We start from the raw sequence: 72,089 nt of genomic DNA, 5'->3' as shown, positions 1-72,089 counted from the left end.
AATGTTGTGCGGAGATGGCACGGCAAGCGCCATCGTAACACGGCGAATCAAGTACGTCGCAGCTGCGCTTGCAATCAAGAACCAACGATTTAGGGCCTTCGCCACCTTCACATGTTCAGCGTCTTTGTCTTGGCAGTCTTCATCGGTTGTGCACGTCTGTTTTCAGCTTGGGAGGTATCGGCCATCACGATTCATTGTGATGGTGTTAAGCCTCGGCTAACGTTCGTTTCGGTGGACATCGGTAGTGTGGCACAGTCGGACCCAGAGCTTCGACTTCAAGATGGCGTGTGCCCGCGGCACACGCCATCACTCTCTGACACGCCAAATTTCTGACATGCCCTACTGCTTCCAAATCGCAGTGTACTGTTGCTCTGCTTCACTTTCGTTAGTTCGAACTTTCGTTAATTCGAACTGAAGCGGCTACCCCTTGAGGTTCGAATTAACGAGCTTTTACTGTAATTCATCATGCCAGGACTCCTCGCCATTACCTAGACTCCCTACCAGCGAACACACTACGCACGTATTTCTGCCAAACGACAACCGCACGTGGCGAGTAATTTCCAGCTTGTTTGACACCGTCTGCGAGACTTTCGATTCATCCATGGTGCCTCGCTCGGCAAAAAATCAACCTGACAATTCCTGGCATCACGAAAAAAGCTGACGTCATAGGACAGGATAAACGTCAGCGTGCCGCACCGGTTCGCAAACCGGTTCACAGTGTTGTGAACGATTGTGAATTTTTATTTATCCGAACCGGAACTGAACCGGAACGAAATCGGCACGCTTAACCGGGACAGGAACTTAGGCGGTATATTTTTTGTTCCGGTTCCACAACCTGTTTGGAATACCGCTCCACAGATCTTTTGGTATCAAGTGAAGTATACGGGAGCACAGGTGTCTTGAACTAATTTAAAGATATTCACCTGCTCGCTAATACTGCGCGCCTGCGACAGTGCAACGTACAAGGAATCGCTCTTGCTGCAGTTATCGCGCTGCTCGTGCCTCCTTCCTCGTAAGAGAATGCGAAAACGCTTAAACGCGCATCTCGGTAAATATTGTACAGCTGATCTAGAATACCGAGAACTGTATTTTTTTTTTAAATTTATGCACCATCGCAGTTACCGCAAAATTTTTAAGTTGCCTCTGAGTTTTGTTTTTGTCGCAATCACCACGTGAAATTTGCTGCACATGTAGGGCTTCGATTTAAGTCTCTCCAGACTTGAGGGGGGGGGGGGGCTTAGCAGAAAGCTCTAGCTCGGGTGCTGCTAGCTAAATAGTTGAGACAGGAGAAATCATTTTTCTCGGCAACCACGGCACCATATTTTATATTATTTAGTGTATTTAAAAGGCAAGGCTAAAAGCTGGTGACTCGTGGAAGCGAACTTTTGATGTATGCCGTGAATTTTTTACTATAAACTTTTGAAAATCGCCACATTTAGGAAATCTAGACATTCAGGATTACATCTCTGTAACTCTGCAATAAAAAATGAAATCACCATTATGTTATGTGCACCTAATAGTACATCGAAAGGGGCCAAAATTGACGCATTATAGAGGGCTCCTGAATAATCTGCCAATTTGTGAGTAAGAATTTTTTTAAATCATTGTACACATTGCAATGCATTCACATAAGCTGCACATTCATCAAGCAGAAGCAGCCGCGTTTGCGATTTCTGGTTCTTGAATTGGGCGGAAACAGCGCAATAGCACGTCAGAAATTCTGTTGTTGCTATCTCCCGTATTTTTATTTCTCGCTGTTTCCGTTCATGTGAATTCAAATATCAAATTCGCATGCTTTGGATGTTCTAACAGATGCAGTTGACAGAACCACGATATTTGTTTTCGGAGCAGAGTAATGAATTTGAAGTTCTGGCAGTTTTTGTAAAAGGTTGAAAGCTCCAAATCAAGATTTCGCTTGCTACAGTCACTATAATTCGACCTTTGTTGTCAAATGCACCAGATTTCAATAGAATCAGTCAACGGCTTATCTGAGGAAAACAGTAGTGTATTCTACATTTAAAATTTTTAACTTTTAAATAAAAAAATTAGGTGTCTCCTTTCTCTAAAGCTAAACCCTCCGAAAGAGGCAAAAGGAGCTGTTGCCAACATACCATATTACGAGAGCACCGCGACACTTTAATTGCCTGTGTGCATTCCATACAAAACATCTAATACTCTACTGATATGCAATAGGGTCATATCATGCAGATAATAACAAAGGTAAAATTCTTTCAAACTTAACACATGCAAAAAACAATTATGAGTTGAGGCATGTCTGTCGAAGAGCTGCATAGATAAAAACGAACTATGTAGCGCAAACGGTCGAATTTCAACTAATATGTTTTCCTAACATTAGGAAGCACATTCAAGACCTCATCTATGGGAGTACTTCTTTCAGGGCTTACAAAGAAAGCGTTACGGAGTGGTCGGTACATAGCAAAAAGTTGTATACGTATTGAGTGCAAGTGCCATGTAAGTGTTGGCGTCACGTGATGTTATTCAATGAGTATTTTCATAAAGTGAAACTGACACCGGTTTATGTTCACTGTGTTGTGGGGTGTCCTTGCTGCTTTCTGCCCAATGGTGCGACTGTCTGTAGAGGGATGGGTGTCGTCAGCCATTTGAACTTTTGCCCTTCTCTTAAGGTGTACTGTAAATCTGTTACACATTGAATAAATCTTCACTTAAAAACTTCGCATCGCATCTCTCTGAATGGACGGCATCGGAGCAGGGCTCAAGCTAAAACTTCATTTTCAGGCAGAGGAGTTTTCTGACGTTGCTGATGAATAATCGAACGCTATGCGATCGCTCTTAGGATGCGAAATACGCGATCACTGAAACAGAATAGTACCTCTCGACTTGGAAAAAATTACTGGCAGCTACTCCCCTGTACCCGTAACAATATGCGTCAGGTTTTCCTCTAGTAATGCAATAGCTCTTTTTTTATAAATCTGGGTGCATTATAGTTAAATAGGACACCATATGTATATTCATGACCTCTTGAGTCAACGAGACAAAGTAAATGCCCTCATCAGAAAATCATACAAAATTGCCTTGGGTCTGTCCCACTCGACGTCCACAGCGAAATTACTCAAAATGAGAGTCCACAACACGTGAGAAGAGCTCGTGGAGGCGCACAACGTCAACCAACTGGAGAGACTAAAGCTGACAAGGACGGGAAGAGCCCTGCTGCAAGATCTGGGCTACCAAGTCGAGGATGAAAGGCACCTACCTCAGCGTATCCCACACGAGATCAGAGACAAGCTACACATAAGTACCAAACATGCATCCCGAGTACGACAAGGAAAGGAGACAGGCGAGAACACAGGCGCTCAAGCGCATACTCGAACGCACCAACAGCAAAGAAGAAAACGTTAGATATACAGATGCAGCTGCGTACAGTACCAACGACCGATTCGCAATCAGCGTGGTCGACGAGAAGGGCGAACAACTTACAGCCACATCCATACGTGCCAAGGACGCGAGCACAGTGGAAGAGGTGGGCATAGCCCTGGCCATCGCAACGTGCAAGAAGGCCATGGTTACCGTGGTGACGGACTCGCAAGAAGCATGCCGAAGGTATATGAACGGAAGGATTGGAAAGCCAGCGCTTCAGGTCTTGAACACCACCAAGATAGAAGCAGCACAAATCCTCTGGACACCGGGGCACGAGTCTCTCACGGGGAACCAGGCGGCGCACGCCGCGGCTCGAGATCATGCACGCCGAGCCATCTCCGACGCGCAGAGAACGCGTACCGACGACTGTGAAGAGGATGAAGAACGCATATCCAAGAAGTACTCGGATATCTTTGCGCACTACAGGAAGCAGAGGCGTCGCTACCCGCCCGCGCATAAGACGATGAGTAGGGACCAAGCGGTAACCTGGAGAAGACTACAGGCTGGAACGTACCCACACGGAACACTGCTGCACGCCATGTACCGGGGCATCTACGGGCGAGACTGCAAGTTCTGCCCGCCGGACACGCCCAACACCTTGCGCCATATGGTGCTTGGATGAAAGAATAATCGAGAAGCACAACCATCATCATCGCCATCAGGCGATAACATGCAGAAAGAGGCGGACTCGGAAGAAGAATTGGAAGACCAGTGGGAGGCTCTGCTGGTGACGCAAGACCCTGACAGCCAGCTGCGGTTGGTGAACAGGGCTCGGGCGGCGGCAGCGAGCCATGGCTACCTGGACTGAGGAGGCCACCCACCTTTGGGCTCAAGAAGCCTGGTCTCAAAATAAAGTTTATTTCTCTCTCTCTGCGTGCAAGTAACGATATTTTTATGCCTAACAAATGTAAAATATTAGAAAAGTTCGTTTTCGTTTTCATAAGTCGTTACCATTGCTTACTCGAAATAGAAGCAGTGGTGAGACACACATCATTCAGGCGCATTTCAGACGCCGCTGACAAAAGTCTCTGCTGAAGGTGTCACTGAAGCTTGCAGGATTTTCTCCGGGTCAAAAAAGCAGGCAAAGCAATTTGAAGCGAGGTGAACGTAGAGCAGCGTATTCATACTCTAGGCATACGCCATTCATACCTTTAGAAATAATTTGTAATTGGCTACCTCCTTCTCTTTGAAAAACATAATATTTTGTCCTGTGTGTATATTTAAATACATGGTGTATGTGCAGGGTGTTACAGTGACAATGTAAAACAATGTTGAAGTGAGAAAATACGGATTAGGCATCCGCCCCAAGTGCTTGTAATGCACTTGTCCTCCTGTTGTCTGCATTTGCAGAAATAAAGCGAAAGTATGAATGAACTGCCCCGCACGTCCGCGCCAATAAAGATGCAAGAAGCTATTAGCCACATTAAAATTTTGAGTGAAAAGCCAAGTCAAAAGAAACCTCAAATGATGTGAGTGACAGAACTATGGTAATGACATTTTAGGTGTGTTATTAGGGTGGGAGGCTTTGGCATCGCCGTAGGGGGAGGGCAGGGGAAGGCTCTTCCTCCTCCAGAAAACTCCGGAGGTGGCTCATACCCGAGAGCCACCTCCATAGACGGCGCCTACGAGTCTGTGTGGTCATTTCATTCCAAGGACATGTGCACAATGTACACGCCTCGATCTGCCTTTATGAAGACCTGCTTGGTTGACGACTATTTTCGTGGCTGCAATCTGGCGAAAGGGCAGCGTCTGCTCAGCTGTGTAGCTGACGCGGGTCAGTTAATCGTATGTGGTACCAGAAAAAAATCGTCGGCACACACGATGCATGTTGGCTAGAGAAACTTTGGCAGTTTCGCACAAACTGTCTGCAACCAATTCGTGCTGTCTCTTGGTGACCACGGACTTCCAAGGACACTGTGCGGAAATAAATCTTTTCGCCTCATAGCACAAATACGACATGCGTAAACAACTTTACGAGGGCGTCCCCAACAGTATATAATAGAGTCATCAGCGTAAATTTCTGCATTTCTGCATTTCTGCATTTCTGCATTGCAAATATTTTAACAATGGTGAATACGTGGAAGTAGAAAGCATTACTAATCATTTCTGTTTCAGCAATGCCTGCGCGGCAAATACACGGGCGTGTATCTCCCAGTAACTCGATCGATCGATCGGTGCAGTGGTGATGGGGGAATCAACTCTGGTCGTGTTCAATGCATCGAGCACATATTCAATTTCTCAGCACGCTTGAACCACTGCTAGTACATGCAACCGAAGTTGTTTTGATTCTTAGGCAAGGCACCCACAAACGAAACACGAGAAAGATAGTACAAGCGCTTGTCTAACTGAAAGATTCCTTTCTTTCATGAAAAATTATTATACCCAGCAATTAAAAAATTCAAGTCGATTCCATTTAAATATAATCACACGCTCACGAGCGACCAATGAACCCTAATTATTCGTGTGCCAGTTGTTTATTTACTTTGTTCGCCGCACAGTGGTAATGCCTCTCTGTCGTCTACCTTTTCCTTACCATTTTCTTGGAAATCGATAGAATGTCATTGGTGGCATCAACCCTTTCGTGTTTACGTTGCTGTTGTGGCAGTTACCAACGCAACAAAAATTTGCAAACAGCAATTGCAAACCAGAGAACTTGCACGCGCAGCGCGAGCTTAGTACGCGCATGACCTTGAAGTGAAGCACCGGAAACGTACACCTGTGGGAGTTCAAATCATTCCGCCAGGGGAGAAACGAGCGCTCGCGTCTGGGATGAAACTTGACGTGCGTACGTCTATTGGCTGGCACATACCATCTGTCTCGTGCGGCAGGCGCGTTGCAAACGGAGCCAAGTATTCCGGCACTACCCCTCTAATCGGGAGTGGATGCGCGTCGGGTGACTCGTGGGCGCGATTCACAGCCATACATCCGCTCACGTAGCGCTTTGTTTCCATACAGACGACGGGTGCTACTCTGGCGCCATGTCGTTGCCACCGTCGCTGCAAAACCCCTTCTGCGCGTGCTTCTGCAATGCACTAAGCTTTTCTTCGCACGCTTCGGCCATACCGTCTTCCCCGCTTTCGGCTCCGCACTTTCTTCCTTCTCGAGGCATCGCCCCCCCCCGCCCCCCCCCTTGCTGCGCTAAGCCTGCGCTCTCATCATTCGCTGTGCTTGTTCGCTCGGTTACGCAGCCAGACGCCGACGTCGGAGCTCGCCGCAGGCACCGGCGCCTAAGAGCTGCGCTCTAAAACATTAAACCAAATGTTCTAAATACTTTCGCATTCCCGCACGTAACCAGTCTTAAGTTGATCTGTCGGTGTTTCCAACTGATTTTTGTAGATATTAGGTTCAATAAGTTTATCGTGCATAATACAAAAGAATAGAGTTCATCATATTTATAATGTTGGAACCACAGAACTCAAAGCGAGATGATGAAGGAGTCGCTATGATAGATAGTCTTATTTATATCCTTGTAACAATATCATATAGATGAATATACACATTAAAAAAATAATACAAGACTTTATACAATACATCACAGAAAACAAACTTTCGAGAATTTAGGAAATGTACGGGAAAGACTATTGCAACGAGCTTGGCAAATTCTGGAAGTAATATGATGAAGTGGTGCCTTTAGGAAGGGTGTTTCAAAGACTCGCTGCTGTATTTGTAAAGGAAATGCTTCCAATATTTGTGCATTTACGAGAAACCGTTAACGGAAACGGAGCATGGGCACCTATACACTTGTATTTGGAGCAAATGACTAGGGCAGGGCCTCGAGATACGACTTTGCATAACCTAAATAGTGTCTCTGGGTACCTACGTAAGTTACTTAACAGCAATTGTTATTCTTATCATTTTGCTAAAGAAAAGAGCTAAGGTGGCTATACACTTGTAGATGTAGCGTTATCCTTTTATCTAACTTGTGCTTAAAAAAAGATATGTACTGTCTAGCACTGACCGAAAGCAAAATAATATAGAGGTTACCCGCCGCTACCGACAACCACCGTCGAAACATTACCCTTTTCATTCGCGTCAGGCAGTAAAAAAATTCGCAGTTCCGCTCGAAAGGCGAAGCAATGGTTGCGATAGCAAATTAGTAGATAGCTGTGCGATGTAAGGATAGTAGTTATATCGGCAGTACAAGTTTGTAAACATTCGCTTACTAACTAAATTAACAATGATAGAATCTGTAAGCGTGACTCAACGATGACGAAGAAAAAAAATACAGATACACAGAGACAGCGCTGCCTTTGTGTATCTGCTTCTTTCTACCTCCTTGTTCAGTCGCACTTGCACATTCTATCATGGATACAAACCAACTAGCTCGCCAAAATATTGGCACTAAATTAAACAGGGCAGGTCAAACGCGCACAGGCAAAGATGGACGCATCTAGCTGGATGAGCACGGAATGTCGCTGTCAGAATTCTGGAGTGAGGAATCGTGACAGCCGCAGACAAATTGACCTTCATGCATCTCAGGCTTCACCGCGAACGGAACATCGAAAGCACATCGCTTACGAAGCTCTGGCGCTTCGTAAGCGATGTGCGATTGGCGAGTTTGCGATTAGCTTCGTAAGCGATGTGCTTACGAAAAGTGCCACCACTTTTAAGCGATATTTTCTTAGCAAATATTGACAAGCGCATTCAAGCGTCCCTTTACAGCGCAGGCGTGCAGAAAGTTTTTAGATATGGCGCCGCAGGCACCAGCGCCTAAGAGGTGCTCTCGAAAGCATTAAACCAAATGTACTAAATACTTTCGCATTCCCGCACGTAACCAGTCGTAAGTTGATCTGTTGGTGTTTCCTACTAATTTTTGTAGATATTAGGTTCAATGAGTTTAACATGCATAATAACATAGAATAGAGTGCATCATATTTATCAAGTTGGAACCCCAGAACTGAAAGCGAGGTGATGTAGGGGTCCCTATGATAGATAGTGTTATTTATATCCATGTAACAATATCATATACATGAGTGCACGCATTAAAAAATTAGGCAAGGCTTTATACAGGTGTACAGGAATGTAGAAATGTACAGGAAATACTGGTGAAACGAGCTTGAAAAATACTGGATGTAATATGAAGACGTGATGCCTTCAGGAAGGGTATTTCAAAGGCTCGTTGGTGTACTTGTAAAGGAAATGTTTCCATAATTTGTGCATTTACGTGAAACCGTTAACGTTCACACTGCTGTTTTCGCGTGCGCCTGTATTTGGAGCCAATCGCTAGGGCAGGGCCTCGACATGCCACTTTGTATAACCTAAATAGTGTCTCAAAGTACCAACGTAGGTTACTGAAGAGGAATCGTTAATTTTAGCATAATGCAAAAAAAAAAAGCTGAGGTGGCTATACGGTTGCACATGTAGCGCTAACCTTTTATCTAACTTGAGCTTGAAAAAAAACATATACCGTCTAGTACTAACAGAAAGAAAAATAAAAGTCACCAACCGCTACCGACAACCACCGTCGAAACATTACTTTTTATATTTGGGCTATGTCTTAAAGAATTCGCAGTTCCTTACGAAATGCGAAGCGATGGTTGCAATAGCAAATTAGTATATAGGTGTGCGAAGTAAGGATATTAGTTTTATTGACTGTGTAAGCTTGTAAACGTTCGCTTACTAACTAAATTAACAATAATAGAATGCGTAAGCGCGACATAACGGGGACCTAGAAAAAAACAGATACACAGAGACAGGGCTGTCTTTGTGTGTCTGCTTCTCTCTACGTCCTTGTTCATTCGCGTCTGCACATTCTATCATGCATTCAAACCAACTAGCTCGTCAAAGTGTTCCAACTAAATTAACCAGCTTAGGTCACGCACGCACATGCAAAGGTGAACACATCTAGCTCGATCAGCGCGGAAACTCGCTGGCAGAATTCTGGAGTGAGGAATCGCGACAGCGGCAGAACAATTGACCTTCATGCATCTCTCGCTTCAACGCGAACGGAACTTTGAAAGCACATCGTTTACGAAGCTATTCCCACTACGCCCACTCTGCTAACATCGCAGATCGCTTTGAAGTGAGGGCCACGCAGGCGCACAGTTTGACCACGTCGCAGATCGCTTTCAGACACACGAGAGCCGGCAACGTGTTCCTATGGCGTTCGCCAAAGGCGTCTACTACGGCGTTTGCGATTCGCGTGGAAAACGCCGTAGGAGACGCCGCGGTTGTTTCCACTCTGTGCGGAGCGGCGGGCGAGGAGGACATCGAGGCACCCTAACAGCCGCCGGAGAAGAACGCCCCTCCTCCCTCGCCTGACCCCTCTGCCTCGCGCGTGACAGGAGAGAGAACACGACCGGGCCGCGTTCCTGGCTAGCGTACGCGAGATTGAACCGCGTTCGCCAGCTGACCCTCATAAGCTTTCACTCATAAGGAACCTCACGGCGAAGCCGACGGCAGAAATGCGCCTGGAGTGTTCATATGCTTGCTATCGCAATAAAACGTCACCAAATCCCCCATGCGTTGCACGAATTTGGCTCTTGCTCTACGTATCAATGGCACTGAAATGCGACCTGCAGCGTATACCACGTTTGTTGTACGCTCCTCTCAGCTATCGGCATGTTTACTGTACAACGTGCTCTCTGTGAGCATCAAAGGAGCTTGACAAGGCATTCAACCTCGCTTTGAATGCCTAAGAGAATGAATGTTTGATGTTCAATGGCGCAAGGGCCAGGTATGGCCAAAGAGCGCCAATCTAGTGTTACTGAGTTTTTAGTGGTCTAATGGGATCTGTGAAGCTAGTGTGACGTGGCTGTAAAGGGGCCTAAAATACGTTGCTGCAAATGGCATAAAATCTACGCGTAGTAAAATTATGGCAATGATTTATGACGTGTACTATGAACACTAAAATGCATTGGGAAAAATGATGCGATATACAAAATATGCGACATGCTAAAATTGTCTAAGAGCACTACTGCCTCGCCAGAGCCCTTGAAAGACATGGCCCGAGAGGCATGTGCTACACGAAACAACTATCACAGCGCTATCCTCTGGAGAGAGGAGGCACCACGAACGTATGGGGCTAATAACATGAAACACAACATCTTTGAGGAAACCTAGGACTGCGTTGGTGTCAAAAATCGATTCTGCGCCGAGTAACGATACATGATGAAGGCGAATGTACTGTCGGTATGCTAAGGGAAAATGTTTTTTCTCTCATATTCGGCTTTCCGACACTCCACAAGGACGTGGAGGGCGGTCAGCCTCTTCCCGCATCTCGCACATGTTGGAGGCTCATTTCCAGTGAGTAAAAAATTATGGGTGTCAAATGTGTTTCCTATTCTTAGACGACAGAAGAGGACATCTGTTCGGCGTGATTTTGTTGCACAAGGCCAGAACCATAATGGCGGCTTTATTACGTGCAGCTTATTATTTCTTTCCATGTCCCACAGGCGTTGCCAGTAGTTTCACAGTTTCCTGCGCAAGAAGGGTCTGAGATCTGTGACAGGGACTGCAGTGGTAGGATTAACAGAATACGATGCAATTGATGTGGCAATGTGGTCCACCAGAACGTTACCTTCGATGCCCCTATGACCCGGCACCCAGCATATGAAATGCTGGTTACATATATACGCTTTACATAGGACGGATTATAGTTCATTGATTACTGGTTTTTTGTGCTTGTAGAACGACATCAAGATCTTCACAGTACTTAAGGAGTCCGTATGTATAACATATTTTTTAAAATTTTCTTTTCCTTATATGCTGCACAGCCGACAATAGTGCGTAGGGCTCAGCCGTAAAGATGCTTGTTTCCGGACGCAGTACATCGGATTCCGAGAAGGATGCACGGACGGCTACATAGGACACCCCCTCCCGTGACTTCGATGCGTCTGTGTAGAACTCCGTGCAGGAGTGCTTGCACTGGAGTTCCAGGAAATGCATTCCGAATTCGGTATCTGGGTCGTGCTTTGTTACTTGTAGGAAATATATATCACATTGTATCAGCTGCCACTCCCAAGGCGGTAGCAGCTTAGCTGGAGGCATTAAACGATGTTTGAGTAGTGGAGCATCCATTTCAACACTAAGCTCCCTAACACGAAGTGAAAAGGGCTGTCTTACAGAGGGACGATTATGAAATAGTGTAGCATATGTCATATCGTTGACGGTGTTAAAACACGGATGTTGAGGATTAGAGCGAACTTTCAGAAAATATGTTTGGCTGATGTTTGTTCTCTTCAGATGAAGTGACAACTCATTTGATTCTACATAAAACTTTCAATGGGACTTGTGCTGAAAGCGCCAGTGGTCAGTCGGATTCCTAGATGGTGGACCGGATCAAGCATCTTCAGCGTGCTCGGGGCGGCAGAAGATAGATTACGGCACCTCAGTCCAACCGTGATTGAATCAGGCTCTTGCAAAGATTCACTAAACATTTCCTGTTGCTACCCAATGTTGTCTGGGATAAAACTTTCAGTAAGTTCATTTATTTTAAGTATTTGACCTTGAGATACCTTATGCGTGGAATAAATGTTAGTTTAGACTCTAGTATGATGCCTAAGAACATGTGTTGTTTGTTCACAGGTATTCGCTGACCATACATTTCGATACTGGGATCTGTAATGAGCCCGTTGCTTCTTCTAAAATGCACACAAGGACTTTTGTTCGGGTTCACGTTAAATCCTTTTTCGTCTGCCCATTCGGACACGTTGTTTAAGCCCTGTTGTACTTGCCTCTCACCCACTGCAAGGTTGCAGGACTTGAAACCTATTTGTACGTCGTCGACGTAAACGGAATAAAAGGTCGCTGGCGGTAATGCAGCACGAAGGGTGTTCATTTTCACAATAAAGAGCGAGAAGTTAAGCACACCTCCTTGGGGTACACCAGTTTCTTGTATGAAATGTCCAGTCAATATATTGTCCTTTGTACAGATAGCTTTCTAATATGTTTAACATATTTCCACGGATGCCCATTCGCGATAAGTCTCGTAGGTTCCCGTATCATCACGTTGCGTCATACGCCTTTTCCATATCCAGGACTACCGATAAGAAGAACTGTTTATGTACAAATGCATCACGGATATTTCCTTTAATGTGCACCAGATGATCAATCATAGACCGCTCTTCTTTGAAGCCACATGGATAGCGATCAAGCATATTGTTAAGTTCAAGGAAACGTATGAGTCGACGATTAATCATTTTTTCAAATAATTTACGCACACAACTTGTAAGAGCTATCGGACGATAACTTGCCACCAAGGAAGGGTTTTCACCGAGCTTCAAGACGGGGAATAATAATAGCTTCCTTCGATGAGGATGGGAGGTATCCGGCAGCCCAGATAGAGTCGAATAGTGCCAGAAGTGTCATCTGTGTGTCGCTGTGTGTGTTTTTAATCATGTCATAAGTGATTATATCAGCTCCCGGTGCAGAGCTTCTACACGTGCTCAAGGCAGCTTTAAGCTTGGAAATATTAAAAGGACGTTTGTATCGTTCATCTGGACAGCATTTACAATCAAGTGTCCTAAGTTCAGCTAATTGTTTATATTTGAGGAATGGTTTTGTGTAATGTGTGGAGCTTGATACATGTTCGAAGTGTTCGCACAGAGCGTTCGCCTGGTCCTCCAAGGCAGTCTCTTGGTCGTCCACTCAGGGCGGAGGGTGGATTTGTTGCCGCATTATGTTTCTTACGCCTTTCCGTGCTTTGATGTTTTGGGTGTAGGATCTGATACCCGAGAGAAACCTCTCCCAGCTAAAGTAAAACTCTTGCTTGGGCTAGTTGGTTCATGCTTGAAGTAGGTAAAGGCAAGGCGCCCGTCTTGTCGTTTGTGTTCTTCTTCCTAAGCCCTGGTCTTCAGCGCCTTGCCTTTACCTACTTCTCCCAGCTAGCCTTCCTTCCCTGTCTCCGCGTGCGCCTTCTTTCTGATTTGGCCAGCTTAAATTCAATGATGTTTTCTGCAATCAGGGAGCGACGCAGCAAACCCCACGCTTTGTTTTGTTTCTTTCGGCCGAGTCTGCACTGTTCATTCCACCAAGGAACCCGTCTTTTACAAGAGAGTTTTGAAGGCCTCTTAACATCACTTTGCGATAATGGGAAACGCCTGAACTTCAACGCGCTGATGTCTGCGACTAATGCATATTTACTTTACGCGAGCTGTGTCATGCGCTATGGCCTATTTTGAAAATCGCATGTTCCTTTCTTCTTGCTAGTGGCGTTGGCGAGTGCTTGGTCTCCTTTTCTCTTTTTGCATGAAATGGTTCAGTATATCTTCGGTTGCTTCACCGTCGTTGTCTCTGCTTTCTAATTCATTTCAATGCTTGACGTGGTTGACAAGAATTATTTGATCCGATGCTTTCTTTTGCTTTCAAACTTAATATTGTATCAACGGACTCTTAAAGAACCGCTGCCTTGGCTATAAGACTCATGGCACTACAACGGGCGACATACTATGCCGTTTAATTCTGCATTTGGGTGGGAGGGTGACACTAGTAAAAATGGTGGTGACACTAAACAGAACATAAGACATAAAAGGAACGTGCTCTTGACTGACACGGGGGGCAAATTCTCAGCTATGGAGTCTTACCATATCTTACTCGCGTGCTCGCGTGAAAACATCGAAATGCTCTACTTGTTTGACGATGGAACATGTGAACTTCATGCTGTGCAGACAGTGGCAAGACGCATGCATAAAAACAATCAACCCGTAATTATTTGCCGGAATCATACATGTGTTATTATTCTGACGCTAATTGTGCTGGTTTGCAAGCTTTACCGTCGTCGGTTTCTCACGTCGCCACACCTGTACAAACCATCCGGAGGCGGAACGGTGCTGCCTCAACCTGCCATAAAAAAAAACTGCTTTTAAACGAAGCAAGTATGTGCATTAAGAAGGTTGGTTCTCGGGCCAACAAATGAAGAGATCAGCGGCTGGTGCGTTACAATGAGAGCGGTAAATTGACGGCTAGCTCCACTTCGTAGACAAGCTTGTTGATGCTCATCTGTGGCAAAAACTTCGCGCGGAAGGAGAAGATGTCGTTCCAGACAGCCGCGAAGTCGGACACATGTCCACTATGTTATAGTGTGATTTCCATGTCGGTCTTGTTCAGCTCCTGAACAAAAACCATTGCCGACATGCTCGAAATATATGGGCGTCTCGCACAAGGCGAAGGATGCCGTTTTTCCGTACATAATATGCGCCTAAAACACGGCCGCACAAGAAACAAGGTCGAAGACGCCGCTCAAGTTTGTTTGCGGAAGGACATGTCCTTCAGCGCACCAGTCAATTGATCGTGCGACGAATTTTTACGTCGTGGTACTAAAGGTCAGTGACGAACTTAACCTCTACGTCGTGGACTACCTCCAGGAGCCGCAAAGATCCTTTGCATCAGGTATCAGGAGGCATCAGGCATCAGGAGCCTTTGCATCAGGTACCAGCGAATGATTGACAGCCGACACAACATCCTTCGACAATGCTGCGTGGAACTCCAGCTGGGCGACCGTGTTTGGCTTGGCATAACACTACGCTGACACGGACTTAGTGTAGAGCAATTGTGGCGTTATTTCTGGCCTTTCGTACGACCCTACGACGTCTTGGCACAATGGGGAAAATACGAAGTCGTGCACGATGATGTCTACTCACTCACGGCACTGCCGCGCAATACCTAGGGTTGTCCACGTAGCGCGCCCTTTACCATTATTTGCAGGGCTTTGAAACTTAGGAACTTGGACCGTTTGCAGCATTTTGGTAATTTATTTTCATGGTTAAAGTTTTCTCGCATGTTTCTATGCTACTCTTTAGCACATTGTATTGATTTTCTGCCAGTGATATCATTTCACTGAATTATCGCAGCTACCAAGTTATTCCTCGGATTTGGTCGCAATTGTACACAAAATTTCTCGAATGTTGACGCTAATTATGCAGCAAGCCTGTCTGATAAATCCCATTCTGTACAAGACACGAAGAGTGTTCCATTATCTCGAATTCACCTCAGCATCATCGATTTCTCTAGAATGTGCAGGAACACATGTATGTATAGCGGTCAGACATGGCCCAGATGGTTCACGTTCGATGTTCGTGGACTGCTTCTGCGGCTGTCGGTATGATTTGTGTGCCCCTAAACAGAAATTCGCTGAAGAGAAGTACACAATTATTAACTTTTTCTATTGACAGCATTTAACTCTTTGGCATCACTGCAACGTAACGATGTCTACATCCAGCAGGTGTACTTATAATTGACTTTGCGCTAATTAACTCTAGGTCATTCTTCGCTGTAAGGTAAAAGCGCATACACAAAATTCTCATTTGTTCTGAAGAATGAAAGCTTCCGATAACCTGCCCTACGATGGCTTCTCAATGAATATGCGTGGACATCAAAGTCTTATACACGAGTTTTCTGGAAGCAGAAATAAAAAGCTTACGCCTGCCTTAGCGTAAACCATATACCGGGCCATGTAACGATGCTTAGAGGCACAGGTCGCACTAGAAACAAAGCCTTGACCTCCATAATGGACGATCAAACAGCCCCAACGGTGACAACCTACCTTTAACTAATCACGTGAACACTTAGGCGACAACAGCACCTTGAAGCTTCCACTCCTTTCCAGAGCATTAAGAGTCCACTCGGGTAAGACACGACCATGCAAGACTAGCAAGAAATAAAAAGTAGAGAATGCACATCCAAAGTGCGCTAGCAATCCGGAGCAGCATGCTAAGAAACAGAATTCCCAGTATTCCGATGAAGCTTAATTTAATGCATGCAACAATTAAGGCAATGCATTATTCTGATGACCGGGGTTGTTGGAGAAATATGGGAGAGGCCTTTGCCCTGCAGTGGGCGTAACCAGGCTGATTATGATGATGATGATGATTATTCTGGTGACACGGACTTTTCGACTGAAACTTCTGTGGCTGCATTCGTCCCTACCTCATTTCTGTACTTACGCATACGTAACCATGGGACATTGCTTGCCCTGTCTTATCCTCCACGCAAGGACGGAAGGCTCCTGTTTTCCTAGGCTCCACTGGGGTTGGACTATCGCTGTACAAGCGATCGAATTTCGCAGGACAAAGAACTATATACGAAGGACAAAGCGCAAAAGCACCGAAATTGAAATTTATGACGAAAATACTGGCACACCCGAAATACTGTTACCGCATCGCATTTGAGCAACCTGTGCACCAACTAGTAGTGCAAAAAGCAATAGTCCTAAGGTATTGAGTGTCAGTTAACGAAATGTTTTCCGCGGTCAAGCAAATTGGTGCAGTAATTGTACACATTGTTACGTTGCGTTGACGGTGAAGAACCAGACAGTAGCACGACTGCAAGACATGAAACGAACTCTTGATTTGCGGAACTGTTCCCACAAAAACAACACTCGACCCCCGATAGTGGCGAGTGAAGCTGTCAGTCACCGGAATTTAATCTACAGGTGAATGTCTATAAGGCAGTTTTTTACTTTTGGTTAGGAAGTCGGTATTCAAGCAGCTCATTTTAACTGACTATTGCTCACAACAATAATGACACAACTGGGTGGTTGGGCGAGAACGATCTGCCTGCACTACAAATGCGTTGGAAAACATATTTAATGTCGTAGCATGAAAATACCCGTACGAACGTGATGATCCTCCTTCCGTATTGTAAGTGCAGCCTGCCCATGCAGGCATTTATGCTTATTTGCTCTTCTACACGTGATATCTGTAGCTCCGCAAAGAGCATTCGGATACGACTGCCAGAATATGTCACAACAATGACTGGTGGATGAATTCTGACATTTAACGAATAATTCAAGGTAAATATAATTATATTTCACCATCACTGAGTACTAAAACACGAAAATATAATAGGTGCTGAGCTTTTTACCAGTGTTTATATTGAAAAGTTGAAAATACGCAATGTCGCTACAGTGTACAAATATCAGAAACTAATATTTCAAGGAAAAAAATGAGGCTGAGACATATCGAGACGAGAAGCAGTAAGAATCGCACTTGAACAGAGTGAATCTACTCGAAACGTTTACAGAGCGATTATTTTATAGTTTTGATTCATTGGGTTTCGACTCCTGCTTCTTTGTGGAAGGAGTACTAAAGAAAATTGAAGCAAAACCTAAAGAAAACCACAAAAAACCATAAATAAAGTGCTGCAAAACCATCGAGGATGCTCATCTATGTGATGCCAAGCATATCTGAAAGGTATAGAGAACGGAATTGTTTGCGCACCTTGTACCGTAGTATGTGCCATAAAGTTGTTACTTAAAAAGTTTATAAATGCACTTATTTTACTTATCAGCATAAGTATTTTTTTTATTTATCGGCAAAGCAATGGCCACCGTATCGAGTAATTTAGCACAAGGGTTAGAACTTTTCTGTTTCCCACATGCAGTTTGTAAGCTTTGGTGCAGATGAAAAAAAAAACAATTGGTATGTGATGCGAAGTTTTAATTAAGTGGTTAATTATATGGCTCGCAGTTAAAGGCGATGCGTACACTTTCGTTCACTTCCATCGTATGCGAGTAGTAGTATTGTGCATTGCTTTGCTTCTCCACCACAAGGGTCACATCTTTTTTCTCACGCCAATCTTATCTTTATCAACTTTATTGTTCACAAGCTATGCCTAAATGCAAACTTCAGTTCAGGCGCACGCAAAATGTGAAACGTATGCAGAGTGACGTCACGATGACGAAAGCGATATATGGTGCTCCTTGAGGGTGCATGCACAGAAAAGTAGGACAGATATCAAAGAACAATTCGTGAAGAATTGCTCAAGAACGAGTACATGCCCAGCGGCACATATTGAAGGGTCAAATAAAAACAAGCAAGCGAAGTCAATCAAAGACTCGGTTAAATATACCTGCCCACTGTATTACCAAATCAGCGTAGGTTAGAGATATGTGCTAGCTGACAAGGAATTTTTCAAGTATTATGTCTAGGCCTGCCTCAGAGTGCATCAACAGTGCCCACTAAAGCAATCGCTAGAGACCACCTTGTGAGAACCCACATTGAAGTTCAAGCGCATAGGACCCATATAAGTCATCATGCAAGGACTCCTCGCCACTACCTAGCCTCCCTACCAGCGAACAGACCACGCACCTATTTCAGCCGAACGACAACCGCACGTGGCGAATTCCCAGCTTGTTTCACACCGTCTGCGAGACTTTCGATTCATCCATCGTGCCTCGCTCAGCCAAAAACCAACCTGACAATACCTGGCATCACGAAAAAAGCTGACGTCGTAGGACAGGATAAACGTCAGCGTGCCGAACTGGTTCGCAAACCGGTTCACAGTGTTTTGAACAATTGTGAATTCTTGTGAACCGGAGCGAAATCAGCACGCTCAACAGGGACGGGAACTGAAATGGTATATTGGTATATTTTTTGTTCCGGTTTCACAACTTGTTTGACATACTGCTCCACAGATCTTTTGGTATCAAGTGAACTATACGGAACCGTATGTTTCTTGAACTAACTTAAAACGATTCGCCTGCTCGCTAATATTGCGCGCCTGCGACATTGAAACGTACAAGGAATCGCTCTTGCTGCAGCTATCGAGCTGCTCTTGCCTTCCTCCTAGTAAGCAAATACAAAAACGCTTGAAATTGCATCTCTGTAAATATTGTACAGGTGGTCTAGAACACCGAGAACAGTTTTTTTTTCTCCAAAATGTATGCACCACGGCAGTTACCGCAAAACTTTTAAGTTCCCTCTAAGTTTTCTTTTTGTCGCATATAAAACGTGAATTTTGCTGAACATGATTAAAGCCTCTCCAGACTTGAGGGTGGCTTAACAGAAAGCTCTAGCATGGGTGCTGCTAGCTAAATAGACGACACAGGAGAAATCATTTTTCTCGGCAAACACGGCGCCAGATTTTATATTATTTCTTGTATTTATAAGGCAAGGTTAAAATCTGGTGACTCGTGGAAGCGAATTTTTGATGTATGCCATGAATGTTTTACTAAAGATTTCTGAATATCGCTACATTTAGAAGATCAAGACAGTCGTGTTGACATCTCTGTAACTCTGCAATAAAAATGATATCACCATTCTCTAATGTGCATCTAATGGTGCATCGAAAGCGAACAAAAATGATGTATTATAGAGGGGTCCCGAAAAAACGACTAATTTGTGAGTAAAACTTTTGTTAAACAATTGTACACATTGCAACGCATTCACATAAGCTGCACATTCATCACGCAGAAGCAGGCGGGTTTGCGATATCTGATTCTTGAACTGGATTTTCTAACAGTTGCACTGGACAGAACCACGATATTTGTTTTCAGAGCAGGGTCATCCATTTGTGAAATTAGGGCCTCTATATTTTGCAAACTTACAAACTTCTGCCAGTTTTCATAAAAAGTTGAAAGCCCAAAATCTAGACTTTGCTTGCCACATGAAAAAAACAATTATGAGTTGAGGCATGTCTGTCGAAGAGCTCCACAGATAAAAACGAACTATGTAGCGCAAACGTCCGAACTTCAACTAATATGTTTTCTTAACACTAGGAAACACATTCAACACCTCATCTATGAGAGTACTTCTTTTAGGACTTACAAAGAAAGCATTACGGAGTGGTCGCTACATAGCAAACAGTAGTATATGTATTGAGTGCAAATGCCATGTAAGTGTTGACATCACGTGATTTTATTCAATGGGTATTTTCATTATGTGAAACTGACCCTGCGTTATGTTCACTGTGTTTGGGGGTGTCCTTGCTGCTTTCTGTCAAATGGTGCGGCTGACTGCAGAGGGATAGGTCTCATCAGCCATTTCACATTTTGTACTTCTCCTAAGGTTGACTGTGAAACTGCTACACATTAAATAAAACTTCACTTAGAAACTTCGCATCACATCTTTCTGAATAGGCTGCATCGTAGCTGGGCTCAAGCTAAAGCTTCATTTTCAGGCAGAGCAGCTTTCTGACGTTGCTGACGAATAATCTAACGCAATGGGATCCCTCTTAGGATGCGAGATACGCGATCACAGAAACAGAATAGTACCTCTCGACTTGGATATATAATTAAAAATTACCTGAATACATCTCGGTAATGAAAAAATTACTGGCAGCTACTTCCTTGTACGAGAAACATGCATCAGGTTTTCCTCCAGTAACGTAATAGCTCTTACTTTTTAAAATCTGGGTGCATTAGAGTGCATTAGCACACCCTATGCATATTCATGACCTCTGCGTGCAAGTAACGATGTTTCCATACCTAAGAAATTTTGTAAAATATTAGAAGAGTTCTTTTTTCTTTTTCATGAGTCGTTACTATTGCTTACTTGAAAGAGAAGCAATGCTGAGACACACATCATTGACGCGCACTTCAGACGCAGCTGACGAAAGCCTCTGCCGAAGGGGTCACTGAGGCCTGCAGGGTTTTCTCCGGGTCAAAAAAGCAGGCAAAACAATATGAAGCGAGGTGAACATAGAGGAACATATTCATACTCTAGGCATACGCCATCCATACCTTTAGAAATAATTTGTAATGGGCTATCTCATTGCTCTGAAAAATATAAAAACTTTGTCCTCTGTGTATATAAAGTATATCATGTACGTGCATGGTGTTACAGTGACAATGTAGAGCAATGTTGAAGTGAAAAAACATGGATGAGGCATCCGCCGCTAGTGCTTTTAATGCACTTGTACTCTTATTGTCAGCATTTGCAGAAATAAAGCGAAAGTACGAAGGAAATGTCGCGCACGTCGGCGCCAATAATGATCCAACAAGCTATAAGCCACATTAAATTATTTAGTGAAAAGGCAAGTCAAAAGAAACCTCAAATGATGTGAATGACAGAACTGTGGTAATGACAGTTTAGGTGTGTTTATAGGGTGGGAGGCTTCGGCATCGCCGGGAGGGGAGGGGGAGGCTCTTCCTCCTCCAGAAAACTCCTGAGGTGGCTCGGACCCGAGAGCCACCTCCATAGAAGGCGCCTACGAGCCTGTGTGTGGCCGTTTCATTCCAAGGACATGTGCACAATGTGCACGCCTCGATCTGCCTTTAAGAAGACCTGCTTGGTTGACGACTATTTTCGTGGCTGCAATGTGGCGAAAGGGCAGCGTCTGCTCAGCTGTGTAGCAGACGTGGGTCAGTTAATCGCATGTGGTACCAGAAAACATCGTCGGCACATACGATGCATGTTAGCTGAAGAAACTTTGGCAGTTTCGCACAAACTTTCTGCAACCTATTCGTGCTGTGTCTCTTGGCGACCACGGACCTCCAGGGACACTGTGCGGAAATAAAACTTTTCGCCTCACAGCACAAATACGACATGCGTAGACAACTTTACGAGTGCGTGTCCTACAATATATTATAGAGTCATCAGCGTAAAGTAGTTGCAAATATTTTAACAATGGTGAAGACATGGAAGTAGAAAGCATTACTGATCATTTCTGCTTCAGCAATGCCGGCGCGGCCAACACGCGAGCTTGTACGTCTCAGTAACTCGATGGATCGATCGGTGCAGTGGTGATGCGGGAATGAACTCTGGTCATGATGAATGCATCGCGGACATATTCAATTACTCAGCATGTTTCACCCACTGCTAGCACATGCAACTAAGGTTGATTTCATTCTCAGGCAACGCACCCACAAACGAAACACGAGAAAAACGGTACAATCGCTGGTCTAACTGGAAGCTTTTGCTTGATGAAAACTTTGTTTACCCAGTAATAAAAAAATTCACGTACATTACGCAAAAAAAAAATCATCACACGCTCATGAGCGATCAATGAACGTGAATTCTTCGTGTGCAACTTGTTTACTTTCTCGGCGCACAGAAGTAATCCATGTCTGTCGTCTGCCTTTTTCGTACCATTTTCTTGGGAATCAGTTGAATTTCACTGGTGGCATCAACGTTTTCGTGTTTACGTTCATTTTGTGGCAATTAAGAAGGCAATAAAAGCTTTCAGTCTTCCGAAGAGGCGCCATTGGAAACCAGAGACCATTCCCGCGCACCGCGAGCTCAGTACGCACACGACTATGAAGTGAAGCTCCGGAAACGTACAGCCATGGAGTTTAAATCATTCCACCAGGGGAGAAACGAGCGCTGGCGTCTTGGATGAAACTTGACGTGCGGACGTCTATTGGCTGGCACATAAAATCTCTCTCGTGCGGCAGGCACGTTGCAAACGGAGCCAAGTATTCCGGCACTGCCCCGCTAATCGGGAGATCGCGAAAGCACGCCTGTAGGGTGTCTCGGGGGCGCGATTCACAGCAGCCGCAGACAGACCTGCGCTCACGCAGCGCTTTGTTTCCATACAGGCGACGTGCGCTACTCTGGCGCCATGTCGTAGCCATCATCGCTGCAAAACCCCTTGTGCGCGTGCTACTGCACGGCACTAAGCTTTTCTTCTCACGCTTTCCCCATACTGTCCTCCCCTGCTTTCGGCTTCGCACTTTCTTCCTTCTCGCCGCCTTTCTCTCCCCCTCCGCTGCGCTCGTTGTTCGCTCTCATCAATCGCTCTGCTTGTTCGCTCGGTTACGTAGCAGGACGCCGACGTTGGAGCTTGGCCGCAGGAACCGGCGCCTAAAAGTGGCGCTCTAAAACATTTAACCAAATTTACTAAATGTTTTGGCATTCCCGCCCGTATCCCGTCTTAAGTTGCTCTGCCGCATTTTCTACTGGAAATTCTTGTAGATATCAGTTTCAATAACTTTATCATGCATAATAAAATAGACTAGCGTATGATAATTATACAAATGGAACCCCAGAACTGAAACAGAGTTGATGAAGGGGTCCCTAATATAGATATTGTTATTTATATCAGTGTAACAATATCATATAGACAACTGTATACATTAAAAAATAAGGGAATACTTTATGCAATACATCACAGAAAACTAATTTTTTTAGAATTTAAGAAATGTGCAGGAAATACTGGTGCAACGAGCTTGAAAAACACTGAATGTAATATGGTAAAAGGATGCCTTTAGGAAAAGTATTTCAAAGACTCGTTGCTGTATTTGTAAAGGAAACGTTTCCATAATTTGTGCATGTACGTGAAACCGTTAACGGGAACTCAGTGGTGGAGACAGTCTGACTTATCTTTGGAGCCAATCGCTAGGGAAGGCCCTCGAGATACGACTTTGTATAACCTAAACTGTGTCTCAAGGTGCCTACGTAAGTTACTTAAGAGCATTTGTTAATCTTATCATTTCGCAAAATAAGAAAGCTGAGGTGGCAATACAGTTGTAGATGTAGAGCCAACCGTTTATCTAACTTGGGCTTGAAAAGTATATATACCCTCTAGTACTAACAGAAAGGAAAATAATATAAAAGTAACCAGCCGTCACCGACAACCACCATCGAAGCATTATTCTTTATATTTGCGTTCGGAAGTAAAAAAAATTGCAGTCCCGCACGAAAGGCGAAGCGATGGTTGCGATAGCAAATTAGTAGATAGCTGGGCGAAGTAAGGATAGTAGCTATATCGGCCGTACAAGCTTGCAAACATTCACTTACTAACTGAATTAACAATGATAGAATGTGTAAGCGTGAATCAACGATGACGTAGAAAAAAAACAGATACACAGAGACAGCGTTGTCTTTGTGTGTCTGCTTCTCTCTACGTCCTCGTTCAGTCGCGCTTGGGCATTCTATCACGTTTTCAAACCAACTAGCTCGCCAAAGTGTTGTAAATAAATTACCCAGCGCAGGTCACGCACGCACAGGCAAAGATGAACACATCTAGCTCGATGAGTGTGGAATCTCGCTCTCATAATTCTCGTATAAGGAATGGCGACCGCCACAGACGAATTGACGTTCATGCATCTCTCGCTTCAACGCGAATGGAACGTCGAAAGCACATGGCTTACGAAGCTATCCGCACTGCGCTAACTCTGCTAACACCACAGATCGCTTTGAAGTGAGGCCCGCGCAGGCGCACACTTTGGCCACGTCGCAGATCGCTTTCAAGACGCACGAGCGCCGGCAACGCGTGCCTACGGCGTTTGCCAGAGGCGTCTACTTCGGCGTTCCAGATTCGCGCGGAAACGCCGTAGGAGACGCCGCGTTTCTTGTAAGTCTGTACGGGGCGGCGGGCGAGGAGGACATCGAGGCACCATAGCAGCCGCCGGAGTACAACGAACGTCCCTCCTCCCTCGCCTGATCCTCCTGCCTCGCGCGTGACAGGAGCAGGCACGTGACCGGGGAGCCTACCTCGCTCGCGTACGCGAGATTCAACCGCGTTCGCCTCGTCACCCTCACACGCTTCCACTCATACGGACCCTCACGGCGACGCCGACGGCTGAAATCCGCCTGGAGTGTCTATATATTTACTATCGCAATGAAACTTCGCGCAATCACTCATGCGTTGCTCGGAATCGGCTGTTGCTCTACCTATCCATTGCACTGAAATGAAACCTGCGGCGTATAACGTTCGTTGTACGCTCGCCTCGGCTTTATGCATGTGGACTGCACAACCTGACGTCTCTGAGAATTAAAGGCGTTTGACAAGGCATTCAACCTAGTTTTGAATGCCTCTTAACATGCCTTTGTGGAAATGGAAAACGCCTGAAGTTCGACGCCCTGATGTGTGCAAGTAATGCATATTTACTTTACTGCAGCTTTCTCAGGCGTTGTGGTCGATTCTGAAACCTTCAGGTTTCTTTTTTCTTGCTAGTGGCGTTAGCGCAGTGCTTGGTATCTTTCTTCTTTTGCATGAAATGGATCAGTATATCTCCGGTTGCTTCCCCGACGTTGTCTCTGCTTTCTAAATGATTTCGATGTAGCACGTGGTTTACAATAAATATTAAATCCAATGCTTTGTATTTGCTTTCAAACTTAATATTGGATCAACGCACGGTTCTAACTAATTAAAGAACCGCTGCAGTGGCTATTCAGACTCGGAGCACAACAGGCGATACAGCACGTGGTTTAATTCTGCATTTGAGTACGAGGGTGATGCCAGTAAAAATGGTGGTGACACCAAAAAACAACCTAAGACGTAAAAGCAATACGCACTTGACTGACTCGGGAGGCAAATTTACAGCTATAGCGTCTTCCGATATCTAACTCGCGTGTTCCCGTGAAATTATCGAGACGCCCTGCTTGTTTGAAGATGGAACCTTTGAAATCCATGCTGTGCAGACCGTGGTAAGACGCAACATAAAAACAATCAACCCTTAATTATTGCCGGTATCCTACATGTGCTATTTTTATCAAGCTCATTGTGCTGGTTTGCAAGCTTTACCGTCGCTGGCTTCTCACGTTGCCGCACCTGTACAAACAACTCGGACGAACGTCGGCACTCTCTCAATCTGCTATATAAAAAAGATTGCCTGTAAAAGAAACAAGTGTGTGCATAAAGAACATAGTTTCACGTGCCAACAAATGAAGCCATTAGCGACCGGGGCGTTATAGTGAAAGCGGCATACTGCCGATGAGCTCTATTTCGTAGGCAAGCTAGCTGATGCTCATCTGCGGCAAACACTTGGCGCGTAAGGAGACAATGTCGTCCCAGACAGCCGCGTAGTCGACCCGCCGTGGTTGCTCAGTGGCTATGGTGTTAGACTGCTGAGCACGAGGTCGCGCGATCGAATCCCGGCCACGTCGGCCGCATTTACATGGGGGCTAAATGCGAAAACACCCGTGTACTTAGATTTAGGTGCACGTTAAAGAACCCCAGGTGGTCAAAATTTCCGGAGTCCCCCACTACGGCGTGCCTCATAATCAGAAAGTGGTTTTGGCACGTAAAAGCCCATAATTTATTTAGCCGCGTAGTCGGACACATGTCTCCTATTGTACAGCGCGATTTCCTCGCGCACACTGACACCGCAGAAGTAACTATCTGGGACGCGCACGAGCGGAACATCGCACGCACACGCTTCAGTCACGCCTGCAGTGGAAGCAGGCGTCTCCGCCACGAGGTTCACCTGAAGTTCCAACGGACGCCGCCACGCGGCTTTCAGTGGCGCCCCCTAGGCGCTGCGCATGACGTATAGGGCCATGGCAGCCTTCAAGCTATACGCGAAGTGTTTGCTTATTAGCAAAATTATTTAGAAAGTTGGTGAGAATTTGTGTTGAAAATTCAGCAAGTAGGTAGTGCAACCATGGGAAACACGACGTCATACCTGTAAGTAGAATGCAAGTTGTACACAAAGCGAATAAAAAAGCTTGCAGAATGGAAATATTGGGTTGACCCGCTGCACGACATGAAAGTAGCAATCATACAGACGCGTTCGTAAGACTCAATTCATGGTCCGGGCTGCAACTGCTCCTGGCTTCGAGACTTTTCTTGCTTGAATCACACAATATTCTTTGGTTGTGACTATTAATAAAGTACTCACAAATCGTATTACAGTCCTCCGGACTGTAATACGCTGTAATACGTTCCCAATACATCTTGACTCAGAGAGTAACGAAACTACTTTAACACATATTCAGAAACACTGGCATGTGCGAGTGCGTTTAAATGCGTAATATTTTTAGGCAGTCTGCGTGAGCATGTCAAATGCGTATTCACTAGTTATCCCTGTTACTTAGTGATTCTCCTGCTAATTTTGCTCAGCGAACGATGGAAAACCAGATAACCATGTAGATAATATTGCTCTGTATCTTTTATATTGTAAATAAGCACATCAGTTTCAGGAGAATTATGTGCGAAATTGTGTAGGCAACATTATTTTTGAAGGAAGGTTCACCAACCATATCTCGTTGAAAAATGTATTGTCGTTGATAGAGTGTACTACTCACCCTTGAATTCTTGCTTAGTGCGTAAACCTGACGAGGTAGTCACTCCACTTAAGTTCCTTCTTCAGAGAGAGAGAGAGAAAGGCAAAGGAAATACAGGGAGGTTAACCAGAGATTATCTCCGGTTGGCTACCCTGTACTGGGGGAGGGGAAAGAGGATGCAATAGGTGAGAAAGAAAGAAGGATAAAAAAAGAAAAAAACACCTAAGCACACACACGCACGTACACACGAACTATTTCTGTGGGCACTGTCACGCAACCCGCAAAGGCATTCCTAGTCTTACGCAGTGTCACCGTGCAGTCCTGCGCCACACAGTGTACTGTCACAATTTGTCAGAAAGTCCAGTGTCTTTCAAGTATCGCAGCAGCGCCTTCATAGCGGATCGCGCTGATGTTCGCGTAGACCAGGTTCCAAGGATCTTGTTTTCTGTCATTGGGCGCTTGTCCAGTTTGTCTAAGGTGGCTGAGATTAGCCCAGTGGAATTCATCCGATATCACAAGTGCACGCCTCCATACTCTGGACCCTAATTTACAGCTCCATATTCCGCCCGAGCTTCCACGACGTGACTGCACCCTTCTTATCCGTCTATGGCTTGGAGTAGCATTTTCAAATGCCTACTCTTTCCTTATCGGAATGGCCAACAGCCCACTGTGTGACTTCTGCGGGTGCAACGAAACGATCGAGCATTTTCTTTGTCAGTGCTCTCGTTTTAATCATTCTTCAGATTCCTTTAGTTGACAACCACACAACGCTCACTTTGCTTCCGCGAGCAGGATTTCTATGACCTCCGGCGCGCACTCTTGCGCGCATGACGAACTTCACCCTTAGTTGTTTCGGAAACCACAGGACGAGCAAGGCAATGAGAGACGCACTCGTAAATTGGGACGGGTGTCCAGACCGCATCAGCTCAGCAACTTCACGGCGTAAAAGTCCCACGGTACTGCCTCATTGCCACGCCTTCTGGCAAATAGCCTCAAGACACTCACACACCCCACGGACATAGTGCACGATATTCTGACTGGCTGTCACGTATATCAAGTACGGCAATATTATCTCGGCTACAGGAGCGTCTTTACAGCACTACAAACACACGAACTCTGGAAAATTCCATGGACGTTCAAAGACTACGCTATACCTAACAACGCGCGCGCAAAAAGCGCCTGTCTGCCGACGGGATCTGGCGTACTGACGTCACTCACGAGATGGCTACCAACACACCGTCTTATCGCAATAGTATACGACGTGCTCACGATTGCAGCCGTGCCTGTTGTTCGCCCGGGCGATCTTCCGTACGTAACTATCAGGATCGCGGGGCATTCCGAGTGCCAACCGTGTATCACATCAAGGCGTCGCGAGGGCTTTGTTAGTGCCGTTTCGAAGAAGAACGCGGCGAGTCTATTGCAAGTCAGCGGGCGACGTCAGCTGCCAGTTTCCGCACAGGGTGCCCTTTCGCGGAATTCAAGAAGCCGAAAAAGGATGCTGAACCAAGGTCGATTCAAATAGGTCGCGAAGCTTCGGGCGAAAAGCGGTTCAGTACAGATTGTCACCGACATCAGCAGGGGGGGTTATGGGAGCAGCGATTGAAGCGCGACTATGTTTGGAGGGAACAAACATTGGGAAAGAAAAACGCGTTTTTTATTTCAAACGAGACACAGTTAGATTCATTCAACGAAAATAAAATTCCTAGTCAATTTTATATATTAGTGACGAGTTAAGAAAATACGTTTAATTTTATTATCATTAATAAATGTATTTCTTTTCAGCGCCCATCGCTACAGGGGGCGTTGACGCCACTATCACTCGCAGTGCAATGCACGTCTTGGAATGGGCAGAAAGGCGCACTCATATCACCTGTTGAAATGCGCCCCCCTCACAATTTGCGCTTTCTTTCTTGTCGAAGTTTGTCTGAATTTGGTGACGCGGGTAGCTTCATTGCTTCTTAATCTGTTCAGTCAAAAATAGTGAGTTACGACCGCCAGATAATTGTGTAGTTGTTTTCGTACGACTGCGCTGGCCGACGGGCTTGGCATCCGACAATAGGATCAGCACTCTACACCTAAAGCTTTCGTCGGCCTCCAAAGAAAGTATGTTCTGTGCAGGGTTGCGATTTCGACAACCGTACGGCTGGCCTTTCCTGCATCGCTTTTCACGCTGAAAGCTCGAAACGCCCATCAGGTCGAATGGCGGGGCATTTGAATATATAGCTCCAAAGGAAGAACAACAAAACAAATTTCGCGCCTTAGAAAACAAAATGACGTCACTTCTGCTTTTAACGGACATGGCGTCACGTAATTTTTTCTTCCGCCAGAAGTGTTCCCACCACATACAGATGGCGCTAAGCCCCATGAACCGGCGATGGACCGCCATGTTTTGAATGTATGGGCTCCTATGGAAGCTTCGCTACCAGGTATATTTACCTTGTGCTGAACTATATAAGAACGAAATAAGGGTGATAGTCATTGCGAGAATACCAGCGCGCGTTGAGGAGTTATCGCGCGGTCGCCCCTCCGCGGTTAAAATGAACAAGTCCTATACGCCGCGTTACAATCGGAGCAGCCAGGCCGTCATGTAATCCCGCCATTCTATTTCGTCCGCTCAGAACGAAGATTCCCTCACTAAACATTGCTTCGCTCTCAGAATGCTGTGTAAGATAGTTAAAATAATGAAGTCGATGATCAAGTTCATGGTATCTTGCGAGCACTGACTTCCGCACAGATAAATTTGCGCGGTAAATAAATCAAATCGATTAAATTCTGAGGTTGCACGTGTAAAAACGATGATCTGATATTGAAGCATGCAGTAGTGGGTAACTCCAAAATAATTTTGGCCGTCTGGGGTTCTTTAATCCTGTGAATTCACTGGTTACTGCAGTATTTGCCGCACTGATCTGCGTATTGTCATGCTATTTTATTTTCCATCCTCGCTCTTTATTCTGATGCGTTTCTTTATATGTAACTTGGGTTCCGTGTCTATTTTTATTTTGCCACTCTACTAATTTTGATGTTCCATAATTTTTAATGTGCGTTCATGCCTGTGTGTTTATCTGCCTGGTTCCACTGCCTGTCGGGCTCTGCCACTAAAGCCCAATGACGCTTTGGCAGGCAGGATGTTTGTACATTTTTTCAATACTTGGCGCAATAATGTATTATTATTATTATTATTATTATTATTATTATTATTATTATTATTATTATTATTATTATTATTATTATTATTATTATTATTATTATTATTATTTAAGTTGCACATTGAAATAAGGACCGGCGAGTGTTTGCATTTCGCCCCCATTAGAATGCAGTCGTCGAGGCCGGGTACTAAACGGACGACCTCGTAATTAGCAGAGCAACATGATAGCCGCTAAACTACCGCGACGGGTCTACTAATCAAATGACGGTCCACATTAATATGGAATGTGAAGTGACTTAAGATTAAGGAACTTTACAGAGCGCTCTGGATAGTTGCATGTCAGATAAAGTTTATCCTCGTTTTCCCGTTCAGTCATTCAGTCTTGAAGGCTGTTGCGTGACGTAATGCAGCGATACATTTTATAAATTTACTCATCGGGGCGATGTTGTGCAATAAGAAAATCGCGTTTTAGTGGATCAAACGCTGACTCAAGAGACTTTTTTGCGAGGTATCCTTTCCGTAAGATCACACGTGAAGACCTTTATTGTTAGTAATTTAGGGCTGTGGCTATTTTTTAAGCTATATTCTTCGGTAACTACATAGTTATCCTACAGGGGGGATTCTTTTGGTTCGTCTGTAACTCCATCGTGAATCTCCCTCTCCCTGTGTTGTGCTTGACCCCCAAAATATCCCGATGATCCTTTCAAGGAGTTTCCGACGTCGACATCATGGGATTAAGTAGGTTGTGGCTACTGGCTACTTCACCCGTTTAGCTAAAACGAAAGACGCTGCCCCTGGTCAATGCGGGCCAAGTGGGACATTTTTTTTTTTTTTTGTAGACAACGTCCTGTGACGACGAGGTGCAGTCAGCCGCAAAACCTGGCGGGGTCTCAAATGCGTGGCGGAGCAAAGCAAAACTAACGTAGTTTTATTTGGGGAGCTTACAGCAAGTCTCCGTTGCTGCGCCTTCTACCATCACGCAGGGTGGTGTAAAGGCTTCCATCACTTACCCGCCATGCGCGCTTTGTGCAGTCTCGACTCCACGTTGTGCGATGATAGACGGCGCAGCCGTGCAGCTTTGTATCGCTCCGCCACGCATTGCAAGAACCCGCAAACTCTTTGGAGCTCATCATCGACACAGGAGAGGCTTTCACGGAAGAGCGTACACAAGCGATCTTGCCGGGCAGCGAGACAAGCCACTGCAGGACCTGCATCCCGAAGACAAAGTGGTCTTGTTCAGCTCGTGAACAAATACCTTGCCGACATGCTAGGAATGTATGGGCGTCCAGCACAAGGCTAAGGATGCCGTTCTTCCATACATAACCTGCGTCTAAAACACGGCCGTGCAAGAAACAAGGTCGACAACGCCGTCCAAGTTGGTTTGCAGAAGGAAATCTTCTTCAATCCACCAATCAATCAATCAATCATGTGACGACTTTTATTGTCGTGTTACTAAAATTGCGTGACGAGCTTGATCTCTACGTCGTGGACTATCTACAGCAGCCGCAAAGTTTGCCCGCCTTCGCACCAGGTAACAGCAAATGATCGACAGCCGACGCAACACTCTTCGACAATGCTGCATTGAACTCCAGCTGGGTGACCGTGATTCGGTTGGGATACATATACACCGAAGCGAAATTAGTGAACAGCTATTGTGAGGTTATTTCTGCCTGTCCTACGACAGCATGACGTCTTGGCACAATTGAAAATATTGAAATAATTTCCGGAGATGCCTATTCATTTATGGCGGTGCTGCGCAATGGCTGGTGCCGTGCACGTAGTCTGCCCTTACCATTGTATACCAAGCTCTAGAACTATGCAACTTTCACCATTTATAGCATTTTGCTCATTTATCTTCATTATTAATATTTGCTCGCCTATTTCTAGGTTACATTTTCGCACATTGCATTCATTTTCGCCGGTGATATTCTTTCACTGAATTATCGCAGCTACCAAGCTATTCCTCGGCTTTTGGCGCACTTGTATGCAAAATTCCTGGAATGTTGACATTCATTCTGTAGAAATTCTGTCTCATAAAATCGCATTGCGTTGAACACGCGAATAGCGTTGCATATTTTAAAATTTACCTGAGCATCAGCGATTTCTCCACAATGTGCGGAAATGTACGAATAGTGGTTAGACATGGCCCGAGGGTTCACGTCGAAGTTCGCAGACTCCGCTTGCCGCTGTCGGTGTGATTTGAGTGCCGCTTGTCTTTCTACGGACTAGTTCACTCAAGTGAAGTACATAATTCTTAACCTTCTGTATTGACAGAATTTATTTCTTTGGTATCATTGCAACGTAACAATCTCTACATGCAGCCGGTGTACCTATAGTAGACTTCGTGCTAATGAACATGAGGTCATTGCTGAGTGCAATATAAAAGAGCATGCATAAATTCTCATTTGTTCTAAAGAATGATACTTTCTTATACCCCCCCTACAGTGGCTTCTCCATGAATATGCGTGAACATCAAAATTTTAAACACGAGTTCTTTGCAGACAAGGAACACAAAGGTACCACTGCCTTAGCGTAAACAAGAGTCTATATTTTCTGGACCATGTAAGGGTGCTTAGATTGACCGGTTGCACTAGTAACAAAGCCTTGAGCTCCGTAATGGATCATCAAATAGCCCCAACGGTGACAACCCACCTCTAGCTAGTCACGGGAACACTTAGGCGACCACAGCGGATTCAATCTTGCACTCCTTTCGAGAGCATCAAGAGGCTACTCACGTAAGACAAGGCAATGCAAGACTAGCCAGAAAAACAAAGCAGAGAATGCACATCAAAAGTGCGCTAGTATTCCGGAGCAACATTCTAAGAAACAGAATTCCCAGTATTCCTATGAAGCCTAATCCAATGCACGCAACAATTAAGGCGATGCATTGTTCTAGTGACACGGACTTGTCGACTGAAATTCTGTTGCTGCATTCGTCCCTACCTCATTTCTGTACTTACGCATACGCAACCATGGGACATGCGCGCACTGTCGTATCCTCCACGAAACGATACAGCGCTCCAGTTTTCCTAGACTCCACTGGGATTGGACTATATCACTGTACAAGCGATCGAATTTCGCGGGACAAGGAACTATACACGAAGGACCAAGCGTAAAAGCACCTAACTGAACTTTATGACATAACTACTGGCGCAGCCGAAATACTGTTACCGCATCGCGTTTGAATAAGATGTGCACTAAATGTGCAAAAGCAATACTGCTAAGGTACGGAGACTCAGTTAACGAAATGTTTTTCGCAGTCAAGCAAACTGGTCCAACAATTGTACATATTGTGACGTTGTGCTGACGGTGAAGAAAGAGACAGTAGCACGACTGCGAGACATGAAACGAACTCTTGATTTGCGGAACTGTGCCCAGAAAAACAACACTCGAGCACACGGTAGTGTTGAGCGCAGCTCTCAATCACCGAAATTTAATCTGAAGGTAAATGTCTATGAGGCCGTTTTCTTTGTTTTTGTTAGGAAGTCGACATTCAAATAGCCTATTTTAACTAACTATTGCTCTCGACAATATTGACAGATCCGGGTGGTTGGGCGAGAACGCTCTGCCTGCACTACAAATGCGTTGAAAAACATATTTATTGTCGTATCACTAAAAAACCCAAACGTACGTGATGATCATCATTCCTTATTGTAAGTGCACCCCGCCCAAGCAAGCATTTATGCTTATTTGCTCTTCTACGTGATATCTGTAGCGCCGCCAAGAGCATTTTGATACGACCACCCGAATATGCGACAACAATGACGGGTGGGCAAATTCTTATTTTATAGAATAATTCATATTAAATATAATTAGATTGCACCGTCACTCAGTACCAAAACACGGAAATACAATAGGTGCTGCGGTTTTTACCAGTGTTTATTTTGAAAACTTGAAAAAACACAATGTGGCTGTAGTCTACAAATACCATAAACTAACATTTGAAGGAAAAAAATAAGGCTGAAACATATCGAGACGAGAAACAGTAAGAATCGCACGTGAAGAGTGTGAATCTATTCGCAATATTTACACAGCGATTATTTTATAACTTTTTCCGGTCGGCTTTCGACTCACCTCTTTGTGGAAGGAATACTAATGAAAATTAAAGCAAAACCTTTCCTAAATAAAGGGAAATTTTAAAAAAAGTTCGGCAAAGGCATTGATGATGCTTATCTATCTCATGACAAGCATTTCGGAGTTGTACCGTAGTATCTGTCAAAAGGTAATCAATTAAATAGTTAATGAATGCACTTATCTCACTTATTACAATAAGTATTTTTATTTCTCGGAGAAGTAACGGTCACCCTATCGAATAATTTAGCACAAGCGTTAGAACTGTGCTGTATGCCACAGGCAGTTTGTAAGCTTTGGTGCAGAGAAAAAAAAACGCCTGGCATGTGATGCGAAGTTTTAAGAAAGTGGTTAATTATATGGCTCGTAGTTAAAGGCAATGCGTACACTTTCGTTCACTTCCATCCCATGCGAGTAGTAGTATTGTGTATTTCTTTGCTTCTCCACCACAGAGGTCACAACTTTTTTCTCACGCCTATCTTATCTTTATCAACTTTATCGTTCACAAGCTATGCCGAAATGCAAACATCAGTTCAGGCGGACGCACAATGTGAAACGTATACGGAGTGATGTCACGACGACGAAAGCGATGTATGGTACTTCTTGACGGTGTATGCACAGAAAAGTAGGACAGATATCACACAACAATTAGCAAAAAATTGCTCAAGAACGAGTACATGCCCAGAGGCACATATTGAACGGGCCACTAAAAGAAGCAAGCAAAGTCAAACAAAGACTCGGTGAAATATAACTGCCCACTGTATTAACAATCAGCGCAGGTTAGAGGTATGTGCAAGTTGACAAGGAATTTTTCAAGTATTATGTCTAGGCCTACCTGAGAGAGCATCAACAGTGCCGACTATAGCAATCGCTTAGTGACCACCTTGTGAGAACCCACATTGAAGTTGAAGCGCATAGGACCCAAATAATTCATCATGCCAGGACTCCTCGCCACCACCTAGCCTCCCTACCAGCGAACAGACCACGCACCTATTTGAGCAAAACGACAACCGCACGCGGTTAATTATTGCCAGCTTGTTTCACACCATCTGCGAGACTTTCGATTCATCCATGGTGCCTCGCTCAACCAAAAAATCAACCTGACAATACCTGGCATAACGAAAAAAGCTGACGTCATAGGACTGGGTAAACGTCAGCGTGCCGCACAGGTTCGCAAACCGGTTCACAGTGTTGTGAACGACTGAATTTTAATTTATCCGAACCCGAACTGGACCGGAACGAAATCGGCACGCTCTACAGGGACGGGAACTTAAACGGTATACTTTTTGTTCCGGTTCCACAACTTGTTTGAAATACCACTCCACAAATTTTTTGATACCAAGTGAAGTATACGAAAGCACATGTTTATTGAACTAACTTAAGACGATTCGCCTGCTCGCTAATATAGCACGCCTGCGACAGTGAAACGTACAAGGAATTGCTCTTGCTGGAGCTATCGCGCTGCTCGTGCCTCCTTCCTCGTAAGCAAATAAGAAAACGCTTGAACACGCATCTTGGTAAATATTGTACAGCTGGTCTTGAATACCGAGAACTGTGATTTTTTTTCAAAAATTTATGCACCATCGCAGTTACCGCAAAATTTTTAAGTTCCCTCTAAGTTTTGTTTTTGTCGCAATCAACACGTGAAATTTGCTGCACATGTAGGGCTTCGATTAAAGCCTCTTCACACTTGAGGGGTGGCTCAACAGAAAGCTACTTCTAGCTCGGGTGCTGCTAGCTAAATAGTTGAGACAGGAGAAATCATTTTTCTCGGCAACCACGGCGCCACATTTTATGTTATTTCTTGCATTTAATAGGCAAGGTTAAAATCTGGTGACTCGTGGAAGCGAATTTTTGATGTATGCCATGAATATTTCACTAAAACGTTTTGAATATCGCCACATTTAGAAAATTTGGACAGTCGTGATTACATCTCTGTAACTCTGCAATAAAATGATATCACCATTCTGTGATGTGCATCTAATGGTGCATCGAAAGCGGACAAAATTGATGTATTATAGACGGCTCCCGAATAAACTACTAATTTGTGAGTAAGACTTTTGTTAAAGCATTGTGCACATTGCAACGCATTAGCATAAGCTGGACATTCATCACGCAGAAGCAGGAGCGTTTGCGATGGCTGGTTCTTGAATTGGATTTTCTAACAGTTGCACTGGACAGAACCACGATATTTGTTTTCGGAGCAGAGTCATCTATTTGTGAAATTTGTGCCTCTATCTTTTGCAAACTTTCAACGTTCTGCCAGTTTTCATAAAAAGTTGTAAGCTCCAAATCAAGATTTTGCTTGCCACAGTCACTATAATTCGACCTTTGTTGTCAAATGCACCAGATTTCAATAGAATCAGTGAATGGCTTATCTGAGGAAAACATTAGTGTGTTCTACATTTAATTTTTTTTTTACTTTTATATAGTACAAATTAGGTGTCTCCTTTGTCTCAAGGTAAACCCTCCGAAAGAGGGTTATATTCCATACATATATTCCATATAGATATATACATACATATATTCTATATAACATACTATATTCCGACGGCACCGCGACACTTTAATTCCCTCTGAATATTGAATACAAAACCACTAATATTCTACTGATATGCAATAGGGTCGTATCATGCAGGTAATAACAAAGCTAAAATTCTTTCAACCGGACCCGTGACAGAAGAGGCGGAGGCCGTACCCACCAACTATTCGGCCATATTGCAGCATTACAGGCTCGAGCGTCGAGTGTACCCTCCACCGCACCCTAAACTCGACAGAGAAGAAAGCCTAATCCTTAGACACCTGCAAAGTAACACATACACGCACGGAACGATGATGCATCGCCTCTACCCGACACTCCACGGCTACCTCTGCCCACTGTGCAACGTACCCGACACTCTGGCACACTTGCTCCTGGAATGCCCGTGGCAGGCAGGCAGCGAAATGCAACCAGAAACGCAGGCAAACGACCTGTTCGAAACGTGGGAGGCCAAGCTAACCCTCGGGGACCTGGAAGACCAACGACAACTCGTCGCCAGGGCTAAGAGGGCAGTCGAAGCCAGGGGGTTCCTGGACTAAGGAGCCCTCCCACCTTAGGGTGATACCCGGCCTCGCTCGTGACACTGTTTCGTCTAATAAACGTTTCTCTCTCTCTCTTAACACATGCAAAAAACAATTATGAGTTGAGGCATGTCTGTCGAAGAGCTCCACAGATAAAAACGAGCTATGTAGCGCAAACGTCCGAATTTCAACTCATATGTTTTCTTAACACTAAGAAGCACATTCAACATCTCACCTATGAGAGTACTTCATTTAGGACTTACAAAGATGGCGTTACAGAGTGGTCGGTACATAGTAAAAAGTAGTATACGTATTGAGTGCAAGTGCTATGTAAGTATTGGCGTAACGTCATGTTATTCAATGAGTATTTTCATTATGTGAAACTGACCCTGGGTTATGTTCACTGTGTTGGGGGGTATCCTTGCTGCTTTCTGTCAAATGGTGCGGCTGACTCTAGGGGGATGGGTCTCGTCAGCCAATTCACCTTCTGTCCTTGTCCTAAAATGTACTGTAAAACTGCTACACATTGAATAAAACTTCACTTAATATCTTCACATCACATCTATCTAAAAAGGCAGCATCGGAGCTGCGCTCAAGCTAAAGCTTCATTTTCGGGCAGAGCACTTTTCCGATTTTGCTGACGAATAATCGAACGGTTTGGGATCGCATCAGGTTTTACTCCAGTAACGTAATAACTCTTCTTTTCTTAAATCTGGGTGCATTAGAGTTAATAAGGACACCTATGCATATTCATGACCTCTGCGTGCAAGTAACGATGTTTCCATACCTAACAAATGTTGTAAAATATTGGAAGAGTTATTTTTTCGCTTTCACGAGTCGTTACTATTGCTTACTGAAAGAGAAGCAGTGCTGACAAACACATCATTCAGGCGCATTTTAGGCGCCGCTGACAAAAGTCTGTGCCGAAGGGCTCACTGAAGCGTACTGGATTTTCTCCGGGTCATAAAAGCAAGCAAAGCAATATTAAGTGAGGTGAACATAGAGGAACATATTCATACTCTAGGGATAAGCCATCCAAGCTTTTAGAAATCATTTGTGATTGGCTACCTCCTTCTCTTTGAAAAATATAATAACTTTGTCCTGTGTGTATATTTAAATATATTGTGTATGTTCCCGGTATTACAGTGACAATGTAAAACAGTGTTGAAGTAAGAAAACACGGATGAGGCATCCGCCGCTTGTGCTTTTAATGTACTTGTACTCTTATTCTCAGCATTTGCAGAAATAAATCGAAAGTATGAATGAAATGCCGCGCACGTCAGCGCGAATAATGATCCAACAAGCTATAAGCCACATTAAATTATTTAGTGAAAAGGCAAGTCAAAAGAAACCTCAAATGATGTGAATGACAGAACTGTGGTAATGACAGTTTAGGTGTGTTATTAGGGTGGGAGGCTTCGGCATCGCCGGTAGGGGAGGGGGAGGCTCTTCCTCCTCTAGAAAACTCCGGAGGTGGCTCAGACCCGAGAGCCACCTCCATAGACGGCACCGACGAGTCTGTGTGGGCATTTCATTCCAAGGACATGAGCACAACCTACATGCCTCGATCTGCCATTAAGAAGACCTGCTTGGTTGACGACTATTTGCGTGGCTGCAATGTGGCGAAAGGGCTGCGTCTGCTCAGCTCTGTACCTGAGGCGGGTAAGTTAATCGTATTTGCCACCAGAAAAAATCGTCGGCACATACGATGCATGTTGGCGAAAGAAACTTTGGCACTTTCGCACGAACTGTCTGCAACCAATTCGTGCTGTGTGTCTTGGCGACCACGGACTTCCAGGGACACTGTGCGGAAATAAAGATTTTCGCCTCATAGCACAAATACGACATGCGTAGAGAACTTCACTAGTACGTCCCCTACAATATATAATAGAGTCAGCAGCGTAAATAGGTTGCAAATATTTTAACAATGGTGAGGGCATCAATGGTGAGGGCAATGCCGGCGCGGTCAACACGTGGGCGTGTATGTCTCAGTAACTCGATGGATCGATCGGTGCAGTGGTGATGCGGGAATGAACTCTGGTCATGTTCAATGCATCGAGCACATATTCAATTTCTCAGCACGCTTCAACCACTGCTAGCACATGCAACTAAGGTTGATTTCATTCTTAGGCAACGCACCCACAAACGAAACACGAGAAAAACGGTACAAGCGCTAGTGTAACTGGAAGTTTTTGCTTGATGAAAAATTTGTATACCCAGTAATCATAAAATTCACGTACATTAGACTAAGAAATCATCACACGCTCACGAGCGATCAATGAACGGGAATTCTTCGTGTGCAACTTGTTTACTTTCTCGGCGCACAGAAGTAATCCATATCTGTCGTCTGCGTTTTTCGTACCATTTTCTTGGGAATCGGTTGAATTTCACTGGTGGCATCAACGTTTTCGTGTTTACGTTCATTTTGTGGCAATTAAGAAGGCAATAAAAGGTTTCACTCTTCCGAAAAGGCGCCATTGCAAACCGGAGACCTTTCCCGCGCACCGCAAGCTCAGTGCGCACGACCATGAAGTGAAGCGCCGGAAACGTACACCCGTGGGAGGTTAAATCATTCCGCCAGGGGAAAAACGAGCGCTGGCGTCTGGTATGAAACTTGACGTGCGGACGTCTATTGGCTGACACACAAAATATCCCCCGTGCGGCAGGCACGTTGAAGGCGCAGCCAAGTGTCCGGCACTGCCCCGCTATTCGGAAGATCCCGTGAGGACGCGCGTAGGGTGATTCGTAGGCGCGATTCACAGCAACCGCAGACAGACCTCCGCTCACGCAGCGCTTTGTTTCCATACCTATGACGTGTGTTACTCTGGCGCCATGTCGTAGCCATCGTCGCTGCAAGACCCCTTGTGCGCGTGCTTCTGCACGGCACTAAGCTTTTCTTCTCACGCTATCACCATACCGTTTTCCCCGCTTTCGGCTCCGCACTCTCTCCTTCTCGCCGCCTCCCCCCCCCCCCTCCGCTGCGCTAAGCGTGCGCTCTCATTATTCGCTGTGCTTGTTCGCTCGGTAACGCAATAGGACGCCGCCATCGGAGCTCGCGGCGCCCAAGAGCTGCGCTCTAAAACATTAAACCAAATGTACTAAATACTTTCGCATTCCCACACGTAACCAGTTTTAAGTTGATCCGCCGGTGTTTTCTACTAATTGTTGTAGATATTAGGTTCAATAAATTTATCATGCATAATAAAATGGAATAGACCGTAAATGGTCTTTCATCTATAGCGATTCCAAAGCAGCAATTAAGAGCTTTCACAAAGGCTATGTAGCTGGGACTTCGGCTAAAATTATCGACGAAGTCGGAACTATCAAAACTGAAATCCGATGGTTTCCTGCACATATGGGACAAGTGGACGAGACTCGGCCCAACCTCAATGAGGTGACGAACGACCTGGCACGAGGACTTGCTTGCCGTGCTGGTCAGAACAGAACCGACGCCCACTGCCATTCCGGGGAGCATAATGATCACTTACTAACTTACAACAACATCACTAAATCTTACTACTTCGGGCGTAGGCAATTCCCACTGCCACACGTAAAATCGAACAAGGCTCAGGCAGTCACGCTACGTTTACTGCAAACCGGGACGTACCCCACTCCGTATTTCATAAATAAAATTCACCCCGAAAGAGAAATTAGGAAAGAATGTAACGTGTGCGTTGGCATCATTGACATCAGACACCTGCTGGCGGGCTGTCCCGCGACTCTCGCCGACCCCGAAGAAAAATGGCTTTACTGGCAAAAGTTGGTAACAAGCTCAACCTGAAAGAGGTGACGAATGACCTGGCACGAGGACTTGCTTGCCGTGCCGGTCAGAACCGAACCGACGCCCACTGCCATTCCGGGGAGCATAAAGATCACTTACTAACTTACAACAACATCACTAAATATTACTACTTCGGGCGTAGGCAATTCCCACTGCCACACGTAAAATCGAACAGGGCTCAGGCAGTCACGCTACGTTTACTGCAAACCGGGAGGTACCCCACTCCGTATTTCATAAATAAAATTCACCCCGAAAGAGAAATTAGGAAAGAATGTAACGTGTGCGTTGGCATCATTGACATCAGACACCTGCTGGCGGGCTGTCCCGCGACTCTCGCCGACCCCGAAGAAAAATCGCTTTACTGGCAAAAGTTGATAACAAGCTCTTCGTATAAAAATCAGCTACGGGCTGTCCAGAGGGTTCACGATGATGCCATAAGGCTCGGCGTGGCGGTGCCGAAGTGGAAGCGGCCCGCCTCGGTCTGAAAAGACAGGGCTTCAGGACACTAATAAAGTTTTGTGAATGAATGAATGGATGACTGTATCACATTTCTACAGTTGGAGCCCGAGAACTCAAAGGGAGTTGATGAAGGGGTCCCTGTGATAGATAGTGTTATTTAAATCCGCGTAGCAATATCATATAAATGAATGCACACATTAAAAATGTAAGGCAAGGCTTTATAAAATACTTGACAGCAAGCTAACTTTTTCAGAATTTAATAAATGGGCAGGAAACACTGGTGCAACGAGCTTGAAGAATACTGAATGTATTACGATGAAGTGATGCCTTTAGGAAGGGTATTTAAAAGACTCGCTGCTGTATTTTTAAAGGAGATGCTTGCATAATTTGTGTATTTACGCTAAACCTAGCCAAGGCCAGAGCACTGCGTAGAATTTGGAGCCAATGACTAGGGCAGAGCCTCGAGATACGACTTTGTCTAACCTGAATAGTTGCTCAAGGTGCCTGCGTAAGTTACTTAACAGAAATTCTAATCTTATCATTTTACAAGAAATAGAAGTAGAGGTGGCAGTACAATTGCAAATGTAGCGTGAACATTTTATCTAAATTCGGCTTGAAAAAAATAAATATTGTCTAGTAGTGACCGCAAGCAAATTAAAATAAAATTCATCATCTGCTACCGACAACCACCGTCGAAACATTGCCCTTTTAATTCGCTTTAGGCTGTAAAAAAAGTCGGTGTTCCGCCCGAAAGGCGAAGCAATGGTTGCGATAGCAAATTAGTAGACAGCTGTGCGAAGTAACGACAGTAGTTATTTCGACCATATAGCCAGAGCACAATAGCCTCGCACCCAGACCAACCGAACGCATACTCTCGCACCCGGGTTGCCCGGTCGGCCAGTGCCCTTTTGGACTGGGCTGATAAAGTGTGTTCGTCGGCGACCAGCAGACATGACAAGCGCCAGCTCTAAGACTCCGAAGTGCAGAAATGTGCCCTTTCACGCGGATCCAAAGTACAAGAAGGCATCTGGGCGGCATTGCGTCGTGTTTGGATGCCAAAACAACCAGCGCATAAGGAGCGGGTTATGCTATGTTCACACTACGGTCGTAACGCGCGTAACAGCTCTTTTGGCGTATCGAACGTAACGGCTGTAAAAAACGTTACGGCAGTTAAGCTGGCACCTTTGTTCACATTTACTGCTGCTTAAATTACGGCTTTTACAACAGGCCAATCAAATTTGGAGCTGCAGAATCGACGTCACCAGCGGTGCAATATGGCTCCTGCCAACATGCGAGCGCTGGCCGAGATCGAAGAAATTCACGCTCAAAACAAACTTATCGTCATGTATTCAATCGCCCAAAGACGACGAAGGCGACGCAGAAGGGTTTGGGTGCGGCAAGTATTTCTCGACAGGGCTGTGGACGGCGATTTTCACAACCTTTTCGCCAAGCTCCGAGTTGGTGACACTGCGATGTTTCATAACATCATGCGCATGTCGCCCCAGCAGTTCCGCTTCCTTGAAAACCTAATGAGACCACTCATCGAAGTTCGGAGCACGCATCTGCGGCCATCGCTTTCCTCGGCGGATAAACCAGATGAACTGAAAACAGTCTCGCAAGGCGCACTGCAAAAATTTTCACGAACACAGCCAATCGTGCGCACGGAATGGCGGAATGGCACTTCCCACGCCCGGAGCTGTCTGCAGACGGGAGGACGGAAGTGTCGTCACCGGTTGTTGAAAGCCGAAAGCTTATCAGTCATTGGCTGTGTCACAACGGTCGTAACATAACAGTCGTAAATGTTGCCGACCCTTTAACACTCTCACCCACGATTTTTGCGAGAATTGCGCACGTTGGTACCTTTACGTTCGCAGTCTGAACTAGACGCATACGCTTGTTGCGCTTCCGCTTACGTATGTTACGAAAAATCGGCGCCTTACGAACGTAGTCTGAACATAGCATTACTTAGCGCTGTTCGCAAAGAGCACAACACACGTAGGGAATCGTGATGGTGCGGTGTTTTCAGATGGCACCGATTTCCATCCGCAACGAAGAACGCCAAGCTGCGCCACCGGCGGATAGCTGCAGTGAATAGGAAGAACTAGCAAAACAGTAAAAATGTAGGAGTGAGTATCGCAGGTGATGCTCAGCAATTGCATGCTTTCAAAACATTTTAACTCAAAGGGGACCGACCATTAAAAATGCATTTGAAAAGTAACGGAGAGCACAAAACGAAAAGACCGGAACGAGCGAAGATACTGTTTCAGGAGAGCAGGCCCTGTCTCTCGAACGGCCCCTACTGCTCCCCCGGGAGAATCAGTGAGGATATATTGAAGCTGGAGCGCCGTAAGGCACGAGAATGCTATAATCTGGCATGACTGATATAGCCCGAGCGCCGCAGGCCCGAGAAAATGTTTTCGATGTACTGCGCCCATGCAAGGAGAATAGGTGACGCCAACGAGGAATTTAGCGCATTCTTCTGAGCACTTATGGGAGAAACACCCCTTTCCGCGAAACTCGTCGCAAAGCATACGCCCGGGAAAAATTTTGCCGCGTGATTCATGTTCGTAAGTAGAATTTTCATAAAGCTTTGTCGCGCAACCTTTAATAATATATGGCACCAACACAGTGCTTTATATTCCTTCACAGGTTACGTGCCAAAAATACGGAGATGGTACAGCTCACACGTGTTCTAACATACAGCACGCGGTTTGTACAAACGTAATAGCGTACTTACCCGATGTATTCGCTTCTGCAGTCTGCACGTGCGGCAGTCAGTGTGGCCATTGAGGACATGCATGAGGTCTTGAAGTTTGATTTTATCGAGACAGCGAAAATGAAAGGTTAGAAAAAACGCGAAACACGCCTTCCGCTCAGCTAAAAAGCCCAAGTTTCGCTTTTGCGCTAGGTCGCATCTCCCGGTGTGGCAGCCCAGGCCTGCTACTTCGCGGCGCTTGGGATAGATGGCGCGACCGGTGCTCACCAATATGGCGGCGCGCTTTGAATTCATGGTGTCCTGGTTCAATATTAGGTTCAATAAGTTTATCATGCATAATAATATAGAACAGAGTGCACCATATTTATAAAGTTGGAACCCCAGAACTCAAAGCGAGTTGATGAAGGAGTCCCTATGATAGATAGTGTTATTTATATCCTTGTAACAATATCATGTAGATGAGTGCACATTAAAAAAATAATACAAGACTTTGTACAAAACATCACAGAAAACAAACTTTTGAGAATTTAGGAAATGTACAGGAAATACTGGTGCGTACGAGCTTGAAGAATACTGAAAGTGATATGATGAAGTGATGTCTTTAGGAAGGGTATTACAAAGACCTGTTGCTGTATTCGCAAACCATAGAGAAAGGGAATTGAACAAGAGCGGACACTCGGCGAAAATTGGAAACAGGAAACACGTCACGCTATACTTTTAACATCGACGAATTGGGGTCGCGAGCATCGAGAAAAAGAAGAATGTGAAATGAGATTAACAGCAATTGTTTAATTTATTTTATTCTTTCCCGGAAAAATTAAAGATATCTGCGTATAAATTAAGTTAAACTTTGCGGCTTACTTCCGTTGCCTAGCGACAGGCGAACGGGCGAATGACGAGGCAGATGTTTGCGTCATTCGTCAGACACGCCGCCGAAGCGAGAGCGACCGGCCGTGTATCTGAGCGTTGGACTGTTTGCTCACCCGTGTGACTGTTTTTCTGTTTTGGGATTTAGCCTGGTTTCATGGGCACCCGGCGAATTCTAGCGTTCGTTCGGAACTGCGACATGACGAAATTGCACTATTGGACAACGGCAAGGTGAGAAACTTTCTTTGACAGTCTGCGACGCATTTCGAGCAATTAGGCTTATCTGGCACCTAGTCTAGACTTGTGATGCAGTTAACGAAAAACAGCGTGGCCGTCGTGGAGCAGTTAATTTTAATTAAAGAATCGTACTGGGAGATGTTTGCGACGCTTCCTGTAAGCCTTAACTAATTTTAACTAATTTCAGTAGTTTTGGGGCACGCGACGCTAGCATAGACGCTAGTCGCACAGGTTGCTGTGACGCTGCGACGCAGTTTCGCGTCTACTGATATTGGCGCTTTCGCTGACCCCCAACATTATTGTGACTAAATTGGTTACTTTTTGGCGTACTTTTCAAGCGCAGTGGGTGCGCCTGGCGCTGCGACGCAGTTAGCGAAAAGCAGCTCTGCCGTGGTGCGCGGTTTCGCGCTTTAATGCACTGACAAGTTCATGGCGCTTTTCTTTCTCTGACGCCCAACATTGTTGAAAATTATTTTGAGGCCCGCTCGCCGCGCCTGTCGTGACGCAGCAAAAAGCAGCTCGGCCTTCGCGCTTTAAATGCATCTAGCAAGATAAATTTGCGGCCCTTCCTCTGGCGCCCAACGTTACTGTAACTTATGTTTTGTTAAATTAAAAATGTTAAAGCTAATTGCCTTTGTTCGTAATCTCGTCTGTTCGCCGCTTTCGCGCATGTCGCCTCTTCAAGCGCTTTACATCAATGACACATGCTTGTCATTTACGTTTCTCAACAGATGTCCTCCTGTAGTGGCTCGTACGGCAGTTACTGTTGTGTACAGTGGTGCCAAAACAATGGAAGAACGAGAAAGAAGCCCGGCACCAGTTTTTTTCGTATCCCACAGGACAGCAGGTTTGTTGTGTTGCAATTTAGCAGCGCACTGTTTCTGCTGCTTTAATGAAAATATGCAGCAATGTCGCCCGATTATAACATTTATTTAGCTGAAGTAATCCAGTGAGGGGCATAATGTGTACGCTCTGGAATCAGTTTGGGATTCTTAAAAAATCATGAGCATTTACACATTGCAGCAAATGCATCTTTTTTTTGTGGTATAAGCGTACCATTGTACCTGTAACTTAAGAGTTGTGTACCTCTTTGTGAGTATCTTGTTATAGAAAATTTGCAAAATGAAACATTCTATCGCATTAAGTGGAACATTCTAGAGGCCCCTACAGCTGTTCGGCAATTTCAAAACTAGTGTACAAATTTTTTTTTATAACCAATGTAGCGCATTTTAAATTCCTGATATGTCAAGCATGTACACACTAATGCAATAAAATGCTTGATGCTTATTGTTTGTGCCATACAACATGCTCTTTTAAAACGTGCGCAGGTCGACGGCATGGGTGGCATATTCCCGCAGAGCCGACCTTATGGAAAAGCCGGCAGGTGTGTTGTACAAGTCATACAGGATATGCAGCGACCATTTCACTGCAAAAGATTTCCTGGACCCAGGTCGCACGCGACTCATTAGAACAGCTGTACCTACAGTTTCCTCAGGTACGCAATAGAGCAAAGTTCCAAGTGTCAGCACTGTCTTGGTGCACTTTGCTGTAGCTCATGTACGTCTCTGTGTCTTCATAGAATTGCTAGTGGTAAGAGTTTTGTGGCAATTATTTCGACCTGAACCAACCTCAGGTGAACATTTTTTTCTATTTATCTTTTGCAGATGCTGCCGATGTGCCATCTGTTGGATTCGCTGTTGCATCACATCAAAACACCGTTCCAGAGGACCATCTGGAAAAGTCTACTATAGGCATCAGCACTATGTTTGAAGACCCTGCTTTGCAAGGTGCTTGTAGTGTCCTGTGTTTGCGACTAACACTCAGTGTTGCCAATGAATGTAGGCTGCAGCCGTCCTGCAAGTGACGAACAAGCTGGTGAGGACGTCCTACATAAGACATGCGAGCAAGGCTCCCTCATGACGGCAAGCCATGCTGCTAAAGGTGAGTTTGGTGTATCAAGTTAAACTTAACAAAGTGGCAATGATGGGTATTTTTCCAGCAAGCCTACAACAGATGTCTGGCTGCAACACCCCTGTGAGCGAGCTAGGTGCAACGACCTCCCAGGTGGATATGTTTGGCAGCAGTTCTACAGAGGATGAGCGTTGTGCTGTTGATGGTAACTATCATACATTTTATAGAGCAGACGCATAGTTCTTTTAACAACATTATTGTTTCAAACCAGGGTGTGTTGAATTTGATTTTTAACTGAATCTGAAAAAGGTTAACCTGGCGATATAGATAAGGCATTTCTCTTTAGAGACTTTTTATGGACTAGTCAATATTTAATTGTTTTTCAGAAATCTCTCTCGACGTCTATTATACTTTCTGCCTGGAAAACAGCTAAAGTTATTCCGCTATTCAAATATGGTAGTAAGCAGTCCTTACTAAACTACAGACCCATCGTTATAACGTGTCATTCTTGTGAAATACTTCAATGTGTAATTTGCGAACATATTGAATTCTTGGAGTGTAATGGTTTATCTGGTGCTCAGCACGGTTTGCATTTATCACTGCAACCCAGCTTATTGAATACACTACCGTCGCACAGGCCCCATCAGGCCCTCTATGCAGGTGATCGAATTGATGCAATATTTATTGATATTTCAAAAGCTTTCGACACTGTGTTGCACTCTGAATTGTTCAAGAAGCTCACTGTTATTCTTAACAACAAAGTGTTTAACTGGATTTCTTTTTTATCCAATCGGTCTCAGTACGTACTATGACGTACTCTTTAGGTCTTCTCAATCCTCCACATGCAGTGTAACGTCTAGTGTGCCTCAAGGTTCAATATTGGGTGCGCTTCTATTTTTGATCTTAATAAATGATCTAACAAGTAATGTTCCTCTTAGAATCTGCATTAGGCAGATGATTGTGTATTGTACCATACGATTAAAACTCGTCACGATCACATGATCCATAACGACTCGTTTGCATCACTTCAATCATGGTGTGACTTGGCAGATGCAAATCAACTTCCAGAAAGTTGTACCTATGTCATTTACCAAACATTTTCCGCCTTCTCCACTTACCTATTCGTATAACGACTACCCTCTAGGAGATGCTTCACATCGAACTCGTGCAACCTAGTGCTTAGGCTGCTTGCAACGCATATTACGTTCATCCCCACTTAGCACACGACTCCTCACTTATAAAACGATGGTTCGTCCAATACTGAAGTGTGGCTCTGGCGTTTGGAATGCACACAAAATATCTATCAAAAAAAGTGCATCTGACAAGAAAGCTGTGGGCTTCGTTTATCGTTTTGACAGGTATTTTTTGCCCATTTCCCATCTTAGTCTTCAACTTGCCAGTCTCTCTTCTCGTCGTCACTTTGAATCTTTCAGGTTTCTTTATACTCTTACTCCCCACAATTCTCCATTCTCCTTACTTGGCAAGTAAGGGAAATCTAGACCCAATATCACCAGTCACCATGAGTTGAATACGTCCACTTGTCACCATCATACCGAAGCGTTTAGTCTCCCTGTCCCTTCTGAGATTGCGGAGTGCGCTGCCTGGTTACGCAAGATCTTTACCACTCAATGAATTTCTATTGTATATTAGTCATGATGTTCTGTGCTCTTTATGCTATTCTATGTATTGTATTTCCCCACTCCTGCGATAGCCCTTCTGGGCTGCAGTATATCGAAATAAGTGAAATTAATAAATAAGTCCTTAGTCGACCATAACCTTTGAATAACCATTACATACGAGGTAACTGGAAGGTCAAGGTGCGATATTTAAGAGTACTGTTCAGATTGGAGCACGCTCATAAAGTGCACAATCTTTTAGGATGATTATTCTTGTGACATATATTTTCCATATATGTGTACTATGATTGTATCATTGTTAAATTGTGTGGTGGACACTGGCACTTCTCATATCAGAAATTGAAGCTTTTATGAATGCTTGTCTGCAGAAGCATGAGCTTTGTAAATGCGTAGAGTGATATCTCTAACAAACTCTGTAAACACATGACGTACAACTTATAAACTATGCAATATTTATTTTGTTTAAAGAGCACAGTGGTATTAACTGTTGATGCTTAGCATTTGGTTAGGTCTTGCTGTGCAAGTTAGGAAATAATTGTCAACGCACAAGCTACCGTTGCATTGTACTTTCAACTATATTGGCAGTAAGTGAGGGAGGTAATGCAAAATTCTGCCAGGCAAGTTCTTGTTAGCGTTGTAGCTCAAATGATGCTTGGGATGCATAAGCTGTTTGGGTAATATCTTGCTCTGTGTTTTTGTGCAGATGCCATTTCCGAGGTGTCCCCAAGCGCCAACATTTTCGATTCAGCTGAAAGACCAGTAGGAAACTATCCCGGTAAGTGTTTGGTTCATTTAACGCTAGCCAAAGGCTTTGTGGATTTTCTTCAAGATGGGGGGTGTTCTTGTAATAGTGGTTCATTTTAATAATGGAAAAGTTGAGCAGCCGAAGGAAACTCATATTGTTTGATTTTTGTACTATTTACTCGAACTCCTTCATGAGTATATGCGAGAAAGGCTCCCTCATGGCTTTGACACAAAGCAATTTAGATCTACTTTTAATTGTGTTCATGGAGGCTCTGTGTAGGAATTGTACCTGCGAACAATGGTTATATTTGGTTGAATGTATCGTACTGTTTTACAGTTTCATAATGAGCTGTTCAGTATGAAGTAACCAGTAAATTAGTGTTGTATCAAGAAATTGTCGAATTGTTGTACACGTAGCTTTATTTATGCGTGCATATTTTTTGTATCTTACAGTTGCTTGGAAGAGCGCAGTGAGGAGCTCTCCGTCAACAAAATTTAGGGCGACCGTCCGGCGACTGCAGTCCAAGCTAGCAAGATGCCAGCGGACCATCAAACGGTTGCAGAAGAAGCAGAGCAAGCTACCGCCATCCATTTCGAAGGCACTGGGCATTATTCGTCCATCAGTGACAGAGGAGGTTTTTAAGCTTTTGTGTACACACCTGCGATTGCAGCAGAGGGGAAAAGGCAAGCGCTTCCCTATCTGGCTCAAAAAGTTTGCCTTGCATTTGAACTTCCGTGGACCCCGTGCATACCGTTTTTTGGCACCAATTTTCTCTTTGCCAACACAGCGTACTCTGAGACGCTGGTTGTGCAACTTTAGGATGTCACCAGGAGTGATTCCCGGAATTATTCAAAGTATTTCTGCTAGCACTCACGCATGGAATGAGCGCGACCGAGTATGCACCCTCATGTTTGATGAAATAGCTTTGAAAAAGAACTTACCCTATGATGCCGGTGAAGATATTGTGCATGGGTTTGCAGATGATGGCATCGAGCGGTCATCAAGTATTGCCGACAGAGCCATGGCTGTGCTTCTGGCAGGTATATCTAAGAGGTGGGTTCAGCCAGTCGCATTTACGATAGGACATGGGCAAATGTTATTGATAAATTACTAATCTCGATTATTGAGCAACTTAAAGCCGTCAGAATTGTTGTCAAAGCGGTAATCTGTGACCAAGGCACGTCAAATGTCAGCTTGGCGCAGAAATTGGGCATCACGATTGGGAAACCATATTTTGAAGTTCTAGGCGAGAGAGTTTATTTTATTTTTGATGTACCTCATTTGATCAAAACGACCCGCAACAATCTCCAAGCACATGAGTTGTTCATTGGGAAAGAAGTTGTGAATTGGTCTCATATTGAACAACTGTACAAATCCACACATGAACTAAGGTTACGATTGGCTCCAAAGATAACAGAGCGGCACATATACCAAAGGCCATTTTGTAACATGAAAGTCAGCAGAGCTGTACAAGTCCTGAGCTCATCAGTTAGTATTGCAATTATGACATTGGTTTATATAAATGAGCTTTCCTCTTCAGCTGTAGCTACAGCAAACTTTTGTGACCGTATGGATAAGCTATTCGACACATTGAACAGCTCCAGCCCCCATAGGAATGCTCAGAAATACAGATATGCCATAAAAAAGGGGCAAAATGAATTAATTAAATTTCTGAAAGAACAGCTTCCATGGATTGCTTCTTGGAAATTTTCTGGCAAGCGTCAGCCGCAAACAATCACTGGCTGGCAGATAACAATTCAGGCTGTCATCCATCTTTGGGACGATCTCTCGGCCAATTACAACTTCATCTATCTGCTAACTCGTAGGCTCCAACAGGACCCACTAGAGAACATGTTTGGGCACATCAGACAAAAGCACGGTTGCAATACTAACCCAAATGTGTCTCAGTTCATTTGTGGTTTAAAGCATATTTGTATTCAGAAAGCCTTCAAACTATCTGAGCAGGGCAACGTAGAAGATGATAGATCTAAACTCCTCCATGAAGTGTCGCCGTTGATGTAGTCGAATCAGTTGGCCCTGATAACTTTCCGTCTCTCGAAGACATTTCAGTTCTTGCAAAAGACATTCAGTCGCATATCATTGACGATTCAGCAGCATATTACGTGGCAGGCTTTCTGGTCAAAGTGTTCCTGGCAAAATCATTCGAAGGGTGCACTTGCCGACAGTTGCTGCAAGGTGACATAAATTCAGTGAGTGCCGAGCACCAGTATTTTACACTACTGAAGGCTTATCACGTACCGAGCAAACTGTTTGGAAATTTGACAGTGCCATCACAAAGATTGTTCGATTTTGTTCAAGAAATGGAGACCCACTTTCTTGCCGTGATTGAGGCTACAGCGCATCTTGCACATGTGTGTGATGTTTTGTATCAGTATCTGTTTGGTGTGGGGGAAATGGAATTTTGCTGCATTGCATGTCGCCAGAGATTTGTCAAAATGTATTGCCGGATACGTCTGTGTTGGCATGTTCGATTCGTAAACCGCAATTTAGACAAAGTTAGGTTTCATTCATCAGTGTCTGGCGTGCAGCTTGAAAAAGTTAAAGGTTAATGCAGTACTTCTTTTCACCAATGAACATATAATTGGCATTTAAGGTCTGCTAGGGCTCCCTTGCTCAAATTGAATAGCATTTTGGCAGGGTCACACTATTGATACATTACAAGTGTGTGGTGGTAGGTGGAGGGGGGCGGGGGGGGGGTGGTGGGGGGCGGGGGTGGTTGTGGTGGGTGGTGGCACCCTCCGGAGGTGCAGCAGCTCCTCCGGGGGGAGGGGGGGGGACATGGCCCTACAGAATGCTATTCCTTGTGAACACGGCACCCACAGCAGGCTCAAAACAATTTCTTTTAACCTTTACCAAGTGCCAGAGTATAGAGCAGTGCGCACTGGTGGTTGCCTCAAAAATGTTACTCTTGCCTGCGTCCGGCTGAAACGTTTAATGCTTCTATATTGATTTTGCACACCTTACTGAGCTGATAAGGAGTGGGTAAGGATTTAAGCCCAAAGCAATGCAGTTGTCTCAGCAAGACTACTTTGTTAATTGGATATATAACGCCAAAAGTATACGAGGACGTGTGCACGAGGAGGAGGGGGGGGGGGTTAGGTTGTGGAATGAGGGATGGGGGGGAGGGGGCACGGATTTAAATGTAAAGCAATGCGGTGGTCTCAGCAACACTACTTTGTTAATTGGCTATCTAATGCCAAAAGTATGAGGATGTATTCACGAGGAAGGGGGGTGGGGTTAGCTTGTGGATTGAGGGATGGGGGGAGGGGGCACGGATTTAAATGTAAAGCAATGCGGTGGTCTCAGCAACACTACTTTTTGTGTTAATTGGATATATAATGCCAAAAGCATGATGTGTGTGCGAGGGGTGTAGGGGGTGTTAGCTCGTGGAATGGGGGAGGGGGCATGGATTTAATTAAGGGCAAAGCAATTTGGTGCTCAGCAACACTGCTTTGTGGGTTAATTGGATACGCAGCGGCGACAGTATACGTGGATGTGCGTGTCATTTTTTGTATTTCAGTTTGCTTGCAGCGCGCAAAGTGTATTGCAGATAGATGTATGGTTGGTGTGAAAGCTGCTTTCTTATGAAGCGAGATAAACATTACTTTTTTCTTTTTCTCTAAGGTTCTGTATTGTATTCAAAGCTTTATGTTTTGTATGTATCAGCATTCGTTTTAATGCTCCAAATGGACTGCATACCACGTTTGTTTTATTTTGGGGGTAGAGGCCATGGATGTATATTTAAGTGCAAAGCAATGCGGTGGTCTCAGCAACACTACTTTTTGTGTTAATTGGATATATAATGCCAAAAGCATGATGTGTGTGCGAGGGGTGTAGGGGGTGTTAGCTCGTGGAACGAGCGATGGGGGAGGGGGCATGGATTTAATTAAGGGCAAAGCAATTTGGTGCTCAGCAACACTGCTTTGTGGGTTAATTGGATACGCAGCGGCGACAGTATACATGGATGTGCGTGTCATTTTTTGTATTTCAGTTTGCTTGCAGCGCGCAAAGTGTATTGCAGATAGATGTATGGTTGGTGTGAAAGCTGCTTTCTTATGAAGCGAGATAAACATTAATTTTTTCTTTTTCTCTAAGGTTCTGTATTGTATTCAAAGCTTTATGTTTTGTATGTATCAGCATTCGTTTTAATGCTCCAAATGGACTGCATACCACGTTTGTTTTATTTTGGGGGTAGAGGGCATGGATTTATATTTAAGTGCAAAGCAATGTGGTGGTCTCAGCAAGACTACATACTAAACTGTGTGTTAATTGGAAACGAAACGCCAAAAATATACGTGGATGTGCGTGTCATTTTTTGTCTTTCAGTTGGCCGTGCAAAATGAATGCCAAATGTATGATTGGTATGAACGCCGCTTTTTTATGAAGTGAAATAAACATTACTTTTCGTTTTTCTCTAAGCTTCTGTAGTGTACTCATAGCCTCATGCCTTGTGTTATGTATCAGCATTCTTTTTATTACGCCACATGGACTGCACAGTGTTTTATTTTGATGGAATGAAATAAATATGGAATTCCATTGAAAGCTTATCCTAGCATCTCTTTTCTGGAAATGGCACTGCTGTACAAACCCTGCCTGACAGCTGCCTTTCCGTATATTTTCACATCCTACAAAATGCTGCTTCCCGCCCTAAGCAGCGCGCGCCTGTAGAAATAAAAAGCACGTGCATTAATGGTACGAAAAGGGGATCAGCGCAGCAGGCGCCACGTGTACCAGCTAGTATTCAAAACGCGCGCGCACAAAACCGAAACCGGAAGTGTGCTTCAGGTTTTAACGTCGACGGCTTGGTGCGCTGCAGTCAATTCGGCCGCTGGGCTCTATGGGAGTGTCCCCTCTTATTGTATTTTTCTTTCTCTATGCGCAAACTAAATGCTTGCATTATTTGTGCATTTACGTGAAACCGTTAACGGAAACGCAGAACGGAAACGAGTTGACTTGTATTTGAAGCCAATCACTAGGGCAGGGCCTCGAGATACGACTTTGCATAACCTAAATAGTGTCTCAAGGTGCCTACATAAGTTACTTAACAGCAATTGTTAATCTTATCATTTTCCAAAAAAGAAGCTGAGGTGGCAATACAGTTGTAGATGTAGCGTTATCTAACTTGTGCTTGAAAAAGATATGTACTGTCTAGTACTGACCGAAAGCAAAATAAAATAAATGTCACCTGCCGCTACCGACAACCACCGTCCAAACATTACCCTTTTGATTCGCGTCAGGCTGTAAAAAAATTCGCAGTTCCACCGGAAAGGCGAAGCAATGGTTGCGATAGCAAATTAGTAGATACCTGTGCGAAGTAAGGATAGTAGTTATATCGACCGTACAAGTTTGTAAACATTTGCTTACTAACTAAATTAACTATTATGGAATGTGTAAACGTGACACAATGAGGACGTAGAAAAAACGCAGATTCACAGAGACAGCGCTGTCTTTGTGTGTCTGCTTTTTTCCACGTCCTCGTTCAGATATTCTATAATGGATTCAAACCAACTAGCTCGCCAAAGTGTTGTAAATAAATTACCCAGCGCAGGTCACACACGCACAGACAAAGATGAACACATCTAGCTCGATGAGCGCGGAAACTCGCTGTCAAAATTCTCGTATAAGGAATCGCGACAGCCACAGACGAATTGACCTTCATGCATCTCTCGCTTCAACGCGAATGGACCGTCGAAAGCACATGGCTTACGAAGCCATCCGCACTGCGCTAACTCTGCTAACACTGCAGATCGCTTTGAAGTGAGGCCCGCGCAGGCGCACACTTTGGCCACTTCGCAGATCGCTTTCAAGACACACGAGCACCGGCAACGCGTGCCTACGGCGTTTGCCAAAGGCGTCTACTACGGCGTTCAACAAGATTCACGTGGAAACGCCGTAGGAGACGCCGCGGTTCTTGTTAGTCTGTACGGGGCGGCGGGCGAGGAGGACATCGAGCCACTCCAGCAGCCGCCGGAGTAGAACGTCCCTCTCCCTCGCCTGATCCTCCTGCCTCGCGCGTGACAGGAGCAGGCACGTGACCGGGGAGCCTACCTCGCTCGCGTACGCGAGATTTAACCGCGTTCGAGGGCTCACCCTCACACGCTTCCACTCATACGGACCCTCACGGCGACGCCGACGGCTGAAATCCGCCTGGAGTGTCTATATATTTACTATCGCGATGAAGCTTCACGCAGTAACTCATGCGTTGCACGGAATCGGCTGTTTCTCTACCTATCGATGGCACTGAAATGAAACATGCGGCGTATAACGTTCGGTCTACGCTCGCCTCGGCTATATGCATGTTGACTGCACAACCTGACGTCTCTGAGGATTAAAGGCATTTGACAAGGCATTCAACCTAGTTTTGAATGCCTCTTAACATCCCTTTGCGGTACTGGGAAACGCCTGAACTTCGACGCCCTGATGTCTGCAAGTAATGCATATTTACTTTACTGCAGCTTTGTCAGGCGTTGTGGTCGATTCTGAAACCTTCAGGTTCCTTTTTTCTTGCTAGTGGCGTTAGGGAATGATTGGTATCTTTTTTTTCTTTTGCATAAAATGGATCGGTATATCTTCGGTTGCTTTCCTGTCGTTGTCTCTGCATTTTAAATGATTTCAATGTAGCACGTGGTTTAGAATAAATATTAAATCCCATGCTTTGTATTGGCTATCAAACTTAATATTGTGTGAACGCACTCTTAACTAATTAAAGAACGGCTGCGTTGGCTATTTAGACTCGGGACACAACAGGCGATACAGCATGCGGTTTAATTCTGCATTTGGGTGCGAGGGTAATGCTTGTAAATTTGGCGGTGACACTAAAAAAGAAAATAAGTCATAAAACCAATACGCACCTGACTGACTCTGGAAGCCAATTCTTAGCTATGGCATCTTCCTATGTCTAACTCCCGTGTTCCCGTGAAATTATCGAGACGCTCTGCTTGCTTAACGATGGAACCTGTGAAATCCATGCTGTGCAGACAGAGATAAAAGGCAAGCATAAAAACAATCAACCCTTAAGTATTGCCGGAATCCCACATGTGCTATTTTTCTCAAGCTAATTGTGCTGGTTTGCAAGCTTTACCGTCGATGCCTTCCCACGTGGCCGCACCTGTACAAACCATTCCCAGGCGCAACGGTGCTGCCTCAACCTGCTATCAAAAAATTACGGCCTGTAAACAAAACAACTGTACGACTAAAGAGCATTGATTCACGGGCCAAGAAATGATCGATTAGCGGCCGGGGCGTTATAATGAAAGCGGCATACAGGCGACGAGCTCCGCTTCGTAGGCAAGCTAGCAAACACTTGGCGCGTAAGGAGACAATGTCGTCCCAGACAGCCGCGTAGTCGCACACATATCCCCTATAGTACATTGCGATTTCCTTGCGCACACTGACACCGCAGAAGTAACTATCGGGGACGCGCACAAGTGGAAAATCGCACGCACACACTTCAGTCCCGCCTGCAGTGGAAGCAGGCGTCTCCGGCACGAGGTCCGCCGGAGGTTGCAACGGACGCCGCAACGCGGCTTTCACTGGCGCACCCTAGGCGTTGCGCATGACGCTTAGGGTCATGGCAGCCTTTAAGTTTCAGGCGAAGGCGTGGCTTATTAGAAAAGGAATTTAGTGAGTTGATGAGCGTTTGCGTTGAAATTTCAGCAAATAGGTCTTGCAACCATAAGAAAAACGACGTCATACTGATAACTAGGATGCAAGTGGAACACAGAGCGAATAAAACATTTAGCAAAATGGACTTATTTATTGGATTGTCCCGTTGCACGGCATCAAAATTGCAATGACACAGACGCCGTCGTCTGACTCATGTTCCGTGCGGCAACAGCTCCTGGCTGCCAGAGTACTGCTGCATGAATCACATTAGATGCGTTGGTTGCGGCTATTAATAAAGTACTCACAAAGCGTCTTACACTCCTCCGCGTAAAGGCTCGATAGTGATGCAAACTATGTAGTATCGTGAACACAAGAGCGCGTGTCAGGTAACATCTAACCCTTCCACGGGCAATACGTGGCGGACGCCGCCTGAAGCAATGTGGAAATTAGGACGCTGTTCTAATAACTGTTGGCACTTTTACCATGCGCCTCATTATACAAAGACCGGAAATTTGCATGGCCAGCACACATTACTAAATCTGTTTCATATTGTAGCTACTGCTAACTTTGTGCACCGAAGCGTGGTCAATATCAGCACTGCTTTGAAGCATAAACATTCGAGAGCTACTTCCCTCGGTAATCCGTCCGCCTCTGTGGAACGCGAGATACGATGCGCTGCATCAGATATACATCAGGTCTCATGGACGTAAATCTGAAAAAAAAAACCTATGGTAAACGAAGAAACGAGCGCTTAAGACCTGCAGAAGCTCCAAGAACTAACATTTGAAGGAAATAAAATAAAGCTGAAACATACCGAGACCAGAAGCAGTAAGAATTGCACTTGAAGAGTGTGAATCTATTTGCAACATTTAAAGAGCAATTATTTTGTAACTTTTATAGATTGGCTTTCATCTCCTGCTTCTTTGTGGAAGGAGTACTAAAGAAAATTAAAGCAAAACCTGTGCTAAATAAACATAAATAAAGAAAAGTGAGGCATACCCATCGAAGATGCTCATCTATCTCATGCCAAGCATTTCTGAAAGTTATAGACAAAGGAAATGTTTGCGCAATATTGTACCCCGCAGTATGTGCCATAAAGTAACGAATTAAAAAGTTTATAAACGCACTTATGTTACTTATTAGAATAAGTATTTTTTTTCTCGTCGATGTAATGGCCACCGTATCGAGTAATTCAGCACAAGTGTTAAAACTGTGCTATTTGCCACAGGCAGTTTGTAAGCTTTGGTGCAAATGAAAAAAAAAAAAACACCTGGTATGTGAGGAGAAGTTTTCATAAAGTGGTTAATTATATGGCTTGCATTTAAAGGCAATGCGTACAATTTCGTTTACTTCCATCCTATGAGAGTAGTAGTATTGTGGATTGTTTTTGCTTATCCACCACCAAGCTCAAAACTTTTTTCTCACGCAATTCTTATCTTTATCACCTTTATTATTCACATCATCATCATCATCATCATCATCAGCCTGGTTACGCCCACTGCAGGGCAAAGGACTCTCCCATACTTCTCCAACAACCCCGGTCATGTACTAATTGTGGCCATGCCGTGCCTGCAAACTTCTTAATCTCATCCGCAAACCTAACTTTCTGCCGCCCCCTGCTACGCGTCCCTTCCCTTGGGATCCAGTTCGTAACCCTTAATGACCACCGGTTATCTTCCCTCCTCATTACATGTCCTGCCCATGCCCATTTCTTTTTCTTGATTTCAACTAAGATGTCATTAACTCGCGTTTGTTCCCTCACCCAATCTGCTCTTTTCTTATCCCTTAACGTTATACCTATCATTCTTCTTTCCATAGCTCGTTGCGTCGTCCTCAGTTTGAGTAGAACCCTTTTCGTAAGCCTTCAGGTTTCTGCCCCGTAGGTGAGTACTGGTAAGACACAGCTATTATATACTTTTCTCTTGAGGGATAATGGCAACCTACTGTTCATGATCTGAGAATGCCTGCCAAATGCTCCCCAGCCCATTCTTATTCTTCTGATTATTTCCTTCTCATGATCCGGATCCGCCGTCACTACCTGCCCTAAGTAGATGTATTGCATTACGACTTCTAGTGCCTCGCTGCCTATTGTAAATTGCTGTTCTCTACCGAGACTGTTAAGCATCACTTTAGTTTTCTGCAGATTAATTTTTAGACCCACTCTTCTGCTTTGCCTCTCCAGGTCAGTGAGCATGCATTGCAATTGGTCCCCTGAGTTACTAAGCAAGGCAATATCATCCGCGAATCGCAAGTTACTAAGGTATTCTCCATTAACTTTTATCCCCAATTCTTCCCAATCCAGGTCTCTGAATACCTCCTGTAAGCACGCTGTGAATAGCATTGGAGATATTGTATCTCCCTGCCTGACGCCTTTCTTTATTGGGATTTTGTTGCTTGCTTTATGGAGGACTACGGTGGCTGTGGAGCCGCTATAGATATCTTTCAGTATTTTTACATACGGCTCGTTTACACCCTGATTCCGTAATGCCTCCATGACTGCTGAGGTTTCGACAAAATCGAACGCTTTCTCGTAATCAATGAAAGCTATATATAAGGGTTGGTTATATTCCGCACATTTCTCTATCACCTGATTGATAGTGTGAATATGATCTATTGTTGAGTAGCCTTTACGGAATCCTGCCTGGTCCTTTGCTTGACAGATGTCTAAGGTGCTCCTGATTCTATTTGCGATTACCTTAGTAAATAGTTTGTAGGCAACGGACAGTAAGCTGATCGGTCTATAATTTTTCAAGTCTTTGGCGTCCCCTTTCTTATGGATTAGGATTATGTTAGCGTTCTTCCAAGATTCCGGTACGCTCGAGGTCATGAGGCATTGCGTATACAGGGTGGCCAGTTTCTCTAGAACAATCTGTCCCCCATCCTTCAACAAATCTGCTGTTACCTGATCCTCCCCAGCTGCCTTCCTCTTTTGCATATCTCCCAAGGCTTTCTTTACTTCTTCCGGGGTTACCTTTGGGATTTCAAATTCGTCGAGACTGTTATTCACAAGCTATGCCGAAATGCAAATTTCAGTTCATGCGGTCGCACAATGTGAAACGTATACGGAGTGACGTCACGATCTCGAAAGCGATGTGTGGTGCTTCTTGAGGATCTATGCACAGAAATGTAGGACAGATATCAAACAACCATTCACGAAGAATTGTGCAAGAACGAGCACGTGCCCAGAAGCACATATAACGGGCAACTAGAAACAAGCAAAGCCAATCGAAGACTCGGTAAAATATAATTACCCACTTTATTCCCAAATAAGCGCAGGTTAGAGATATCTGCTAGCTGACAAAGAATTTTTCAAGTATTTTCTTGGCCTGCCTGAGAGTGCATCAACAGTGCAGACTATAAGAATGGCTACAGACCATCTTATCAGAACCCACACTGAAGTTGAAGCTCTGAGCACCCATATAATTCATCTTGCCAGGAATCCTCGGCACCACCTAACCTCCCTACCAGCGAACAGGCTACGCACCTATTTCAGCCCAACGATAACCGCACTGGGTTATTATTGCCAGCTTGTTTCACACCATCTGAGAGACTTTCGATTCCTCCCTGGTGCCTCGCTCAGCCAAAAATCAACCTGACAATACCTGGCATCACGAAAAAGGCTGACCTATCATCACCAGCCCTTGCACAGCTCAAGTCGCTACATTTGTACGAGAACTGCGGTGACTGTACGCACATCTACACTGATGGATCTGTACTTCTGAACAGCTTCGCGGCGGCGACCTTTATACCAGCGAAAGCTACAACAATCAAATTTAAGACGACTCACGCGACAACATCGAATGCAGCAGAGCTCGCCTGCTCTTTACCGCCCTTCATTACAATGGTGAAGAACCGCCACACAAGCGGACGATCACCTTCGATTGAAAGGTGGCACCGCAGTCTCTACTGCCACCTTTATGACGCAGACCCCACGAATAGCTATATTATTTCAGATTACAGAGACGATGCACCATATATTAGATGCAGGCCGTGACATAAATTTCAAATGGCTTCCAAGTGACTGTGGAATTATTGGCAGTGAACGGACCGATCAAGCTACCCGTTCCATTCATACTGATGACCACAGCGTGCCTATACCACTTTCTAGAACTGACGCAGCACGGAAGCTCCTCTTGCTTGCTCGCCATTGCACGACGTCGCAGTGGAATGAGCCAGATTACAGAAATTCCCTAATACACTCCCTTGATCCCATATTAGGCCTTCCAGTCCCATCAAAGCTTGGGCATGGAGACGCCACGCTTTTGTATCGACTTTCGTTGGGTGTTGCTTTTAGCAAAGCCTACGTGTTCCACATAGGGATGGCGACAACGCAACCTGTGACCACTGCGGCCATAAAGAATCGTTTGGTCAGATTTTGTGCGACTTCCGGCAGTACAGACCACAGAGGAATTCGACCAGCTAGACGACCGACCACAATCGGAGGAAGGAATTCTACACCGTCGACAGCACCTAACGTCACAGAAGGCCGTGCAAGCGCTACCTGCGATCTACCGGCCTTTGCGAACTCCTCTAACTGGAATGCCCTTTCTGTGTGTGTCTGTGTGTACATTATCTTTCTTTTTTTATCCATTTTCTCTCTGTCCTATTTTTAACCCCTATCGCTCAATCTCAATGAGGGGTAGCAAACGGTAGACTGATATCTCCTTAACCTCCCTGCCTGGCCTCTTCATCTCTGCCTCTCTCTCTCTCTCTCAGACATTATGTAGGAATGGTTGTAGAACATGCTCATTCTCCAGAACATGGCCAAGAACGCGCATGCGCACATTTGTGTTTATAAATTTCAAAAAAGAAAAGTCAATTAAACAACCGAGAGAATAATATTCATTCGATTACCACATCAGTGTGTTTAAGAGAGGCCTATGAGCCGACACTACACGTTCGTTTTATGTAGAAAACTGATATAAAAAGGAATACAATTATCTGCATGCATGGTCAACAAAAAGTGATTCTAAAAGCCCCTTCACTTGTACTTTCATGTAACCTTTACATGTACAGGGTGTTTCACTTTCGCCAAACTATGCTACGTGGCTGGACGCCAATGCCATGCCAATGCTACGTCGCTGGACCGTACCAAAGTAACGTTGCTTGCCGATGCTTGGAGATGCGCATTACACGCGATCCTATAATTAGTCTTAATTAAAGAACTTCTCAGTTATTACGATTACATGAAAACTGTCCGTGAGAAAATTTAAGAGCAAGAGGAAAAACTTCCGACACAACTTTCAGTTGCTTAATACCCGTGCTACATAAAGTGTTTTACCGAGCGTGAAAGAAGCCACAGCCACCAAGCAAGCAAGGCGGGTTATGCTCAATAGTTACCAGCTGTTCCGCGCGTATGACTCCTATTAGGCTGCTCATGAATTAACTGCTTCAATTTAGACAAATAAATATATACATTCACGAATCTCATCAGGGTTGGCCAATACAGCGCGGCGCTGCTGTACTGACCTTTGCTCTTTCAATGAGCACTGCACTCTTGCATATTTAGGAAAACTTTATTGCTTCTTTTTTATATTGAATGCCATCATGCAGCGGATGTTACCTGACTGTATAACAGTAAATGCACCAAAATTTTCGAACAAGTTTTATTCTTGCCGAAGAGGCTCCCCGAAATGTCTCATTTCATCTTTTAAAATCTTGAAACTGATATTTTATTCCATATTGCGCGGTAGTTCTTCGACAATACTAGCAATAGACTTGAATATTTCTTTCTATTCGGACTCTCCTATTGAATATGTATAGCTTTCCCCATACTCACTTGGGACGAAAATAAAGGAAAGCGGAGAGAGAGAGAAAGAGAGAGACAGAGAGAGAGAGAGAGGCACTTCGAGGCACCGCACAATGCACCACACACTCTTGTGGCGACACTGCCCAAGATGACCGTCTTTATGCGTACGGAAACTGTAACTGTACAATCAAGTTGACCCATACTCATGTAAAAGAAAATCGACTTCTCTGTCCCGTGTGGCACGGCACCCGTTTCTTCCGCCGACTGATGGTGCCTGCTCATGGGACGTACAGACATCTAGGTGCCATTGTGCAGCCAGTGTGCAGCCCTTTATCCTGTCATAGTACATGATAAACATCAGCGTGCCGCACCGGTTCGCAAACCGGTTCACATTGTAGTGAACCACTATGAATTTTGATTTATCCGAACCGCAACTGAATGGGTGTGTTTTTCCGCTTCGACAACCTTTTTAAATGTTGCTCCACAGATCTTTTAGTACCAGCTGAAGTATACGGAAGCGCATGTTTCTTGAACTAACTTAAAGCGATTCGCCTGCCCGCTAAGACTACGCGCGTGCGACAGGGAAACGTACAAGGAATCACTCTTGCTGGAGCTATCGCGCTGCTCGAGCCTCCTTCCTCGTAAGCAACTACGAAAACGCTTGAACATGTATCTCAGTAAATACTGTACCGGTTGTCTAGAATACGGATAACTGTGTTTCTTTCTTTTTCTAAAATTTATGCTTCCGACAGTTACCGCAAGATTTTAAAGTTTCCTCTGATGTTGTTTTTGTCGCAATCGCCACGTGAACGTTGCTGCACATGTGGGGCTTCGATTAAAGCCTCTCTAGACTTGAGGGGTGCATGAATTAAGATAAAGGTCTAGCTCGGGAGCTCCTTCTAAATACACGAGACAGAAGAAATCATTTTTATCGGCATACCACGGCGCGGTATCTGATTTGAATTGCATATAAAAGGCAAGGTTAAAATCTGGTGACCACTGAAGGAAACTTTCGATGATTGCCGTGAATGTTTTACAAAAAATTGATGAAATTCAAACCAAATTTAGAAAATCTAAACAGTCAAGATTACATCTCTGTAGCTCTACGATAAAAATGAAGTCGTCATTCTGTGATGTGCATCTAATGTTACATTTAAAGCGGACATAATTGATGTATGATAGATAGCTCCCAAATAAACTGCTTACGTGTGAGTAAGACTTTTGTCAAACCATTGCAACATTGCAACGCATTCACACAAGCTGATCATTCATCACACAGATATTCAAGCTTTTGGGATGGTTGGTTCTTGAATTAAGCGGAAACAGCGCAATAACGCGTAGAAGATGCTGTTGTTGCTATTTCCCGTGTTGTAATTTTTCCGCTGTTTGCGCTAATGTAAATTCATATGTAAAATTCGCGCGCTTTGGAAGCTCTAACAGTTGCAGTTGACAGAACGACGATATCTGTTTTTGGAGCAGAGTATTGAATTTGTAAAATTTGTGCCTCTATCTCTTGCAAACTCACAAAGTTCTGGCAGATTTTGTAAAAAGTTTAAAGCCCTAAATCCAGATTGCGCACGCCACAGTCACTAGAATTCAACCTTTACTCTCAAATGCCGTATATTTCTATAGAATCAGTCAACGGCTTATCTGAGGAAAACAGTTGTGCGCTTCACATTTAAAATGTTTCAGGTTTAATTAAAATTTAGGTGGCTCCTTCCTCTAAAACAAAGAAACAACTTTACGCTCATTCAATCTCATTTGCACTACTATTTGTTGGCATAGGCTCATACGACTAATACCGGATCTTCCCCTCTGAATAACCTCGCTGCCTTTCCTGTCTCTCTCTCTCGTTGGGCTCCAACATAAAACAACTAATACTCTACTGATATGCAATAGAGTCGTATCATGCAAGTAATAATAAAGGTAAAATTCTTTAAAACTTAACAACACAAGCAAAAACCAATTATGAGTTGAGGCATTTCTGTTGAAGGACTCAACCAATAAGAACGAACTATGTAGCGCAAACTTTGGAATTTCAACTAATACATTTTCCTAACATTAAGAACACATTCAAGACCTCATCTATGGGAGTACTTCTTTTAGTGCGTACAAAGAAAGCGTTATGGAGTGGTGGGTACATAGCAAAAAGTAGTATACGTATTGAGTGCAAGTGCCATGTAAGTGTTGGCGTCACGTGATGTTATTCAATGAGTATTTTCGTAAAGTGAAACTGACACCGGTTTATGTTTACTGTGTTGTGGGGTGTCCTTGCTGCTTTCTGTCCAATGGTGCGACTGCCTGTAGGGGGATGGGTGTCGTCAGCCATTTGACCTTTTGCCCTTCTCCTAAGGTGTACTGTAAATCTGTTACACATTGAATAAATCTTCACTTAAAAATTTCGCATCGCATCTCTCTGAATAGACGGCATCGGAGCTGGGCTCAAGCTAAAGCTTCATTTTCAGGCAGAGGAGTTTTCTGACGTTGCTGATGAATAATCGAACGCTATGCGATCGCTATTAGGATGCGATATACGCGATCAATGAAACAGAACAATTCCTCTCGACTTCGAAAAGATTACTGGCAGCTACTCCCCTGCACCCGAAACAATATGCATCAGCTTTTCCTCGAGTAATGCAATTGCTCTTAATTTCTTTTTAACCTGGGTGCATTATAGTTAATTAGGACACCGTATGCATATTCATGACCTCTGCGTGCAAGTAACTATGTCTCCATGCCTAACAAATGTAAAATATTAGAACAGTTCTTTTTTCGTTTTCATGAGTCGTTGCTATTGCTTACTAGAAAGAGAAGCAGTGCTGAGACACACATCATTCACGCGCATTTCAGACGCCGCTGACAAACGTCTCTGCTGAATGTGTCATTGAAGCTTGCAAGATTTTCTCCGGGTCAAAAAAGCAGGCAAAGCAATTTGACGCGAGGGGAACAAAGAGCAGCATATTCATACTCTAGGCGTACGCCATCCATACCTTTAGAAATAATTTGTAATTGTAAATATATGGGGTATGTGCAGGGTGTTACAGTGACAATGTAAAACAATGTTGAAGTGAGAAAATACGGATGACGCATCCGCCGCTGGTGCTTTTAATGCACTTGTCCTACTATTGTCCGCATTTGCAGAAATATAGCGAGAGTACGAATGAACTGTCCCGTACGTCGGCGCCAATAATGATGCAACAATCTATTAGCCACACTAAAATTTTTAGTGAAAAGGCAAGTCAAAAGAAACCTCAAATGCTGTGAGTGACAATACTTTTGTAATGACATTTAAAGTTTGTATGTGTGGGGGTGGGAGGCTTCGCCATCGCCTGGAGGGTGGGGGAGGGGAGGCTCTTCCTCCTCCAGAAAACTCCGGAGGTGGCCCACACCCGAGAGTCCTGCTGTAACGGACGCCTACGTGTCCAAGGACATGTGCACAATGTACACGCCTCGATCGGCCTTTCAGAAGACCTGCATGGTTGACGACTATTTTCGTGGCTGCAATGTGGCGAAAGAGCAATGTCTGCTCAGCTGTGTAGGTGACGCGGGGCAGTTAAACGTCTGCGCCACCAGGACAAATCGTCGGCACATACGATGCGCGTTGGCTCAAGTAACGCTTGCATTTTTCCACAAACTGCCTGCAACAAATCCGTGTTTTGTCTGTTTATGACCACGGACTTCCATCGATACTGTGCGGAAATAAAAATTTTCGCCGCATACCACAAATACGGCATGCGTAGACAACTTTACTAGTACGTCCCCAGCAATATATAAAGGATTCAGCAGCGCAAATAGCTTGCAATATTTTTAACAATGATCAAAAGACGGAAGTAGAAAGCATTACTAGTCATGTCTGTTTCAGCAATGCCAGCGCGGCCAATACGTGGGCGTGTATGTCCCAGTAACTCGATCGATCGGTCGGCGCAGTGGTGATGCAGGAATCAACTCTGGTCATGTTTAATGCATCGAGCACATATTCAATTTCTCAGCACGCTTGAACCACTGCTAACACATGCAACCGAAGATGACTTCATTCTTAGGCAAGGCACCCACTGACGAAAAACGAACAAGGGTCTAACTGAACGATTCGTTTCTTTCATGAAAACTTATTATACCCAGCAATTATAAAATTCATGTCGATTACACGTAAAAATCATCACACGCTCACGAGCGATCAATTAACGCGAATTATTCGTGTTCCAGTTGTTTAATTACTCTGTTCGGCGCACAGCAGTAGTGCCTGTCTGTCGCCTACCTTTTACGTACCATTTTCTGGGAAATCGATAGAATTTCATTGGTGGCATCAACACTTTCGTGTTAACGTTGCTGTTGTGGCAGTTACCAACGCAACAAAAATTTGCAACCAGCAATTGCAAAGCAGAGACCTTGCACGCGCAGCGCGAGCTTAGTACGCGCACGACCTTGAAGTCCCGGAAACGTACACCTGTGGTAGTTCAAATCATTCCGCCAGGGGAGAAACGAGCGCTTGCGTCTGGGATGAAATATTGTTCCTGTATATGCTCCCGCAGGGAGCCTATACAGGAACACTAGTATGAAACTTGATGTGCGGACGTCTATTGGCAGGCAAATACAATCTGTCTCGTGCGGCACGCGCGTTGCAAACGGAGCCAAGTATTCCGTCACTGCCACTCAAATCGGAAGACTGCGAGAGGATGCGCGTAGGGTGACTCGTGCGCGCGACTCACAGTGGCCGCAGACAGACATCCACTCATGTAGCGCTTTGTTTCCATACAGACGACGGGTGCTACTCTAGCGCCACGTCGTAGCCACCGTCGCTGCAAAACCCCTTCTGCGCGTGCTTCTGCAATGCACTAAGCTTTTCTTCTCACGCTTCCGCCATACCGTCCTCCCCCGCTTTCAGCTCCGCACTCTCTTCCCTCTCGCCGCATTCCCCTCCCCCCCCCCTCCGCAACCCTCCGCGTTCGCTCTCATCATTCGCTGTGCTTGTTCACTGGGCTCCGCAGCCGGACGCCGACGTCGGATCGGAGCTCGCCGCAGGCACGGGCGCCTAAGAGCTGCGCTCTAAAACACTAAACCAAACGTACTAAATACTTTCGCATTCCCGCACGTAACCAGTCGTAAGTTGATCTGTCGGTGTTTCCTACTAATTTTTGTAGATATTAGGTTCAATGAGTTTACCATGCATAATAACACAGAATAGAGTGCATCATATCCATAAAGTTGTAACGCCAGAACTCAAAGCGAGTTGATGAAGAAGTCCCTATGATACATAGTGTTGATTATATCCTTGTAACAATATCATATAGATGAGTGTATACATTTAAAAAAAATAATACGAGAATTTATACAATACATCACAAAAAACAAACTTATGAGAAATAAGGAAATGCACAGGAAAGACTGGTGCAACGAGCTTGAACAATACTGAAACTAATATGATGAAGTGATGCCTTTAGGAAGGGTCTTTCAAAGACTCGCTGCTGTATTTGTAAAGGAAATGCTTGCAATATTTGTGCATTTACAAGAAACCGTTAACTGAAATGCAGCAAGGCAACCATCACACTTGCATTTGGAACCAATCACTAGGGCAGGGCGTCGAGATACAACTTTGCATAACCTAAATAGTGTCTCAAGGTACCTACGTAAGTTACTTAACAGCAATTGTTAATCTTATCATATTGCAGAAGAAAGAAGCTGAGGTGGGAATACACTTGTAGATGGAGCGTTACCCGTTTATCTAACTTGTGCTTGAAAAAGATATGTACTGTCTCATACTGACCGAAAGCAAAATAAAATAAAAGTCACCAGCCGCTACCGACAACCACCGTCGAAACATTGCCCTTTTGATTCGCCTCAGGCAGTAAAAAAATTCGCAGTTCCGCCATAGAGAAAGAAATTCAACAAGAGGGGACACTCTTCAAAAACTGGCAACAGGAAACACGTCATGCCTAGTTTCAACAACATCCGTTAGTTGACGCGAGCATCAGAAAAAAAGAATGTGAAATAAACTTCCAGACAACGTTTTATTTTTTATATTCCTTCCCACTAAAAGTGAAAAAGTTTGGCGTGTAAATGAACTTATAGTTTGCAACTTTTTGTTGCGTTGCCTAGCAACAAGCTAGCGGCACGCCAGACACGCGTGCATACGTCATGCGCCAGACAAGCCGCAGAAGTGAGCGAGGACGGTCGTACGTGCGAAGCTCGCGTGCTCGGCGACCCGTCTGTTTTGGATATAGCCCATTTTTTGGGGGCTCCAGGCCTTCTCTATGCTTCTCTTGCGTGTCGTCTGCATTTCGACACGGCACCGCTGCACTACTGGACTACGGCAAGGTGAGATATTGTGTGTGACAGTCTGCGGCTCGTTTTAATCACATTTAGGCTTAGTTCGAGTGGCGCAGTTAGCGAAAAAGAGCACCGCCGTCCTGGCGCAGTTAAATTGAGTTACTGCCTCGTTGTGGGAGATGTTTGCGACGCTTTCTATGAGCCCCAACATTCCTGTAACTTATTTCGGTAGTTTTTAGGCACGCTTGCCGCGCCCGGCTTATTGACGCAGTAAGCGAAAACCGGCTCGGCCGTTTGGCGCATTTGCGCGTGTATATGCGTGTACTACGTCGTAGCGCCTAAGACAGACAAGTTTTGGCGCATTCTGTGGTCCCCAACATTATGGTAACTAACTACGTTATATTTGGGGTAGTTTAGAAGCAAGGTTGCCGCACCCGGCTAATTGACGCAGTTAGCGAAAAGCAGCTCGGCTGTGTGCCGCCGTTAGTTTCGCGTGTACTGAATCTTACTGGTAGAAGTTCGTGACGCATTCTCTGACCCGAAAAAGTATTGTAATTTATTTGGTAACATTTTGGGATATCTCAAGGCTTGCTCGCCGCGCCTGGGGTTGTGAAGCTGTTAGCAAAAAAAAAAAAGCAAGCCGGCCATAGTGAGTTAGTTTTGCGTGTATTGCATTTTAGTGGGACAAGTTTGTGACGCATTTTATAGCCCTGCAACAACATATGCCTTATTTCGGTACTCACGCTTCTCGAAAACGCGACGAGCGATTGCCGAGAGTGATAACACGTGAGTGTTGCATGCGCCGGCAGGACGCTTAAAAGATAACACGGAGGAGCTCAAGAACATATGTATTCTGAGCGAATGAAAACAGGCTTTGCACCCACGAGTCTGACTTGAGTGCGATTAGAAGGCATTATGCGAGCGTGTAACATGGTCTGGCTGAGCCTGTGTTGTAGCCACCTTTGTGTACTTGGCGTACCATCGTGTCGACTGAGGCCAAGTTGTTTGGGAAACGCGCAGTCACCCGCGTATTTGTGCACTTAAAGTGCAGGAAATAATGCCCGGGAAAGGAGGGGTGCTTGAAAATCGGATGTTCAGATTTTATGGCATTGTTTGGGAGGAGTCTGCTGCGAAATGTACCTAAAAGTGAATTTATCTCTAATGCCACTCATTCACCACTTACGCACGTTTCGCCTCTACACGCGATACTCCTGTTAGGTCAATATACCGAAATGATACATGCTTGTAATTTACTTTCTTTCAGCTGATGGAATCCGGTGGAGCATCGTATGGCAACGACTGCCGCTTACCTGGTGCCACAACTTTGGATGAATGCAGAAGCCCGGAACGAGCATTTATATAGAGCAAAATAAACATGTTATCATTTCAGAAGACGTCTTTCGTTTTCTTTATAAAACTGCAGCTGACAGATTCCGCGCAGTCTTGTAAAGATCAATCGCAATCATTTCTACTTAATAATGAAACGATTCCACGCCAAGGCCACGCGAGGTTCAGCAGAAGCGAAAAAAAAGAATGCCACGCCGAGCAGCGGAGCCGGCGCGGCGTGTACCAACTGGTGTTCAAAACGCGCGCGCCCAAAACCGAAACAGGAAAGAGTCAACATCCGCTTGGTGCGCTACAGTCAATTCGGCCGCTGGGCTCTATGGGAGTGTCCGCTCTTGTTCAAATTTTTTTCTCTATGGTTCCGCTCGAAAGGCGAAGCAATGGTTGCGATAGCAAATTAGTAGATGTGCGAAGTAAGGATAGTAGTTACATCGACAGTACAAGTTTGTAAACATTCGCTTACTAACTAAATTAACAATGATAGAATGTGTGGACGTGACTCAACGAGGACGAAGGAAAAAAATACAAATATACGGAGACGGCGCTGCCTTTGTGTGTCTGCTTCCTTCTACGTCCTTGTTCAGTCGCACTTGCACATTCTATCATGGATACAAACCAACTAGCTCGCCAAAATATTGACACTAAATTAAACAGGGAAGGTCAAACCCGCACAGGCGAAGATGGACACATCTAGCTGGATGAGCACGGAGTGTCGCTGTCAGAATTCTGGAGTGAGGAATCGTGACAGCCGCAGACAAATCGACCTTCATGCATCTCGGGCTTCACCGCGAACGGAACATCGAAAGCACATCGCTTACGAAGCTATTCGCACTACGTCCACTCTGCTAACATCGCAGATCGCTTTGAAGTTAGGCCCGCGCAGGCGCACAGTCTGGCGACGTCGCAGATCGATTTCAAGACACGTGTGAAGTGATGTTAAAGAGAAGGGAAGAGATACGTGCAGTGCCGTATCGCTTAAAAGTGCCACCACTTTTAAGCGATATTTTCTTAGCAAGTATTGACAAGCGCATTCAAGCGTCCCTTTACAGCGCAGGCGTGCAGAAAGTTTTCAGATATGTCGCCGCAGGCGCCGGCTCCTAAGAGCTGCGCTCTAAAACATTAAACCAAATGTACCAAATACTTTCGCATTCCCGCACGCAACCAGTCGTAAGTTGATCTGCCGGTGTTTCCTACTAATTTTTGTAGATATTAGGTTCAATATGTTTATCATGCTTAATAAAAGAGAATACCGTGCATCATATTTATCAAGTTGGAACCCCAGAACTCAAAGCGAGTTCATGGACGGGTCCCTATGATAGGTAGTGTTATTTATATCCATGTAACAATATCATATAGATTAGTGCACGCATTTAAAAAAATAAGGCAAGACTTTATACAGGTGTACAGGAATGTAGAAATATACAGGAAATATTGGTGCAACGAGCTTGAAAAATACTGAATGTAATATGAAGAAG

The 72,089-nt window shown here is 44.7% G+C and overlaps 1 protein-coding gene across 1 annotated transcript; it reads left to right on the top strand.

Annotated features, from left to right (window-relative positions):
• The first annotated feature begins 38,837 nt into the window (after positions 1–38,837).
• LOC135921063 (uncharacterized) lies at positions 38,838–50,825 on the top strand. The gene is made up of 8 exons (XM_065455383.2): positions 38,838–38,940; positions 45,250–45,332; positions 46,667–46,718; positions 47,003–47,125; positions 47,181–47,279; positions 47,338–47,454; positions 49,590–49,661; positions 50,084–50,825. Exons 1-8 carry the CDS (start codon positions 38,838–38,840, stop codon positions 50,743–50,745), a joined length of 1,311 nt encoding a protein of 436 aa, XP_065311455.2. The 3' UTR covers positions 50,746–50,825.
• The last annotated feature ends 21,264 nt before the right edge of the window (positions 50,826–72,089 follow it).

This window comes from Dermacentor albipictus, chromosome 9 (assembly GCF_038994185.2).
Source record: "Dermacentor albipictus isolate Rhodes 1998 colony chromosome 9, USDA_Dalb.pri_finalv2, whole genome shotgun sequence".
Taxonomy (NCBI): Eukaryota; Metazoa; Arthropoda; class Arachnida; order Ixodida; family Ixodidae; genus Dermacentor; species Dermacentor albipictus.
Note: the sequence above shows the minus strand (reverse complement) of the source record. Positions and strands in the feature narration are given on the sequence as shown.

What these genes read in the sequence shown, in the direction of transcription:
- LOC135921063 (XM_065455383.2), top strand. Translation starts at nt 38,838, where the DNA reads ATGCCTCGATCTGCCATTAAGAAGACCTGCTTGGTTGACGACTATTTG. An exon ending in CAGCTCTGTACCTGAGGCGG is followed by an intron (nt 38,941 to 45,249) that starts GTAAGTTAATCG and finishes TTTGGGATTTAG; the next exon opens with CCTGGTTTCATGGGCACCCG. An exon ending in ACCAGTAGGAAACTATCCCG is followed by an intron (nt 49,662 to 50,083) that starts GTAAGTGTTTGG and finishes TGTATCTTACAG; the next exon opens with TTGCTTGGAAGAGCGCAGTG.